We start from the raw sequence: 60,604 nt of genomic DNA, 5'->3' as shown, positions 1-60,604 counted from the left end.
GAATGTAAACTCTAATATTATTATACACTTTCGCATTAAATTAATGAATTTATTTCTCTTATAGTTTCAGGTTCTTATAGTTGAAAATGACATTTACTCACAGCCCTCCTGCTGATTAGGATCTAGGTTTTGATCTTTTTGATCTGAAATAGTTAATATGAGTGAGATATACTAGTCAAATAAGAATATCAAACTATTGTAGGTTGGTAAAAAAAATATAAAATGACGAATGAAGCTCTTAATTTGAGTAAGATCATTTATCATAAGAAAAATCATTTATTGCATACTTACCATTTTGAGATTTTCACAATCAATCTATAAAGATAATAATTCACATAACATTATGATTTCTTATACAAATGAGTAAGAACAACAACTTTTCTTTTTTATCTACTTATTGATACCTCTAGGGTTCCGTAGGGATGTTCCTCTACGCGTGAACCTAATATCTAAACTTGTCAATTATCCAGTCATCCCCATACCCTGTCTAATATGAGCGTTAAAAATGTCATCCCTCGATACCCCGTCTGGTATGAAGGTGAATTGAACCATCCCCATACCCTGTCCGATATGAGCACCAAAAATATTATCCATCGACGCCCCATCCGGTATAAGGTGACATTCACGGTAGGGTTCCCTATGTAACCGATCTGTCCACCATCTCTCAGAAAATCGAATAAGACAACCATTTATTAATTCACATTATCAAGCAATATTCCATTTGTGTATTAATTTCACGTTTTACAATCAACCGTAAATCATACAAAACAAGCGATATATGTATTAAGAAAACACAACTGAATTATTTAACTATTTCAATATATTATCATATATTTAAAGTTGTACAAGCAAATAATCAGTTAAACATGACAAATAAATAACTAACTGATTCAGACTCCATTAACGACCTGTAATTATTCCTAAAGTTTTTTAAATTTCACAGAATAACATATTATTGATTTTTAAGCTTCAATTCCATAATAAGGAATAGGGTGAGAGATTCTTACCCGAATCGATGTCAAAAATACCGTATTTCTTAGCGATCCCCAAATTTTTTGAATTTTTATGCAGAGATTAAACACGCTCAACGTACCTAGAAAATACCCCCAAAATCTAAAATTGGTGTTAAAAATCCCTTCTGACCAATTTCATGATTCTGGCACGGCGATGCCTCCATACTCCAGCGATGGCACCGTCACCCACAACGGCAATTTTTCTTGGTCTGCCATTTTTGACTAGTTTAGGCCGGTTTTAATCGACTTTACACATATTGCTGCAAAAAAACCATTAGGGAGCCTCGGTTGGCCAAAAAAAATAAGAAACCGAAACCTACCAGTAGTGGGGTTTTCGAGTGTGATAGCTCCACCAGCTCTCTTTTGTGGCTAGATTCCTTATTTGGTCAACCTGTAGAAAATAGAACGGCGAATACAATGGTAAAAAATTTGCACAAAATGGGAATTGAGAAGGGGCTCATCGGAGGAGGTTGCAGGTTTTGTGCTGCAGCGACCCTGCCGGGCTTTGCCAGTAATTTTTGGCTCACTCGCCGTTTGTTTTGCTCTGATATGGCCACATGGGTGCTCAGAATCGAATTCTAAGTGGGTATGAGAATATTTACCTTTTTTGGCGGCCGGAGGTGGCTCCGGTGCAACGACAGTAGTCAATCGCTTTTTGAGTTCTGTAAAGCTCCTTTCGTAGTCTACCTTCAATTCAAAATTAACGTTTTTCTTTGTGAGTCGGGTCAATGGAGCGGCTAGACTTAAAAATCTTTTTACAAACTTGTGGTAATAGCCTGTCATTCCTAGAAAACTATGAATCTCCTTAACCGATGTCAATTTCTCCCATCCAAGCACTGTTTTAACTTTTTTAGGATTCACTAATACGCCATCCCTTAATACAATATACCTAGAAAGGTAGTCTACTTGAGCCAGAAACTACACTTGCTCAATCTGGCATGCAATTTCTTATCCTGAGAACCTACAAAACCTGAGTCAAGTGGTGAGCATGTTCCTTTCTGCTCTTTGACTATAACAAGATATCATCGATAAATATAATGACGAACTAATAGACGAATTATCTTAAAACCTTGTTCATCAAGTCCATAAAAATTACTGGTGTGCTGGTTAGTCCAAATGGCATGACTAAAAACTCATAATATTTGTACTTGGTTCTGAAAGGTATTTTGGAATTGTCCTCTGGCCTGATCTTTACCTGATGGTAACCCGAACACAAATCTATTTTGGAGAAGACCTGTGCACTCTACAACTGGTCAAAGAGATCATCAATTCTATGGAGGGGGTACTTATTCTTGATCGTGATCATATTTAATCCTCTGTAGTCAATACACAATTGTAACGTCCTGTCCCCTTTCTTTGCAAATGTGACTCTAGCACCCCAAGAAGATAATTGTGCCAGATGAACCCACTGTCCTACAATTCATCGATCTGTTTCCTCAGTTCTTCTATCTCAATACGGCTCATGTGGTAAGGGGCCACCGATATAGGCTGGGTATCAGGCTAGAGACTTATAGTGAACTCAACTTTTCTGTCTATCGGTAGTCCGGCTAGTTCATTAGGGAACACATCAGAGAAGTCTCGAACTACCAGAATTTCTTGAATACAGACTTCTTTAACGCATGTTGAAATCCTTCTGAGTGAATATATGCTTCAAACTCTTATGATGTATATAAATCTCAAAAGTCTCCCCATAAGAGTAGTGACGTCAGGTCTTCAAGGTATGGATAATGGCGACAAGTTCTAAATTGTGGTTATGGTAATTCTTTTCATGACTTTTCAACTGCCTGAACTCATAAACTATAACTTTTTCATACTACATAAGAATAAAGCTGAATCCCAAGTATGAGACATCATTATACACTGCATATCCATCTATCCCACTCGATAGAGCTAAAATGGGTGAGTAGTTAACCACTTCTTGAGTTCTGTAAAGCTCCTTTTATAATTCTCAGTTCACTCAAATTTAATGTTTTTCTTTGTAAGTTGGGTTAAAGGAGCAGTTAGGCTAGAAAACTCTTCCACAAACCTTCGGTAATAACCTATCATTCCCAAAAATTTACGAATCTCTTTAATTGAAGTCAATTTTTTCCAACTAAGTACTGTCTCAACCTTCTTGAGATTCACTGACAATTTATCCTTTGATATTATGTGTTCTAGTAAGATAGTCTGCTTGAGGTAAAACCCACACTTACTCAATTTTGCATGCAACTTCTTTTTCCTAAGAACCTGTAAAACCTAAGTCAGGTGATGAGTGTGTTCCTTTCTGCTCTTTGAATAGACCAAGATATCATCAATAAACATAATGACGAACTAATCCAATAATTGCCTAAAATTCTTGTTCATTAAGTTCATAAAAATAGTTGGCACTTGGTTAGCCTAAATGGCATGACTAAAAATTCATAGTGTCTATACCTGGTACTTAAGGCTATCTTAGAAATGTCCTCTGCCCTGATATTTACTTGATGATAACCCGACTGCAAGTCTATCTTAGAGAAAACTTGAGCATCTTGTAACTGATTGAAAAGATCATTAATTTTAGGGAGTGGGTACTTATACTTGATTGTGACTTTGTTCAGTCCTTTGCAGTCAATACACAATCTCAAGATTCATCTCATTTCCTTACAAATGTGACTCTAACACCCTAAGGAGATACAGTATCGAATGAACCTACTATCCTACAATTTTTTGATATATTTTCTCAGCTTTTCCATCTCTACACGACTCATGTAGTAAAGGCAACTGAAATGGGTTGGGTGCCCAGCTGAAAAATATATGGTAAACTCAACTTTCATATCTACTAGCAATTCGAATAGTTCATCAGAAAATATATTCGAAAATTCTCGAATCACAGGGATCTCTTGAATGTAAATTTTTTTCCTTAGATTTGTCTAGTGTAGAAAAGACAAGTGAGTTATAGCATCATATAAACAATGCAATTGCCATGAGAGAATAATATCTAAAAGTTTTATTAATTTTTGAATGACTCTTCATTAAGAAGATTGAATACAAACTTTTATGAAAACAGTCTACAATGGCGTGATACGCTAACTAGTTCATCCCTAGAATTACATTAAAATCCTCCGTATCTATTTCTATCGGGTCTACACTCAATTTTTTATCTGTTATTTCTACGATACAAGTTTTGTATATGACCTCACCTAGTAGTGTCTCATTTCTAGAAGTAGACACAAATAACACATAACCAAGATTCTCATATAACACATTCAATTTTTTGTAAAAGTAAGTAAGACAAAAGAATGTGAAACACCAATATCAGTCAAAACTTATGCAAGGTGATTATATATAGTGTACGTACCCTATATCATGTTTGAGTTGGCTTCAGCATCCTGCTGAGTGATGGTGTAAGTTCTGCCCTAGATGGGAGGTTTGTCCTGATTCTGATTTCGTGGGCACTCTTTCGCATACTGTTAGACACTTCCACATATGCCGTAAGTATTTTTGAGGCGATAACAAGGTCGGTTTCCATAATCTTTGCTACAGTACTGACAAATCCTACTGTGTTTTATTACCGGAGCTTGAGTCACAAACCTAGATCTCTTGTTCTGCTGAATCAGTGCAGTAAGTGCTGGTCTGCGGTGTGGCACCGGGGGGTCCAAAATTTTTCACTATTGAAGGGAAGATAAGAAGATTCCTCTCTATTAGTTGTGCATTGGCTAGAACTGTTAAGTAAGTGCTGAGCTTAAATACATACAACTGTTTTCTGATCTCAGAACAAAGGCCCCTCTCAAACTTCTTTGTCTTTCTACCTTTATCCATCATACTCTCAGGAGAATACTGGCCTAATTATAGGAACTTTCAGACATACTCTAACACTGTCATATCACCCTGAACCATGTGTGCAAACTTAACTTTCTTCAAATGTTGAAAATGCTCTAGGAGGTACTGTCCATTGAAGGCTATCAAGAACTGTCATAAGTAACTGGAATGGGTAGGGTAGCCTGCTTCAACCACAATCAATGACCTGCCTCACCCACGAGCATGTAGGTGGCAAGTACAATCTTTTATTTGGGAGCCATCTCAAGAGTTGCGAAAGTATTCTCTGTCTCTACTAACCAATACTCGGCCTTTTCAAAGGAGGATGCCCTTACAAAAGTAGATGAGTTTAGTCTTTTATACCTCTCAATGTAGTATGGGTCCATCATGGGTAGAACTAGGTCCTGTTGAAGAGGGACTGGATTGTGTTGGGGTGGGACCGAATGGCTCTGTGGCGGCACCTGCTTATATGATGGGGGCACCAGATTATACTGTGGTAGTGGTGGCGGGTCAACTCCCTCATTTCTTCCCGGGCCTGCTGGGTGGAGATAAATCTTTCTAATATTTCAAAGAGTCGATCAATATCCTCTCGAAGCGACCCATCCCAGGCTGCTCGGTGCAGCGGGGGTCTTCCTCTTCTCATATCCTTGTACTTGTATTTCACAAGAAATGGTTGAGTGTCGAGTTACATTTTAGTGTTTGAAATCTCTATGTAAGGAATGATTCTAAGAAATATGGTTCTGATACAAACTGTAAAAATCCAAACCTAAAAGAAATAGAAATATTGAATTATAGCAACTATAAGCGAAAATAATTTAAAATTTAGGGTTTACATTCCTTATATAGTAAATTAGGATGCCCAATAGGGTTACGGGAATGTTCTTTTTACAACAATTCATAATAATAGAATAAATGGTTAACAAACGAGATAAAAATTCTATGGGATTAACCTCAGTTGAGCAACTCTAATGGGGTCCGAGAGGTAACCTTTATTCACAACCTTTCTGCTATTCAAGATCTGGATCATGGCCTTCTTGATCTGAAATTAATAAATAGAGGAATAAACTGCACTAACCCAGTAAGAATATCACACTTATCACTAATACAGAAAATTGAAGGTTAGTAAAAAATTATAAAACAACTAATGGAGCTATTACTTTAGATAAATTCATTTAACATAAAAACTGTTTATTCTATACTTACCCGTATGAGTTTCCAAAATTGACCTATGAAGACAATAACTCGAATAACATTGTGATTTTATATCTAAATGAGCAAGAATAATAACTTACCTTTTTACCTGTTTATTAGTGCCTCTGGGGGTCCATAGGGATCCCTCCTATGCATGGGCTCAATATCTAAGTTATCGATTAATCAGTCGTCCTCATACCCCGTCCGGTAATGGGCTCCAAAACATACTACCGTCCTAATACCCTGTCCGGTATGAAGGTGAATTGTACCACCCAACTCCTTCTGATATGAGACTTCTCAGCTCCGTTCGACTGAGGTAATGCCCACGGTAAGATTTTTTCTAAGCACCAAGTCCGCACACCATTCCCCAAGGTACCCGGTAAGTCTTTCGTATATAGATTCACATCATCAACTGATCACCAATCACATACCAACATCACATTTTTATCAATCAATAGTAAGTCATGTAAATAGATAGCACGTAAACCAATCAACAATAAGTCATATAATTAGACAACACGCAAATCAAGAGAACATGATTAGGACATTTATCGCAAATAAATCAACAGATGAGAGCAACGCAGTTAGGTAAACTAAAAAATCGAGAAAATAATTAAAACTAGTAATTTAAAACACACAATATAACAGTATGAGTTTTAGGCAGTATAGGAGAAAATAAACAACAGGCTAGGGCAAATATACATTGACCAATTCTAACTCCACTAGTGACTTGTAATTAATTTTAAAGTTTTCTAATTTTTACAAAATATAATATTATTGATTATTAAACTTCAATTTACCATAATGGAAAAAAGAATGAGGGATTCTTATTCTGGATCGGTGTTCGAAACACCGTACTTTTCACTGTGCTTCCTAGTGACCATTGAATAAGTTTCTTCGACTTGATTTGGGTTAAAAGCATGGAATGTATTTGCACCATCACCATCCTCAAATAAAGTATTTTTTACGATCGCACCATGAATAAGGCATAGCAGAGCAGTGCCTAATACACCGGTAACTCCCATCATATGAAATGGGTTCAATGTTCAATTATGAAACCCCTGGAAAAAGAGGATGAATCGAAATATAGCTGCTACACCAAAACTAGACGTTTTTCGATTTTTCTGAATTTTTATGTAGAAATTAAAAATACCTATCACGTATCCGAAAATACCCCAAAAGACCAAAATATGCATTTTAAAACTTTTTCAGTTAATTTACAGTTCTGGCACGACGATGCCACCGTGTTTCGGTGCCGGCTCAGCCGCCCACGGTGGTGGTTCCTCTCGGCTTGGTTGTTTTCTACCAGTTTAAGTCGATTTTGCATGAAAACCTGCAAAAAACCAAGTTATGGGGCCTTCACGGCCGAGATTCTCCTTCGATAACCTGCACCAGAAAAGGATGGAGAACACAACAGTTAAAAAATTACGTAAAACGAAAAGCGATAAGGGGGTCATCGAAGAGGGTTTTGGATTCCGGCCGGAGCAGCTTGGCCGAGTTTTACTCATATTTTTCGGCTCACCAGTTGGCCTTTCAACTCCGATATGGGTATAGAGAGATTCAGGATTGAATTCCGAATGAAAAGAGGGAAAAAAAGTACCTATTCGGCATTAGCGGTGGCTCCGGTGTGGTGGCAATGACAGTCAGTTTCTTTTCCGGCCGCCCTTCTTCTTCTCCGATAAAAACTTGTGCGGCTAGGGTTAGGGTTTCCTCGAACACAATATTTAATTACCCTCCTTGATTCGATTTGGGTCGTACGTGCAAGGACATATGGCCCTCTCCTGTCCCTTGGATCCCTTTATTCGAATAATGAATCTGGACCGCATGATCGGATTGAATCTGACAGTCCAATCACGCTTGAATGAGAAACACGTCTTGGTCGTCTGTGCTCGCAGGATGTGATCTGGACCGTTGGATTTGCAGGCACGCGGATCGCCCGCATGGAATCGGTGTCAGCATGTCCGCCACGCGACGTGTTCTGAGTTGTCATTGCTGCAGATATGGACGTCCCGCGTGGCCATATTTTCTCTTTTTACGATTTTATCCCATATTTTTAAAATTTTCTTTTAAAAAAATCCTCCTTATTCACAGTTTTACTCATTTTTTTCATAATTGTTTTCAATTTCGTCTATAATTCTATTTTCCTCAAAAACTTCACAAAAATTAAAATAAAAAATATTAAATTATTTAAATGTATAATTTTATTAATTGTAAAATTATTCCGAGCCAAATTTTTTGTTCTGGGTGTTACATCATTTATTGAATTGTTTTTTAGAAATAAATAATTTTTAATTATTAAATCAGTAATGAAAATAATTAAATTTTATATGCATAAAGTTAATTCAATTTTACACATATGCATATATGTATAAATAGACTTAATTATGTGCATCAAAACTAAATTAATTTTGATAAATTAAATTAATGGTTACACGTGTATAAAATTAATTAATATTTTCAGAAAGTTATTCTTTTTCAGGGTTGATAAATTAATTAATTTTCGTAAATGTATCAAATTAAATAATTATTTCAAAGTTAATTTCAATATTTACACTAATACATGCATGTAGTAAATTTAAGAATAATTGATTTAATTTTTTAAAATATGGTTTTAATACATAATTGTTTAATCCACATAATTAAACTAGAACCAATATAATTACAGGTAGATAATTATTAAGAAACTGAAAATACCATCATTTATGGATGTTCATTAATATAATTTAATTTAATTTAATTTGTAATATCCGTTTAATTTAATTTATATATTAATTTTATAATCTTTTGTATTCTTATAAATAAAGGTTATAAGAAGTTATGAAATTTAGAGAAAAATAAGATAAAATAATTATTATTTTAGTTTGTATGAATATATTGTTAATTTTGTAGATGTCACTATTACCATATTTTTGCTTTAAAAGTTTATAACATGTTAGAATCAGGGGTTGACCTTTTCTTATATATAATTTTGCTTTTTTTTTTCAAATATATTTTACTCATATAATTATTTTTACTATTTTAAATATTTTTATATAAATATTATCTTTCTAATTAAATTTTTATTTTATCGTTTAATTAGATTGTATATATATATTCATTTTAATTAGATTAATATATTTTAATATATCAAACTTTGTAATGATAAACCATATGAAATGTGAAATTCTAGCTCTTTATGATGTAGATAATAACTATTTATCACGGGTATTTCTTGCTAAAATTCATTTACATGTTATGAGTTTTAAAAATATAAATAAAAGGAATAAATAATACATTAATACAAAATCGTACCAAGATAATAATTTGACTTCATCACCATATTCACAAAAGACTGAAAATTGAATTCCTTATAGCAAAACATCTAGTTGAACTTAAGCCATGAATTGTTAAATGCACTGAGGCATTTTCGTCTTGCCATACGTGTCTTTAACCCTCACTGTCTGATTATGGATATATTTTTTTTCTCTTTAACTGGTTCACTCAATAGGAAGCAATCTTTATCGTTCAATTCTTTTTTGTGATATTAAATTATGATTGTCTATTTTTATTAAACTCGTGTAAATATATAGACTGTTTGATCCTTGTCTTCATGCTCCCGTGGCTATATCAGGGTTGTTCCTTCCAGCACACATTCTTTCTCGTCGAATCGCATTCTCTGGCCTCCCGTGGCTCGACATGAAGATACTCCTTATTAGTTTTTAATAGATACCTCACTCGTTGAGGTGTCACAATTTTATAAATTTACAATTTTTTTTAATAAATGTCTAAATTTTTTTTCAATTCAGTTCCTTTTAAAATTATAGTTTCTTTTCAAATTTTTAAATCTTTTTCAATTAATTTCCTAATTAAAAATTTTCAGTAAATTTTTCCTTGATTTTTAAAATACGTATTATTATTAATATTATTCTTTATTCTATTTTTATTTTATACATATATATTTTTTTAAAGCTATAATAAATGGCTATTATTATTACTGCAATTAGTATGATTATTTTGTAAATTTAACACACTAAAATGTACATTACTTTTAAATATCGAACCTCCTAGTAATTTTAAATTGTTACGGTACATTATTTTAAAATATATTATTACAAGTTTGTTAATTTAAATTTTTTACTCAAAAAATGTATCATTTTAGATAAATTCTTAAACATTTACCGATTAAACTAAATACAAATTTTTAAATTAAGTTTACAAATTATTTTTTATTTCTATTAAACATGATCTTAAAATAATATGTTTCGTTCCATACACATAAAAAGATAGGTTATGTAAATATAAATATCATGTATATTTTCTGAATGATATAATTATCATGTATGTATGTGAAGGCCAATGGTCCCCGTATTTGAAAATATTACAGAGATTAAATTTGCCCTAATTCATACACCAAAGGTCAATATGCATAAGATATATATATATATGTATGTATATATATAGTAGCATGGGTTATTTGATTAAATTCGCCAGACAATTTTTGTATGTATATCCCGAACAAGAATGGGCTCTTAATTGCTTTGGAACTTAGCATATGACTAACAAAAAATCAGCAGCATGGATGTCCCAATCCCTTAAATTTCTAAGCCCACACAAAAACTTATGTTAAATTTATTAATTTCGTAATTAGAGATACATACATACACCTATATATATATATAGACCAAGTATGACGCGTATATTTTATCTTTTCTCAATTGAAAATTTAAATTTAGTGATAGTAAAAGATAGGAGACTAAGTGGGTGTTGACTAATTGATTAAAAAATTTAATTAGTACATAAATTACATTAAGAGATAAAGTTAATTAGAACATATGTTACTTATATAAGTAACTTTAATGTTTTTTTTTAAAAAAAAAAAAAATTTATTGCAATCTATATATGTGTATTTAAATTATTTTGTATTAAAAAAAAGTTAATTAAATTATTATTCATTATAATTCACTGATTAGTAAGTAAATGAAATTTAAATACGCATTAGCTAATTTTAAAAGTTCATAATCCATGCGTATCCAATTAATTGGATTTTCTTGATTACATTATGATGATGAAAAGGACCCATTGAATATCAACGCATGGGAAGATCTAAAATCCCATTCTAGATCTTCTGTAGCTTCTCTATCACGTGATGTTTACAAGATCAAATCACCATAACAGTAGAATCATATTGATAGATAGGCTAATTTTACATGTCTGTATACATATATATATATATAGTAAATTTTTAATTTTATATAATGTGCTTTGAAGTTTTCCAATTTAAGATTTATAATTTTTTTTTTAATTACTACCTCGTGATTTAAATGTTATTTAAACTAATTAATCAATTAATCCGTTTAATTATTTTGATTTATCTGCGTAATCAATTTGGGTAATATCTGAATCCACCGGTCAGGAAATGGCAACAAGAAAATTCCAATGTCTTTAAAACACAAGTGGTGAAATTAAAATTTGCCCTTGTATATACTTGTGTAAGTATATATATATGTGTGTGTGTATATGTATGTATATAATGGAGAAAGGGTCACATGTACCAGAGAAAGTGCAGTGGTTATCCAGTTTTAAAGGCTGTAGGGAGCCCCAAGTCAGCCTGTAAAGATAAGGTATATATTTGTCAATTTGTGTTGTGAATTCAATGAGATGGTATGCCTTTTTTTTTTTTGTGGCCAAAAAGCAAAAAAGATAACCCATTGGTAAATATATATCAATTATCTCAATATCGTGAAAATGTACTTATATAAATCCCCAATACTTATTACTATGTTATATATATTATATATTATATATTATATTAGATGTTTATGACGGTGCATGTATATATAATATATATTAAGCTAAAAATAAGAGAATGAAATAATAATTAACCATAACTTTTAATTAACATAAATTATTTATTTTTGACATGTTTACGAATTTCAAATACATTTATTTTTCACCAGAGTACATATTATTGTGGGAAATGACTGAAGGAAAAAAAAAAGAGAGAGGGTATAATGGTAATTAATCATATAAAAAATATAGATTTTTATGCAACAAATATCTCTGTTAAAAAAAACATTTGGAGAGAGAGTATAAGATATTTTGTAAAATATCTTAAAAAAAACACGAGAATACAATAGAAAAACCCTAAAAATGTACAACATACAGTTGGTGCTGCCTCCTTCATGATTTTTATTTAAGGTATTGCCATTCCCTTATTATTTTATTATATTTTTCAATGCTAATATCAACACTGACATCATTGACCCTATTTCAAAATTCATATATGTATAAATGTGTGTGTGTATATATATATTAAATTTCTAATAAGTTCACTATAAAGGTTAGCGAAATTAAGCTAATGAGATTCTTTGTTTTAATGTTTGATTGTTAGGATTCAATAATTACAAATAATAATTTGAAAATACAATTTTTTAAAAATGTGAATATATTTCCCTGCAAAATCACTATAATTTTTTTTTTTTTTTTTTTATAAAAAAGTTTGTCAATATTAAAATGTTGGGTTTATGTCAATTAAGTTAATTTCAGTGTCTAAATAAAAATAATAATTATAACACTTTTAAAAATTTTAAATTAATAGAAAGTAAAAATTTTCCTGTCAAAATAAGTATTGCGCGAAGGGGAAGGTGCAAAATAGTGAAATAATAAGTTTTTATCGCTCCAAAAAGTGAAATAAGAGATAATGAGGGGGTTAAAATGCAAAATCATAAAATTAAGAGGATCAGGTAATCAGAAGCAAATGAAGCTAATAAGCCCAACGTTTGATCATCATCTGCCACAAATTAAACGGCAAAAGACACCAAAAAGGTTCAAATCATGTTGTGTTTTTTAGATCCGAAATCAAACCCCACCTTCCTCCGCTTGCCTTGATACACGTGATGCTACTCTGAGCCAATCAAAAAAAGGCCTGACACGTCAGCCCTAAAAATCTAATAAACCCAATCAGAATCTGCCATGTCAGCAGATAAGAAACCTTTTCCAGAAATAATAATAATAATAGTCTATTTTTCTTTTTGCAGCAGGTGGTATGGGTGTCGAGCTTAAAAAATGACCCAGCCACAGCCGCGTAACATCCATGCTTGCCCATGATTTAGGATCATCCAAGTGTTGAATTTACTAAAATGCCCTTGGTATAATTGAGTTACATTTTTAAAATAAAATATTGAAATTTGATTTTCACATATCAATTTTTTTAATATATATATATATATTTTTTATTTATTCACCAGGGCGAAACTTGTAAAAACGGCCCCGTATGGAATAATTGAGAAGCCAAGTGGCGAGTCACGTAAAAACATAAACACCGTACAAGAAAACAAAACACAGGCTACAGTGGATCCCGCCCCACGCCTCCCTCTTTCTCTCTCTCTCTCCTGAAAACAAACCTTGTCTCTTCCCCTGTTTTCATCTCTTTTCTTTTCTTTTCTTTTCTTTTTTCCTTTTCTAGCGAGAAACACCAGATGTCCAGAGAGAGACACTCTCTCTGTAAGCTTCTCTGCCATTATAGATGCCTATATCTACACACCCCATAACGGATCTTTCCCCGTTTCCTTTTTAACAGACCACTTTATCTCCTTCTACCTTCTATCTAAGTTCTTTTTCCGTTTCTGCAATTTGAAATGGTTTCCTGATTGGGTAAGTTTTCTCTTGCTCAGATTTTTTTAAAGTTCTTATTCTTTTTGCTCTGAAAGCCAACCGGGTTTTTCTAGGGTTTGCAGTTGTCTTCTTCCTGGCCAACTCTAGAGACTTGTTTCAGAAACCAGAGCTCAGTTTGGTTTTGGGTTTTCTTTTTTTATTTCCAAATCTTCAACCTTTTAAAGTTGGTGAAAAAAATGGGTTGTCTTTGTTTAGCTATTTAAAAAGAATTCTCTGAAGGAGATTCTGATGTGTTCTTCCTTTTTTTAGTAACTTTTTTATCGGTTGGTTCCAAGCTTTTGGCTTTTTCTCATTTCTTTTCCGTTTATAATAATTCAACACCCACTAATTTTGTAAGGGTTTAGGGTTTTGCAACTCTTCACTATTCAATCACTCCTCTTCCCAATTTCCAGCAAAAAGTTGAATTTTGAGCTTTTCTTCCAATTGGGTGTCTGAAGTTTCTATCCCCTGTGCTTCAACCACCAGTATTAAACCCTAACCATTCTGGAACTACCATTTCTCTGTAAAAAGTGAAGCTTGAATTCACTCTGAATTTAGATTTTCTGGTTGGTTCAAATTTTCAAATGGGTCTCCCTAAAAATTCAAATTCTCTCTGGGCTCTGTTTTCATAGATCTTGAATTTTCTCTTTTGGAAATTTTTAGGTCAATCTGTTTCGTTGATATCTACCAAATGTCTTCGTTTCTGAGCGGAGGCGGAAGAACCTACGGCTTCGAACTTGAAATCGTCAAGTCTCCATCAACATCCACCAGAACTTCTCAAACCTCTTCATCACCATCTTCAACCCTCTCGGAATCCAGCAATTCTCCCCACGCAATCTCAACCAGAAAACCTCGAACACCACGAAAACGACCAAACCAGACCTACAATGAAGCCGCTGCCCTCCTCTCCACTGCCTACCCCAACATCTTCTCTACCAAGCACCTCACCAAGAACTCACGCAAGTTCGCTAAACCCCATGACTGCTCCTTCTTCGACGAATCTTCTGAAATTTTGTTGCCGTTTCGCACCATTGACGAGTCTGCTTTCTTGCTGCAACCTTCTCCAATCCAAGCCAAACCCTGTTCTTCAATGGAGCCGAAGGTGGCAAGGTTCTGTGGGGAAGCTCACCGGAGTAACAGCAGCGGCGGAGAAATGGAGATTGATTCCAAGGTGAATAACTGTTCGGGTTTGTGCGATGAGTACTACGAAGATGATTTCGATGCTGAGTCGATTATTCTCGACGAGGAAATCGAGGAGGGGATCGATAGCATCATGGGGAATCTCTGCGTCGACAACGATGCGGTCGATGAATTGAACAGCGGGAGTTCATACCCTATGGGGCAAATCGGACAGTTCAATTCTTGGTATGGGAATCCGATGGGTATTGGGTTTGGCGGGAAGTTCCAGTTCGGTTTCGGCCATAGAAGAGGAATCAGAGCTCTGAGGCATGTCGATGAAGGGAACTGGTGGAGCTTCCCCGTCGTCGATGTGCTTCAAATCTCCCCAAAATTCAATTCCGCCACAACCACCGGCAACAAGTCGGCGACGACCACCGCCGCCACCAACAATATCACCACCAGAAAGAAAGGCAGCAGCCTCGCAGACAAGAACAAAAAACCGGTGGAAAAACCGGCGACGGTATCGAAGAGACAGGAACAGGCTAAAGAGAACCCAAACCCGAAACCCAATCCCGGGTTGTTATTGAAATTGAACTACGACGACGTTTTGAACGCTTGGTCGGGTCGTGGTTCGCCCTTTTCTGACGACATTTCCGGCGCCGATGTTGCCGGAAACGATGTCTCTGTATGTTTCTCGTCTCCTGCCCGGAATTCACAGTTTTAAGTGTCCAGTAGTTTCAGTCAGTCACTGGCACGTGTATGCTACGCGCCGTTATTAAAAAAAATACAAAAACAGAAAAACAAAGCCTGCAGGTTTCGCACTTAATTATGAACTCCACGGAAGTGTCAGTTATTTGGGTAAACGAGCAAGTGAACTCTCAGTTCCTTGGTTTTATGAGCATTATAAAATAATAATTATTAAATCATATGTTTTAAAATTTTTATTATAAACTAATATAAAATAATCTTTTTAAAAAAATCTGATTATCAATTTTAAAGTGAAAATTCTCAATTAATTAACCATTACTTGCAAGTCTCAAAATAATTTATTGTCTTTATATTTAATGTAGTTTATTTAGTTGGGACTCGACAGAGAATGTCGAATTATGTAGCTTTCAAATGGTTGATGATGTAATTAGTGATTGGAGGTCCATGATCATAACGTATGTTGCCGAGGCACTGAATCGTTTAATATTATTTTCTGGACAGGCCAGGCTGGCGCAGATCGATTTGTTCTCCGATGGTGGGTTGAGAGAAGCTAGCGTGTTACGCTACAAGGAGAAGCGACGTACGCGACTTTTCTCGAAGAAGATCAGATACCAGGTCAGAAAAGTCAACGCAGATCGACGGCCTAGAATGAAGGTTAGTTGATTTGTCCTATACATATGCTTCTAGTGTGTAATCTCTCTCGTTCATCCAGCAAATCGTGGCGAGTTAGAGAATTGGTGGGTGGGTGGGGGGTGTTAGAGTGGGACCCGTTTGAATTAATGGTCCCACCTAATCGACTTTGATGAATGATCGGATCGTACTTCTCTTTTCTTCCTTTATTGTTTTTTGAATTAGATAATATTCCAGTCTGACTAACTTTTAGTAGCATAAAAATTGATATAATCTTAATTATTAATTATTTAAATAATAGACATTTTAATTATGTCAACTTATTTATATTTTTATAAAAATATATTATAATACGATATTATATAATGATGTTATATTTGCTATGATTTTACAGGGACGATTTGTGAGGAGGTCGAATTCTAACACGAGTGGTCAAAGATCAAACGGCTAGGAATGCTTTCTTACATTTTAGTAGTGGCCTTTTTATTTTATTTTTCTTTATATTTTATTATTATTTTGTTTTTCTTTTCAGTCTTTTTGTGAGTTACCCTTTACACCAAAAGCAAAGAAGAAGAGACTTGTAGCGTAAAAGATAAAAGAGAATTATGAAGCACAAGGCCAGAAAAGTTTTTGGATGGGTTTTAAGTTCTTTGTTTTTTTCTTTCTTCTTTCTATTTTATTCCATATAAAAACTCTCTTATAGTAATCTCCAAAAATGTTAATATTCATAGTGCTTAGTAAGGTTACTAATTAAATTATTAAAATATGACTTAAAAAATTTATATAATATACAAAAATATGGATAATTTTAAGATTATATATATAATTGTCTTAATTTCAAGGTCGAACGCCTAACTAAATTTTAAAACTTGCAAAATTATATTTTGTGACAATTTATTAAAAGTTTTTTTTATGGAAAAAAATTTGTCCATGTCGTTCTAGTCAAAATTGAAATGTACTATATGTTATATTAAACCACTATGCAATTGTATGTTAAAAATTAAATTATGAAAAATTAAATTTCGGAAATGATGTATTTGACTAAAAAAATTTTAATGGAAAATCAAATTATTAGGAAAACAGCATGACATCATTAATCAAAACTAATTTAATTGGTATAAATTATATTCTAAATTTGGACTTATACTTGATTCCAATAAAAATTCTTCAATACGTTAATTTAGTGTAAGTAAATGTATTTTTAAGATAAAAAAGTCGTGCATTTTTCACAGTTAAAAGAGAAATATGAGATGTCAAATATAATATAAATATTAGTAACTAGAAAATCATTTAAAAGTTCCTTTAGTCCCATTTTTATATTTCATATTTTTTTATATATATATATTCTGTGATTTTTATATTCCTTTTAATTTATAAAATTAAAATATATTTTATATTTAATTTTATTTTTTTTTTAACTTACCTCAAATTCTTTAAAAACATCATTTCAATTATGTAAATTGATTTTTCATCCCCATAAATTTTAAAATAAAGTGTTTAATTAGAGGCATTTTCTCTAAAATCAATTATCATAACTTAATTTTCAAAACTACAAAAAAAAAACAAAGAAACGACTGCCGCACCTTAAATTTCCAAAATATACACCCTTAATTCACATTATTACGTTTATGCCATTATATATAGGAAAAAGGGATTTAAATAGCTCTTTCTACGAACTGAGTCCGCTGCTTCCATAATTCCTTTCTTTGCCTCAGGCTGCCCGGCTGACTGCCTAGCTCCCGATCTTCACCATTCGCTAATCAGAATCCTCCGCGGCCAAAATCACGACAATTGCTAGCTCAATCGGACGGAAAATAAGGTTTCTTCAATCTTATGGAGTGCCTTGCTGTGTAAACCCTTTTGAGAGATTAATGAACATACCAGCAGCTTTATTCTTTTTCCCCATTCGGTGTAGTCTATGTTGGATGTATTCGATTGATGGTTTAAACTTTGGTCTGGTTATGATATATCTGCTTCCTGTCGCTGATTCAGGTATTGAAAAAATGTGCTGTGTTTCTTTCCGTGAATGTATATGGCTGCTTGAGAAATCTGGGTTATTGATCCAGAGCAGATTTTCTTTTATTTTTCATGTCCGCCAAGTGTTTGATATAAATTATATGAGAAGGTGTCGTGGAATGTATGGTATGACTGTAGTTGATTTATTGGAATCAATTAATCTCTGTAGACAATGTTGTAACACTGCAACTGCCAACTAGGTGTTCTCTCATTTTTCTCTTGAGGGTGGCTCATGGTTCGTTAAGTTTCTTCTTGATTATTTTTTAGCTGCATCTTAATTGAATTAAATGCTGTCTCATTGAATTATATGATTCATTTTGACATGTTTTTATTTAAATATTTCGTAACAGAATCATGATCTTTTAGTTTGCTCTAAATCTATGTTTTCACTATTTTCTCTAATCAATGAAAGAAGCACCTTTGAAGTAGATGAGGCAATTAAACTTCTACATATTTCCTTTTAAGGATGTTTATTTCTTTTGCATCCTATATCAACATCTTATTGTCCAATTTTCCTTTTGCATAGATGGCTTTCTGTGAGGAAGAGTGTACCTCTCTTGGGTTTATGGAGCTTGCTATAGAACAAGTAATGCATAGAACTTCCTTAATTTCTATATATATATATATACATGTATAGAATTTCCTCTTTGAGGAGTCCAATGTACTGTTCTTTATTTGGGATCCTTATCTAATCCATCATCTATTAGGATTTATGGGATGTGAGTAGTTTCTCTTTGTCATATTTGCAGGCCAAAATTGCTATGGACAGCCTTGAAGTTCCTGTTGGGTATGCCAAGTGGTGATATATAGTAGCAGTCATTTTACTTTTCCACAATTTTGTCTTTGTTTATGCAATATATGAATGGGGCATAATTGTACTAGTTTCTGCATCAATCTTCATATGCTTTTTTAGTTTCTACAGTAGGCTTTTGTGAAATACTTAAATTTGTTGCCTTCTATTGCTGGTCACTGAAATTTGAAAACTTTCTATTGTTCTAATATTCGCTGCCTTCACAGCCTCATTATACGCGCAAGAGTATAAGGTTATTATAGTTAAATCCATGGTTTAATGCAACATAATTGATTGTAGCTCTAGGGTTGGGGGTTGATTGGCATTGACTTGTAATTTTAACTGATTATGAGTCTTGCTTGGTGGAAACATGACCAAACTCTAAATGTTGATCTTATATGTTTAAAATTATTTGTGATGTTTCCATGCGTTGGCTAGTGTATTCAGTTATATCACCAGAAAACTTCAATTAGTACCTAATATGGTGGGGATGGTTGCCATGTTTTGGTTTCATCAATATATGAATGGTTGCTTAGTGTTATTTCATTGGTAAATATTTATACCTGTTATTTGGATCTACTGGCTTGCATCTGGGACACTGAAAAACTGTTTTTTGAATCAATGGGCTTTTATCTTTTCAACTGTGAGTTGATGGTTTGTCCTGAGTCACTATCGTAAGTCAATGGGCATATTCTTCCCAAATTGAAGATGAGCAGGTAATTCTACAGTCAAGGTGGTTCCATAAGTTCAAATTGCAGACACTAGAATAAGTTCTTAAAATTATTACTAACATGGTTAGCTGAACAAAGTGTTTTTTGGTATATCTTGCTTTTTTAGTGCTAAAAAAAAAAATTCAACCATTTTAACTCAAATTCAGTCAGATCATCTGGAGCAGCTTTACTCATTCATACCATAAATTTTTGGTTTTCCAGCTGTGTTATTGTTCAGGATGGGAAGGTCATTGCATCAGGAAGAAATCGAACTAATGAGACACGCAACGTAAACTAATCAATTCACCCCTTCATCTCCAGATACCCTTATTTGCATTTTGTGTTGTTTCCCTAGTTGTAGAATTATTAGTTTCATCTTTGTGCAGCCTCTATATCATGTTAGATATTGCACCTATTTATGCATGTATCAGAAAATTGAGGCACTATAGGTTTTTATGTGGGTGAACTGAAAAAACAGATGTTTCTTGTTTCTTGATTGTTTTGTGGTTTATTAGTCCAGGTTTATCAGGAAATAAAGAAATTGAAAATAGTTTATAATACCAGTTATTGATTTGTAGGCAACTGAGCTGAAATTAGTCATTCTTTGACAGAAATCTCATTTTAATCAAGTGAGTCAAATTAATCTCGCTATCTTATTGCAAAAGGTGAAGTTTGAATATAATCTTGCACGAACAGGTAACCGGTGTGGTCATATCTTTTGTATATTGCATTACAGAATCTGCCTTATTAAGCTGTATTGGCTCCGTGCTCATTTAGGTGGTAATTTAGTAGAAGTAATAGATTTTTGTTGTATAAGTGCTTGTGACTAGAAGGGCTCTTTCTCTCCACCCACTTTCTTTCTTGCTTTGGCTAGAAAGAATAGCCGTGACTAATGGTTCTAGGAAAGTTTCTCATCCAGTTGTAGCAAAAATGGATTTAACTAGTGTTCTAGCTAAAAGTGGATTTGACTAAAAGTTTCTTAATATTTTTGCTTTCAAGTCTCTTTTTGGTTACATAGTAATTTCGTACTAGTTTCTGTTCATCCTATAGGCTACAAGACATGCGGAGATGGAAGCTATTGACGTTCTTCTCGAGCAGTGGCAAAAAGATGGACTTTCATGTCCAGAAGTTGCTGAAAGATTTTCCAGTTGCATCCTTTTTGTCACATGTGAACCATGTATAATGTGTGCCGCAGCTTTATCAATTCTCGGTATGGCCATGCTCTTATGCTGTCTTTGTATGCTGATTAATGCATAGTAAGACCTCTTAACCTATGCCACTCAATGTTTGGCAACCAAAATTTATTTGCACCGTAGCTTAATACCCATCTTAGGTTGGGGAAAGTAAGATTTCACAGATGGGTAATCGACTAGAATGACCATTTTATCTAGTATTCTTTTTCCAAATATAAAAAATTACTGCCACCATACACCACCATCATGCTAGAGAACACTCTTCCAACACCGTATGCCACCGAAGATTGTATAAAACACTTGAAAGGACAATGGAGAGTCAGAGACGGCTGGAAATGGCCAGAAAGGGCATAAACGGCCAGAAAAACCCTTGCCAGATAGCCACGATTCATGGCCAAAAGGGTGTAGACTGAAGCTGCCAGGCTGCCGACAGCAATTTGCAGAATTTCAACTACTTTTTTTTAAAACTTTAAAATAATTTAAATTATAAGATTGGATATTTTTTTAATCATAATACTATATTTTAAAAATAATTATTTATAATTTTAATTATTTATATTTTATATTAAGAATTGGCATTTTACAATATATTAAGAAAACGGTAGTATGGTCATTTAGGCTATCTTACCCATTCTCTCACTCCATTGCCCCAGACACAAACTAAAGTCGCCTAGCATTACTACCCTTACTTTTATCCTACCTCGCCCAGATTGCCAAATGTTGTCTTGTACCATAACAAGTGAGTGAAGAATAAACTTATTTGATTTATTTATTATTGGACTATTTGTTTCTGCTCTTGAAGGTATAAAGGAAGTATTCTATGGCTGTAAAAATGATAAATTTGGAGGATGTGGGTCAATATTATCGCTTCATTCAAGTATTCCGGGGCCTTTGATTAGGTAAGTTTCTTTCTTAACCCAAGGCTCCTTGCAAGTTTTTACTGACTTTCTATTCCTTTAATTCTCACTGACTTTCATGTTTTGTTCTACGAATATATCAGTATTTTGGCACGGAAAAAATTGCACTATAACGTCTATATTGAATAGTAGATGCATTAATACAAAAGAGAAATCAACTAGTAAGAAAATCCAACATTTGACTGTTAAGAAAATTGGAGAACTTCTTTTTGCATTGCTCCAAAAGAAAACAGTCAAGTCATTCATAGATTATAGATACAGTCACACATAAGTATGTTGAATAGTAGGTGCATAAATACAAAAGAGAAATCAACTAGTAAGAAAATCCAACATTTTGACTGTTAAGAAAATTGGAGAACTTCTCTTTGCATTCCTCCAAAAGAAAACAGTCAAGTCACGATTAGACTATAGAGATAGAAATATATAAGTAACTATTAGTAATGATAAGCACATATGAGGCTTGCTTGATGGTGCATAGGTATAGTTATAAATAACTATGTAAGAATTTTATTTTTTAGTTTATTTTTATGTTTTTTATTTATATTTTGTTTTCTTACTTTTAGTAGGAGTTATGTTTATAATCTTGTTATTATGAGTATTTCTTAGTCTAATCCAATATCGGAAAGAATTATTTGACACTCTATAAATACCTTCATAATCTCCTTTGTGATCATCATCAGTTATTCTATAAAATACTTTGAGAATTTCTTAGTATTTAATTGTGTGATTTAGTTAAAAGCATGATATTTGAACACCCAAAGTGTAATATCTTGGTTTTCTCCAATCTCCTAATTAGGCAAATTTTTCTTCAACGTTTGATATTAAAATTAAAGAATACTACACAGAACCTCAAGATCGCACATCCAAACAGCCTCAAACTCATCCACCAAAAGAAAAAACTCCAGAAATCACAAACTTAAACACCCCAAACTGTTGCCATTCTGTTCACCAGCCATTGTCTGGCAGTAAGTGACATTGCCCTTACCACCAACTTAAGAATACCCCTATCGGCAAAATCCCAAACTCCACTGTGAAACTCCATTAGAAAATGCAATGCCCATCGTTGCAGTTTCTCCTAGCTCTTGTCTTTCTTTATCTCATCCTTCTCCGCAGATGTAACGCTCGGAAATTTGAAAAAAAAAAAAAAAAATTTATTATTTTATTATTAATTATTTTTATTAGGTTAAAAAAAAAGAGAGAACGCCACGTCAGCAGCCATGTCAGCTGACCCAGTCAGCAGTCCTGGCCAACCAGGACCTGCCACGTGGCAAAACCACGTCAACCGGGGACGGGCCACGTTGGCGATCCGCGTACGCGCGATCGGACGGCCCAGATCAAGCGGGCGCACGGACGACCCAGATGCAATCGCACGAACGGCCCAGATTCAATAAAAAACGAACGGCCAATATTAAATCAAAATGGACGGTTGAGATCAAAAGACAAAAGGGTATAAATAGAATCCCCACACCTGACCACAAAAACCCTATCCGCCTGCCCTCGCCGGAGAAGACGAACCAGACGCCGGAGAAGCCGGCCGCTGCCACCCGCCGCCGCACCGGGGAGATTTCTGACCGCTGATCGAGGTAAATTTCATACCCCCGACTCGTTTTTCCACGCTGATTTTCCCTGTGGCTAAATCGGAGCCAAAATCCCGGCCAAACGGCCGGAAAACACGGCTGAAACCCAGCGGCGCCACCGCGCCCCTCCTCGGTTTTTGCCTCCGATGAGGCCCTTCCCGGCCTCCGTTTGATGCAATTTTTATATCACTGTGATCACCATTCTTTTCTCTATAGGTTGATCGGAGCCGAATCACCAAAACACGAACCTCACCGGAGAGCCGCCGCACCCGAGAGCACCGCCGCTGGTAAGCTTCGATTTTCCGTAATTTTTTGGCCCCCCGAGGGCCCTAGGGTTGTTTTATCACAAGGACTGATGCAAGTGTGGCCGAATTCGGCCGAAAATGACCAAACCGAGGCGAATCGCCGCCGCCGTCGCCGGAGCACGGCGGAGCCGCCGTGCCGGAATTGCGATATTGGCCAAAAAGGGGCCCTGGGCCTAATTTGTGATTTTTTGGAACACGTACAGGTACTAGTAGTGCGTTTCAATTCCCCGGAAAAAATTCAGGAAAAATTAGGGACAGCCTGTAGGCGCACTGTGAAGCCGTGTTCGGACCCCGAAACGAGTAAGGACCCCTCACTCTATTTCCTATCACGGTATTAAAGTTTAATAAATGATAAAACGGTATTTTATGAATCAATAGATGTGTGAAATTGTTTAAGGTCGCTAATGGAGCCCGAGTCTGGTGTATTTGTCGGTCAATTGTTGTTTGTTCTATTTTACGGTTTTAAATGCAGTATGAGGTCTGATGTTTTCATTTCATAGTTTCGTGTGCATATTTTACTATTTTATTGATTATGGGTTGAATGACTGAGAACCCGATGTTGTATGTCGTCTTGTTTGACATAAATTATTAGTTTGCTTGTTTGTGTGTGTGAATTGATGATGCTGACTGAGGAAAAGGGGAATGAAAGGTTATGTAAATTGATAATTGTATAATGTGGTCAGCCTGACCAGATATCCTGGGAGATGGTGGACGGACCGGGTCCGTAGGGAACCCTACCGGGATTGTGGTCTCTCATACCGGACGGGGTATGGAGACCTTATGTATTTTTGCGCCCATACCGGACAGGGTATGGAGACGGCCCGTTTCATCCTCATACCGGACGGGGTATTGAGGTTTATAGTTTTGGCGCCCATACCGGACGAGGTATAGGGACGGCCCTGGAATCTGATTACAAGTGTTAAGGGTTCACGGGTAGCGGGACCCCTATGAATCCCCATGGATACTAGTAGGCTGGTAAATGAGGAAAAATATGTTGTGTAATGATTGAATTGCAAAAGGCGTGATAAGTATTATGTTATACAGCTCACATGATTTCATGATGATGATAATGTTATTGCCTTCGTATATTGTTTTATGAATTTCACCGAGATATGTAGATAGTAAATGATTTTATTATTGATAAAAGAATTTGTTGTAAATTATGCTCCATTGGTCTTTTTGTGTTTTCTACCCACCTTTACCTCCGTGACGGTGAGATATCGTGATGTCTTTACTGGGCTAGTGTAGCTCATTCCTTATTTAATCATTTCAGGTCAGGAAGACATTGTTCCCGAGCTCGTTCCGCAGGAGGACGACGAAGGGGATGCCTAAAGACTCCATAGTTATATTCGTAGCTTTTACTTTCGAGTTTCTCCTTTAGTTAGTTTGATCCTTTATATTTTGTGAGCACGTTTTTGGTTTTAGTGTAAGGGATGTTAATAGAATTTTTTTGACTTCGCTTCCGCATTTCATATTTTTAATACACATTTCATTTTAAATTTCCGGGGTCGTTACAGCAGACCTGTCTCACCTCAACCTGTGATTTACAACTCACACCACGTAGCCAAGTTGACTAATAGATGCCTGCTGCCATACGTTTGCTAGAAGCCAATGCGTGAACCACATATGCACCCAGCAACAAGTGGGGCTCACTTGAACTTGTTTTGACTTTCAACCTCTGAGTTATGATCAGATCAATTCCTGCCTCAAATAGACCAACACTAGTTCGAGGAAATTTTAGCTTTAATAATGGTGATTAACATTTAATTGAATACTAGGCAGGATACATACTAACCGGACACTAGTACTTGATTGAAGATAATTTACAACAAGGTCAATGCAATTGTGGAAGAATTAAGACACTTACGTGCACAAGTAGCTCTATCAATTCAAAACTGGAAGTTGCAGAAGCCACAACTTCTAGTAGGAAACGTTTGAAGATAATGTCGTAGACATTACTAAGAATGTGAGAGTTGAAGCTCCTGATGGAAGAGAGGTCCTGTTTTCTTTTTTCATTGACTTATTCAATTGAATAATATTTCAACTGGTATCACATGTTAGATTCATGAAAGATCATATTTGCGAAAATAAATTGGTTGGACCTACAAAAATATGGTTGTATAGTATTTATGGGAATATGATAAAATAGAAGACAATTATCAAGTGAAACATGAGGCAAAATTAACTTCCCATGAAAAGCATATACTTCTCAGCTATTTTGACAAGATCCACGGCCAAGTCTACATTTTGATTCCAAGTGATATGTCAATCACCAAGTACGTACAAGAATTTAAAGAGTTAAAGATCTGAAATTAGTTGGTTGAAGATAATCAAGCAACACCTTAATTCATGATAGGATTAAGAACTAATATTAAAAGAGAGTTAATTTGACAATTTCATACAATTGTGGTTTAAATTTGCTTCCCTAGACATAGATTCTACTTGAAGTAATGAGATTCAAGGAGATCTTGAATCTTCCACGATAGAATCAACCTCTAGAAGAAAATTTATAGCAATTTACGAGCAATTATTTGTCTTGGGATGAAATTTAACCCAAAAAGGCTAATTTAGGATTTTTTGGCCTTAATCTTCATTTCTCTCTCGATTTTCTTGCTTTGAATATTCCACCAATTTTGGGTTTCTAAGACATTTTAAGGTCAAATGTCCATTTATCCCTGAACGGGGAGATTTAGGGTTTCTCTCTAACCCTAATTTTCATTTTCACTTTCTTTCTCGTGAGATATTTTAAAGGTCTTAGGACCTCATCTAAGATTTAGAAATCAATTTTGGAGTTCGGAGTAATTCTATTTCCCTTTTGGGGGATAAATCCCTTGTTCGGGGGATTTTTCTCTCTAAACCTAATTTCTCCTTCACTTTCTTTCTTGATTTCTGATTTCTATCCTTATCATACTTAATACCTTTATCGTGCACAAATAAGGTCATTGGGGAATTTCGGGTATTACACCATGAGCTTTGGATTGATATCAGAATGGACTAGTTTACCAAAAACAACTTGAAGTCATGATTCAATATTCATGGTAGTGGTCAATTTTTAGAATGGCTCATTTCATACCATATAAAGACCGTTGTGTCCGAAAACTAGTGACCGTTTACTACAGAAGGAGGAGCAAAAAAGGAATTTCGCTTACGGAGTGTAAAATGGTCATTTCACTTGTCGATTAGAGTTATGATTTATTAAACCCTAACCATTATTAGTGACTCGCGTCACCGTTTGGTTTCAGTGAATGTAGCCTATAAATAGATTAGAATTCTACAAATGTAATCATGAAATAAAAAAAAAGAAAATGACCTCAAATCTCTCTTTTTTCTCTGTTCTTTCTCTCTTCTTTCTCTCTCTTTTCTCATATCAAAAACCATGAATAAAGTTTTTGACCAGGTCGTATCAGAGGCAAAGTCGGTTGAATTATACATCAGCGTCACCTCGTGTACTCAATCCAAGGAAAAGGCAGTGGTCGTGGCAGAATAGGTGGAGCCAATGGTGAAGGAATTGGATTAGTGGCTATTCGATCTTGTGGCCAAAGTTCACGAGCTCCAGAGAAAACCACAACAATAATTTGAGTTTCTAGTGGAGTTTTGAGTGGTGGTGCGCCACAACCAGAAAGGGCAAGCTCGGTAACTCATAATGCAAACGCCCCAATCGGTTAGCAAGGGGTCATGCCGACTCCCTTTGTGCACAGAGAAAAGAAGAAAATGAGGTTCTGTTCCGCCGGGAAAGAAGAGAGAAGAAAATATTTTGGAGTGAAAGAGAACCCTAAAACCGGTTTAACTAGTTCAAGGGTTAAAACAAGTGAATTGAGCCAGTTTAGACTGACTTGGTTCATACCGACCTAGTTCAGACCGACCCGGTTTAGATCCCTTTGGTCAGCTACTCCACCTATCTAAGTAGGAAATTCCAATTTTTGAGGGTATTAATCCACTTTTGAATTTGGATATGTGATAAATATTTTTTTATGCATAAAATATCGGAAAAACAAAAAGTGGAGATAGTATCACTCTCCCTAAGTGACGTAGAGAATGTTTGATACTAGGGATGGTTGGCGAAATTTAAAGAACTTAATTGTGATTTTTTCATAGAAGAACTTTGTTGAAGAAGATTTGGGAGCGTCTCACGAAAATACTTTATTGAAGAATTTAATAAACTAACACATATCTGAACCGTCCTAGAATATAAAAAATGTTTGAAGCATTTGCGTGTATTAATGCATACTAACAATCTCACTTTTCCACCGAGATTTTCTATTTCCAATTTTAGTAGCAGGCTTAAATTAGAATTGCATTCAATGAAAAGTGTAGCGCCCGGACCGGGGGAAAAAAAAAAAAAAAGCCACGTCAGCAGGCCCGGTCAGCAGTCCCGGCCAACCGGGGCCTGCCACGTGGCAAGACCACGTCGCTCCTGAACGGGCCATGTTGGCGATCCGCGTGGGCGCGATCGGACGGCCCAGATACAATCGCACGGACGGCCCAGATTTAATAAAAAACGGACGGCCCAGATTAAAACAAAATGGACGGCTGAGATCAAAGGGTAAGGGGTTATAAATAGAACCCCCACACCAGACCACAAACCCTAGCCGCCTGCCGCTAGCCGGAGAAGACGAACCAGAGGCCGACCGCCGCCACCCGCCGCCGCACCGGGGAAATTTTCGACCGCCGATCGAGGTAAATTTCATACCCCCGACTCGTTTTTCCACGCTGATTCCTCTTATGGCCAAATCGAAGCCAAAATCCCGGCCAAACGGCCGGAATACGCGGCCGAAGACCAGCGGCGCCGCCGCGCCCCCTCTCGGTTTTTGCCTCCGACGAGGCCCTTCCCGGCCTCCGTTTGATGCAATTTTTATATCACCGTGATCACCATTCATTTCTCTACAGGTTGACCGGAGCCGAATCACCAAAACACGAACCTCGCCGGAGAGCCGCCGCACCCGAGAGCGCCGCCGCCGGTAAGCTCCGTTTTTCTGTGATTTTTTGGCCCCCCGAGGGCCCTAGGGTTGTTTTCTCACAGGGACCGATGCGAGTGTGGCCGAATTCGGCCGAAAACAGCCAACCCGAGGCGACTCGCCGCCGCCAGCGGCGGCGCCGTCGCCAGAGCACGGCGGAGCCGCCGTGCCGGAGTTGCGATTTGGGCCGAAAGGGGCCCTGGGCCTAATTTGGGATTTTTTTTGGAACACGTGCAGGTACCAGTAGTGCGTTTCAGTTCCCCGAGGAAAATTCAGGGGAAAATTAGGGATAGCCTGCAAGCGCACTGCAAAGCCGTGTTCGGACCCCGAAAACGAGTAAGGACCCCTCACCCTATTTCCTATCACTGTATTAAAGTTCAAAATGATAAAACGGTATTTCTTGAATTAACGCATGTGTGAAATTGCTTAAGGTTGCTAATGGAGTCCGAGTCTAGTGTGATTGATGATTTACTGTTATTTGGCCTGTTTTACAGCTTTAAATGCATTATGGGGTTTGATGTGTTTATTTTATAGTTTCGAGTGCATATATTACTGTTTTATTAATTATGGGTTGAATGACTGAAGAACTGATACTGTATGTTGTCTGTTTGGCATGAATTACGATTTGCTTGTTTAAATGTGAATTGATAATGCTTATTGAGGAAAAAGAAAATGAAACATTGTGTAAACTGATAATTGTATGATGGGGTCAGCCTGACTAGATATCTTGGGAGATGGTGGACGGACCGGGTCCGTAGGGAACCCTACCGGGATTGTGGTCTCACATGCCGGACGGGGTATGGAGATCTTATGGTTTTGGCGCCCAACCGGACGGGGTATGGGGACGGCCCGTTTCACCCTCATACCGGACGGGGTATTGAGGTTTATGGTTTTGGCGCCCATACCGGACGGGGTATGGGGACGGCCCTGGAAACTGATTATGAATGTTAAAGGTTAACGGGTAGCGGGACCCCTAGGGACCCCCATGGATACTAGTAGGCTGGTAAATGAGAAAATGATATGTTGTATAATGATTGAATTACAAAAGGCGTGATAAGTGCTATGTTTTACAACTTATATTATTCCATGATTGTGATAATGTTATTGTTTTCTTATATTGTTTCATGAATTCCATCGAGGTAAGTGGATGGTAAAGGTTTTATCATAAATAAAAGGATTTGTTGCAAATCATGCTCCATTGGTCTTTTGTGTTTTTCTACCCACCTTTACCTCCGTGACGGTGAGATATCGTGATGTTCTTACTGGGCTAGTGTAGCTCACTCCTTATTTAACAATTTCAGATCAGGAAGACATGGTTCCCGAGCCCGTTCCGCAGGAGGACGACGAAGGGGATGTCTAGAGACTTTGTAGTCACACTCATAGTTTTATTTTCGAGTTTCTCTCTTAGTTAGTTTAATCTTTTATATTTTAAGTACGTTTTTGGGTTTCTGTGTAAGGGATGTTAGCCGAAATTTTGATCTCGCTTCCGCATTTAATATTTATAATATAATTTTCATGTTGAATTACCGGGGCTGTTACAGTTGGTATCAGAGCCGCATTTCCTCGGACCCATCCCTTACACGATAGTGCCTTAGATAAATACTCACCGATATATCATTACTCAATCATTCCTTGTGAAAACAAGTACACGGGAATGAGGGGAGGAAGGCCCCCACTAAACCGAGCGGCTCAGGATAATTCGCTTCGGGAGGATCTTGACAGACTGTATGAGATGGTGGAGGCTCTCGTAGCTGCCCAGCGAAGGCAAGAGGAGAGAAGGGAGTTACCGGGACCTCCTCCGCTAGCGCAGGTTGAGCCCCCGCTACAGCAGGCTGATCCCGTACCACCCCGGCAGGAGCCTATTCCTCCACAGTACCAACCGGCACCACAGCCGCGGTACGACCCGGTACCACAGCCACAGTACCAGCAGGCGCCGCCACAGCACTTTCCAGTGCCCCCACCACATCAGCAGGTTCTACCACAGGGTCCCCCAGTTCACCCTTAGCCCGTCCCAGTCCCTCTGCCCCGGGACCCTGCTCCTTCCTTGATCGACCCCGGCTTCATAGAGAGGTACAGGAGACTGAACCCTTCTACCTTCTCAGGGGGATCCTCGTTCGAAGAAGCCCAATACTGGCTGGCAGAGACTGAGAGAGCTTTCGAGACCTTGGGAGTAATTCCTGAGCAGAGGACTGCCATTGCCTCCTACATGCTGGTAGGGGAAGCGGTACGCTGGTGGGAGCTCAAGCGGGCCACCCTGCCTGTACCAGTTACTTGGGAGCAGTTCCTAGCGGCCTTTCATGCGGAGTATCTCCCTAAACACATCCAACATTTAAAGGAATTGGAATTTGCTCAATTGGTCCAGGGTAATATGACAGTGTCGGAGTATGCCCACAAGTTCCTGGAGCTGGGCCGACATGCCCCGGAGACATTGTTGGATGAGGGCCGAAAGGCCAGGAAATTCCAGTGGGGCCTCCGCCCGGCGATTAGACAGCACTTATTGGTGATGGAGCTCGAGACATATTCGGCAGTCCTGGCAAAGGCGCAGATCATAGAAAGGAGCTTCGACACCCGCCCTCAGTTAGCGGGAAGTTCCCGACCCTCAGCCCCGCTCCGCAGGCCAGCGCCTACCATGCCTGTCCAACCCAGTAAGAGGCCCAGGCCTGCCGTTCAGGCCCCTCCTCAGGCTATGGGGGCAGCACGTGGGAAGATCTGCCAGTACTGCGGCAGGGATCATGGGGACCGACCCTGTTACCGCCTCAACAACACCTGTCGCATATGCGGCAGTGCCCAGCACTATGCGAGGGAGTGCCATAGAAACCAGAATCAAGGGAGGCCTCCAATCCAGGGCAGAGTTTACAATCTTACCCAGAAGGATGCCGACGCAGACCCGGACGTGGTACATGGTAAACCCAAGAAAGAAGTTTGTATCCAAGAGATTCCAGTAGTCCGAGACTTTCCAGACGTATTTCCGAATGAACTGCCCGGTCTACCAAGGGACAGGGAGGTCGAGTTCACCATAGACTTACAGCCAGGTACCCAGCCCATCTCAGTAGCTCCTTACCGAATGAGTCGCATCGAGATGGAAGAACTAAGGAAACAGATCACTGAGCTACAAGACAGTGGCTTCATTAGGCACAGTGTTTCCCCATGGGGTGCCGGGGTTACTTTTGCAAGGAAGGGAGATGGAACGTTGAGACTGTGCATTGATTACAGAAGGATAAACAAGGTAACAATCAAGAACAAATATCCTCTTCCTCGGATTGATGACCTTTTCGATCAGTTGCAGGGTGCACAGATCTTTTCTAAAATAGATCTACGATCAGGTTACCATCAGGTAAAGGTAAGAGCGGAGGATATCCCTAAGACGGCATTCCGAACCAGGTACGGACACTACGAGTTCCTGGTTATGCCGTTTGGGCTAACCAACGCCCCGGCCATCTTTATGGATCTAATGAACAGAATCTTCAGAGAGTTCTTGGATCAATTTGTCATCGTGTTCATCGATGATATCTTAGTCTACTCAAAAAGTAGAGAAGAACATGCTCGTCATCTTGTCCAAGTCCTACAGGTACTCAGGGAAAAGAAGTTGTATGCAAAGTTGAGCAAGTGTGGATTTTGGCTCGAGCAAACCGCCTTCCTAGGACATGTTATATCGAAGGAAGGGGTATCGGTGAACCCCGAAAAGGTTGAAGCGGTACTTGGTTGGGAAAGGCTGACAACAGTTAAGGAAATTCGCAGTTTCCTAGGGATGGCAGGTTATTACCGCCGATTTGTTGAAGGGTTCTCTAGTCTAGCAGCTCCTCTAACCCGACTCACAAAGAAGAATGCAAGGTTTGAATGGAATGAGAACTGCGAGAGGAGTTTTTCAGAATTGAAAAAGCGACTGACTACTGCACCCGTGCTGGCTCCACCGAGTGGATCAGGAGGGTATACAGTTTATAGCGATGCCTCCTATCTGGGTCTGGGTTGTGTCCTGATGCAGCATGGAAAAGTTATAGCATATGGGTCTAGACAGCTAAAGAATCATGAGAAGAACTATCCTACCCATGACTTGGAGCTTGCCGCAATCATACACGCCCTGAAAATCTGGCGCCATTATTTGTATGAAGAGACCTTTCAGATCTACACCGATCATAAGAGTTTGAAGCACATCTTCACTCAGAAGGATCTCAACATGCGTCAGAGAAGGTGGATGGAACTCCTCAAGGACTATGATTGTGACATCCTATACCATCCAGGTAAGGGCAACGTAGTAGCCGATGCCCTCAGCAGGAAAAGTGCAGGCACCCTGGCCCATCTGATGGTTTCAGAATGCAGGTCCATTGGGGCCACGCAGCAGGTTCGACTGCGAGATCTGAAGAGGGCCACATGTTTGAGCCATCTAGCAGTCCAACTCGAGTTAATCCAAAGAATAAAGGGAGCCCAGTCAATCGACCCCGCCCTAGTAACCCGCAAGAAGGATGCAGAACAGGGAGTGAACTCAGAATTTCAGATCTCTGCCGACGGATTGATTCGTTTCAGGGACAGAGTGTGTGTCCTAGACGACAGTGAGTTAAGAAGAGACATCATGACAGAATCCCATAGTTCAAGGTTCGCCATGCATCCAGGAAGTACGAAAATGTACCAAACTATGCGACCTCGGTTCTGGTGGAATGGGATGAAGAGAGATATAGCCGACTTTGTATCTAAATGTTTGGTATGTCAGCAGGTCAAAGCAGAACATCAACGCCCGGGCGGGTTACTTCAGCCTTTACCGATTCCGGAGTGGAAGTGGGAACATATCACCATGGACTTCGTATCGGGACTACCCAAGGCACGATCGGGACATGATGCTATATGGGTAATTGTTGACCGACTCACTAAGTCTTCCCACTTCCTGGCCATCAAAATGACTGATCCCTTGGACAAGTTGGCAAGGATGTACATCCGGGAGGTAGTCAGACTACATGGAGTTCCAGTAACAGTGGTATCCGATAGGGATCCCAGATTCACTTCTCGGTTTTGGAATAGTTTCCAGCAAGCTATGGGAACAAAGCTGTCTCTTAGTACTGCCTTCCACCCCCAAACCGATGGACAATCAGAGAGGACAATTCGTACGCTGGAGGATATGCTCCGAGCCTGTGTCCTTGACTCCGGGGGCCATTGGGACGACCACCTACCCCTGATAGAGTTTGCTTACAACAACAGCTACCAAGCAAGCATCGGCATGGCCCCATACGAGGCGCTATACGGGCGTCCGTGCAGGTCGCCGATCTGTTGGGAGGAAGTGGGCGATAGAAGATTGTTTGGCCCGGATTTGGTAGAAGAAACCACGTCCAAGATAGTTAAGATCAAGAAGAACATCCAGACAGCTCAGAGTAGGCAGAAGAGTTATGCCGATACCCGGAGAAGGGATCTGGCCTTTGAGAAAGGCGACCGGGTGTTCCTTAAAGTCATCCCCTTCAAGGGAATTAGCAGGTTCGGCAGGAGGGGAAAATTAAACCCCAGATATATTGGACCCTTTGAAATCTTAGACAAGATTGGTACCACTGCCTACAGACTTGCACTGCCTCCTGAGCTCTCCCGGGTTCATAATGTGTTTCATGTATCTATGCTACATAAGTACAATCCGGACCCTTCTCATGTCTTGGCTCACGAACCGCTTCCACTCCGAGAGGACTTGTCTTATGAAGAAGTACCGGTCAGTATCACGGACCGAGAAAGCAGAATACTCCGCAACCGGGAAATATCATTTGTGAAAGTCATGTGGCAGAACCACACGCCTAGGGAGGCGACTTGGGAACTGGAATCAGAATTTAGGGCCCAATATCCCCATCTGTTTGATCAAGAGTAATGAGGCAAATTTGGGGACCAAATTTCTTTATGGGGGGGAGAGTTGTAGCGCCCGGACCGAGGGGAAAAAAAAAAAAAGCCACGTCGGCAGCCACGTCAGCAGTCCCGGCCAACCGGGGCCTGCCACGTGGCAAGACCACGTCGCTCCTGAACGGGCCACGTTGGCGATCCGCGTGGGCGCGATCGGACGGCCCAGATCAATCGCGCGATCGGACGGCCCAGATACAATCGCACGGACGGCCCAAATTTAATAAAAAACGGACGGCCCAGATTAAAACAAAATGGACGGCTGAGATCAAAGGGCAAGGGGTTATAAATAGAACCCCCACACCAGACCACAAACCCTAGCCGCCTGCCGCTTGCCGGAGAAGACGAACCAGAGGCCGACCGCCGCCACCCGTCGCAGCACCGGGGAAATTTCCGACCGCCGATCGAGGTAAATTTCATACCCCCGACTCGTTTTTCCACGCTGATTCCTCCTATGGCCAAATCGAAGCCAAAATCCCGGCCAAACGGCCGGAATACGCGGCCGAAGACCAGCGGCGCCGCCGCGCCCCCTTTCGGTTTTTGCCTCCGACGAGGCCCTTCCCGGCCTCCGTTTGATGCAATTTTTATATCACCGTGATCACCATTCTTTTCTCTACAGGTTGACCGGAGCCGAATCACCAAAACACGAACCTCGCCGGAGAGCTGCCGCACCCGAGAGCGCCGCCGCCGGTAAGCTCCGTTTTTCTGTGATTTTTTGGCCCCCCGAGGGCCCTAGGGTTGTTTTCTCACAGGGACCGATGCGAGTGTGGCCGAATTCGGCCGAAAACAGCCAACCCGAGGCGACTCGCCGCCGCCAGCGGCGGCGCCGTCGCCGGAGCACGGCGGAGCCGCCGTGCCGGAGTTGCGATTTGGGCCGAAAGGGGCCCTGGGCCTAATTTGGGATTTTTTTTGGAACACGTGCAGGTACCAGTAGTGCGTTTCAGTTGCCCGAGGAAAATTCAGGGGAAAATTAGGGATAGCCTGCAAGCGCACTGCAAAGCCGTGTTCGGACCCCGAAAACGAGTAAGGACCCCTCACCCTATTTTCTATCACGGTATTAAAGTTCAAAATGATAAAACGGTATTTCTTGAATTAACGCATGTGTGAAATTGCTTAAGGTTGCTAATGGAGCCCGAGTCTAGTGTGATTGATGATTTACTGTTATTTGGCATGTTTTACAGCTTTAAATGCATTATGGGGTTTGATGTGTTCATTTTATAGTTTCGAGTGCATATATTACTGTTTTATTAATTATGGGTTAAATGACTGAAGAACTGATACTGTATGTTGTCTGTTCGGCATGAATTACGATTTGCTTGTTTAAATGTGAATTGATGATGTTTATTGAGGAAAAGGAAAATGAAACATTGTGTAGACTGATAATTGTATGATGGGGTCAGCCTGACTAGATATCCTGGGAGATGGTGGACGGACCGGGTCCGTAGGGAACCCTACCGGGATTGTGGTCTCACATGCCGGACGAGGTATGGAGATCTTATGGTTTTGGCGCCCATACCGGACGGGGTATGGGGACGGCCCGTTTCACCCTCATACCGGACGGGGTATTGAGGTTTATGATTTTGGCGCCCATACCGGACGGGGTATGGGGACGGCCCTGGAAACTGATTATGAATGTTAAAGGTTAACGGGTAGCGGGACCCCTAGGGACCCCCATGGATACTAGTAGGCTGGTAAATGAGAAAAGGATATGTTGTATAATGATTGAATTACAAAATGCGTGATAAGTGCTATGTTTAACAGCTTATATTATTCCATAATTGTGATAATGTTATTGTTTTCTTATATTGTTTCATGAATTCCACCGAGATAAGTGGATGGTAAAGGTTTTATCATAAATAAAAGGATTTGTTGCAAATCATGCTCCATTGGTCTTTTGTGTTTTTCTACACACCTTTACCTCCGTGACGGTGAGATATCGTGATGTTCTTACTGGGCTAGTGTAGCTCACTCCTTATTTAACAATTTCAGATCAGGAAGACATGGTTCCCGAGCCCGTTCCGCAGGAGGACGACGAAGGGGATGTCTAGAGACTCTGTAGTCACACTCATAGTTTTATTTTCGAGTTTCTCTCTTAGTTAGTTTAATCTTTTATATTTTAAGTACGTTTTTGGGTTTCTGTGTAAGGGATGTTAACCGAAATTTTGATCTCGCTTCCGCATTTAATATTTATAATATAATTTCCATGTTGAATTACCGGGGCTGTTACAATAAGACTGCTTAGCCAACGCTCGCTCAACCAAGTTTTTGAACAAGTCTTGCTCCTAGAACAATCTATAATAGAAATGTATTGAAGTTCCTATTTCATAGGAGTAAGAATTAAGGAAAGAAATTTTGAATATTTACATATATTTCTTTACATAGGGTTAGGAGTATATATACATAGAAGAGAGATTTATATATGGAAACATAAATCACTTTATTAATGCTAAGAAATCGACTAATAATTATATAAAAATATTCTGTAATATATTTTGTAATATTTTAATACTCCCCCTCAAGTTGAAATATAGATATTGATCATGCCCAGCTTGTTACGAAGATATTCAATTCGGATTCCATTCAAAATCTTTGTAAATATATCACTTAATTGTTCTCATGTTTTCACATAATCAATAGAAATCAAGTTTTTTTGAATTTTCTCACAAATAAAGTGACAATTAATCTCAATGTGTTTGGTTCTTTTATGGTACATCGGATTTGAGGTAATATGAAGGGTAGTTTGATTATCATACTAGAGTTTTGCAGGTAATATGAGATTCAAACTCACTTCCATTAAGAGGTGTTATATCCGTAAAACTTCACATGTGGACTGAATCATACCTCTGTAGTCGGACTTTGCACTGGATCGGGACACAACGGTCTGCTTCTTACTCTTCCATGATATTAGGTTCCCACCAACGAAAACACAATAACCTGTAGTGGATCTTTTATCAATTTAGATACAGCCCAATTAGCATCTACAAAGCATTCAATGTGAGTGTGCCCATGATTGCTAAATAGTATACCAAGTTCTACAACACTTTTTAGGTATTGTAAAATCTGTTCCAAAGCTTCCCAATGTTTGATTGTAAGTGCAGACATAAATTAGTTAACAATACTAACATGATATGTAATATCTGGAAGAGTCATTGTGAGATAATTCAGCTTCCCAACTAATCATTTGTACCTTTTCGGATCATCAAGGAGGTCACCATCATTTTTAATAAGGTGTACATTTAATACTATTGGTGTGCTACATGATATAGCTCCCAACTTTCCAGTTTTTGTAAGTAGATCAAGTACATACTTCATTTGAGATAAGAAAATTTCTTTTTTGTTTCTTGTTACTTCCACTCCTAAAAAATATTTTAATTGATCCAAGTCCTTCGGTGTGAAATTTGGTATGTAAGAATGATTTGAGAGATGATATTCCTGCACAATGATCACCGTAATAATAATATCATTAACATAAATAACAAAAAATATAAGACCACCTATTGATTGTCTATAAAAGATCGAGTGATCACACTTGTTCTTTTTCAGTTCGAATTCCAGAACTACTTCACTAAATTTGCCAAATCATGTACAAGGACTCTACTTCAAACCATGCAGAGATTTTTTCAAATGACAGAGTTTTTCATACTCCTACTGAGCAATAAACCTAAATGGTTGTTTCATATACGCTTATTCTAGAAGATCACCATGAAGGAATGCATTCTTGATATTCAACTGGTGTAAGAGATTTCTTCAAATGATAGAGCTTTTCATACTTCCCCTTAGTAATAAACCCAGGTGGTTGTTTCATATACGCTTCTTCTAAAAGGTCGTCATGAAGGAATGCATTCTTGATATTCAACTGGTGTAAGGGTCAATTTTGAGATGCTGCAATAGAGATGAATATATAAACAGTAAGTTTTGCTACTGCAAAGAAAGTATCAGAATAATCATCTCCAGAAGTTTGAGCATAGACTTTTATAACAAGTTGGAGTTTAAGTCTTGCTACTGAGCCATCTGGGTTTACTTTGACTGAAAAGACTCATTTACACCTCATGACCTTTTTTCTTTTTGGTAAATTCACCAAATCTCAAGTATGATTTTCATCGAAAGCATTTATCTCCTCAAACATTACATTATGCCAACCAGAATGATTCAAATCTTTTTTGACTGTCTTGGATATAGAAATTGAATTTATAAAAGTAATGGAAGAAGTAGATGAGAGAGCCAGATAGTTATACGAAACATAATTAGAATGGGATAAATTGGCTGATGAATGGTGCATTGATGTTTATTTTTACAAAGATGAATGGGGAGATCAAGGTCTTGTGAGACAGAATTAGATGATGATGGACCTGGTGCATGACATGTATCATGAGTCTGTTGTCTTCTGGAATAAACATGAACAATTGGTGGTAATACTTGGGTCATATACACACTAACACTATCATCAATTTGCTCAAGTAAGAGTGGAGGCACATCATCTAGAGAAATACCATTATCTGTTTGTTCAGTAGAGACATTTGGTGTGGATTTTATAAATGAGTCACTCATCATCCTTCTCCTAACTTGTAGACTTGGACAATGAGGAGAAGAACATTGTATTTTTTAAAAAAAATGACATCAGTTGATACCGAATATTTATTGAGATATGAAGAGTAGCACCAGTATCCTTTCTGAAGGCGAGAATATCCCAAAAATACACATTTCATGGCATTTGGATCCAATTTTGTCACATTTGGTTGCACATCTCAAACATAATAGGTACCACCAAATATCTTAGGTTGCATCGGAAATAAAGACTTATTTGAAAAAAAAAGATTGTAAGGAGCATCTCCATCAAGTACCGTAGATGACATACGATTAATTAATAAACATGCTGTGGAAACAGCATTAGCTCATAATTGTTTACGGACTTGCATTTGGAACAAGAGGGCTCGAGTTGTCTCAAATAAATGTCTGTTCTTTCTCTTGGCGACTCCATTTTGAGATGGTATATCAAAACACGAGAATTGTTGAATGATCTCATGTTGAGTCATATAGTTTTGAAATGAATTTGACATATATTTTTTGATATTATCACTTCTCAATACATGTACAGAAACATTGAAATTGTGTCTTGATTTCAGCACAAAAAGCACAAAAGTGAGTGGATTTTTTAAAACGATTTTTTATAAAATATATTCAAGTCATTTGAGAAAAATCATCTATAAATATAATAAAATACTTAAACTCTATTTTAGACGAAATACGACAAAGACCCCAAACATCATAATGAACCAACTTAAAAACAGACTCAGCTCGTCTATTAATTCTTGGACCTGACAGACTACGATAATGTTTTACAAACTGACATGACTCGCAATCTAGTGAAGATATATAATGGAATTAAGAGCATAATTTCTTTAATACAGATAGAGAGGGATGTCTTAATTGACAATGTGCATCAAATGGAGATATAACACTTGAGCAGGCAACTCGATTAAAACACCCAGGTATCAAGAACATAGCGGTCATCTGATATATTTTCTTTACCAATAATCTATTTTGTCGTAAGATCTTGATGAATACAGTGATTAAAAAAAAAAATTAATATAATAATTTAGATCTTTAGTCAACTTATTTACAGAAATCAGATTGAAAACAACTTTAGGTAAACTTAATATAGATGATAAGGTAATAGATGAAATTAGTTTGTAGTACCGGAACCCACAATGTTATAGGTCGACCCATCGGCAATAGTATTAGCAGTCTGTATCTTGCGATTCTCCAATTTCTTATAATACCATTTTATATGTTCTTGTTCATGACAATAATAACAGACAATATTTATTTCAATTCAAGAATTATAAGAAATATGCCACTCAGAATACCCAAAACACAATAGTCAGAAATATTCGGAAAACATTGCAAATAAGTCAGAAATTTTGAGAAAATAGAATAGCTCTTCACACACGAAAACAAAGAAAATCACACTGCCACAACTGGGAGTTCACGCATTGACGCATGTGCCGCCACCGGAAAGCCACATACTACCACCAGAAATCACCAAAATTCTTCTTTTTGGCCGGAAATCACCACAGAACCCCAACGCACACCCTAATCTAGAATGGTGCTCGCAGAAACGCCCTAAATCCCGCCGGAAAGCGGAGAATCGCTTGTTGTCGTGTGATCTCCTCTGTCGTAGCTTTCACTTCTTCAACCTTCTGGTTTCGTGCATAGAACTGGCAAACCGAGCTCCTCTGTGGCTTCTTTCTTCGAACAGAAAACCAACATGCATGAGAATGCCCTCCTCCGTCAAGCCTGACGCACACAGCCGTAATCCGCTGCGCAAACCGTTTCCTTGGCTTCTCCCGCATACACCAACTTGCTGGCCGCACTCTGAACTGGCCGGAGATCGGTGGTTGTTTTTTTCCAGCGCCGGGAATGAGTCGTTCAACTTTTCTTTTGATCTGATGTAATTTTGACCCCCAAAACCCTAACCCTAACCCTACTTCTGATACCATGTAATAGGGAAATGAATTTTAAATATTTACATGTATTTCATTACATAAAGTTAGGGGTATACATACATAGAAAAAGGATGTATATATGTAAATATAAATTACCCTATTAATGATAGAAAATCAACTAATAACTATATAAAAATATTTCATAATATATTTTGTAATATTTTAACAATAGAGAAAGTTATCCAACTTTCGGAAAGGTCTAGAACAAGAAATTATGAGCAACCTTCCCGAACCACAAGAAAAGATATGAAATCTAGAAGGACAACAGTTGCTTACAACTTTGAGGACAAAATTGATACTCAATAATAGGGTATTATCAGGAAACTAGTGACTGCGTTTACCACAGAAGGAGGGGCAAAAAAAGAATTTCACCCACAGAGGGAAAAATAGTTATTTCACCCATCGATTAGGGTCAACCGTAACTGTTACCATCAGACCTGCTGCCATCGCTGCAGCCAAAACAATTGCCTAATGTCCGGCTTCAATGCTGTTCTCAATGCATGTTTTTTATCTTTCTATACGAATATAATTATGGAATAAAAAATCAGAAAATTACCTCAAATCTCTTTCTTTTTGCTTCTGTTCTTTCTCTTTTCTCTTTTCGCACATCAGAAACTATGAGTAAGGCTTCTGACACCTTGATACTTTTAGTGTGGCCAAAGTATTATTCAAAGAAGCAATTCGCTTACATCCACAAACTAATAGACAAACTAAAGTTGTCAACAAAAGCATGGGGACTATACAATTGGGATCTTGTTTTTTCTATTGTTGAATTTAATATAATAGTTCAATAAATCAAAGCACAGAAATCTGTCTTTTTGAAGTTGTTAAGAGCATACAACCAAAAAAACTTATTGATTTGGATGTTCGTCCTCTCATTAAGGTAGAAGATTTTGCCAAACATATCATGATATACATGTTGAGGTTAAACGACAAAGTTACTTTAAGCAATGAAGGTTATAAGATATTTGCCAACTTAGAAAAGACTTATTGGCTTTAATTTAAGTAAGAGATATAGTTGTGGTACACATTTAATCAAAAAGGTTTCAAAGGGAGTTTAAAATAAGCATCACTTGGGGAAAACATTGCTCTTTGCAAAATTTTCAGGAAGATCAGTTTAAGTGCTTATGTTCTTGACTCACCGGAACATGGTCATATGTACGTAAGGTCTTTAATTTTGAAAATTTAACTTCATATCAGGGATGAGAAATATTCCTATTTGCTTACGAGTCATTACAAACTTCACGGACGAAATAGAATATATTTTTTATTATCAAGAAGAATGGTGCTTATCATAAGTGCCTACTGAAATGGAAGAGACGTTCTCAAACTGATTGTACTCGGATCATAGAAGCTGATCATGGGAGGCTCAAGGCTTTTGTGCATGCTGCATTCTGTGGTTTCAATTCAAAGAGACCAAGTTTTTCCTACTCAGTGAAAGTTTATTGTGCATAGACAGAGTAGTAATTTACTAAAACTATATTGTTTAGGTCATCTCTCATGTAGCCAATTTATTTATGTTTTGTTTTTTCCTCTTATTGGGATAATATTTTTATCTTATTACAATTACTATTTCTTCGTCTAATCTTGTTCAAGGAAGGATTTTGACACCGAACAAACAACTTTGCATTGTTCTTTAAGATCATAATTTAATATTCAATAAAATATTTTGAGAATTTTTCAATACCTGATTATGTGATTTAATTAAATTTTAGATAGTATGCCTAAACATTTCATATATGATATCTAAGTTTTTTCTAAATTTCTAACTGGGCAAATTAATCTTAATTTCTCCGTATCACTGCTGCTTTTTATGGATTAGTTAACCCTAAGATAACTTGTTCTTATCTGTAGTTGCATAAGTTTTCTGGCAATGGATTATGTAACTAATTTGAATTGTCTGTCCTTTTTTCCTCCTCTTCTTTTGGTTAGCGATGAAGCTCAAAAGTGGAAGGGTTTCAAATGTACTGGAGGAATAATGGCATCAGAAGCAGTATCTCTTTTCAGAAGTTTCTATGAACAAGGGAACCCCAATGGTTTGTACTTCTCTTCTTGATTTAGTCATAGTTTATCTTTTCTTGCAAAATCACTGACCACAAAAGGGGGAAAATCATTCTACAAATTCTTATTAATCTATGGGTGAATCATGTACTTGGACACTTCCGGGTAAATTTAGGTTTCATAATAGTAACTTTTATGCTCCTTTTGGTTACTTTGAAGTCAAGTTAATCTCTATATTAATAATTAGAACATAATTCCATATTAATTTCAATATTTATAATTAGAATATAATTTTGTTGTAAATGTTATTTGAATTATCTGATGATGGGAATTCAACCACACCTTAAAAGGTAGGAATTAAATTTTTAGCCGGAAAAAAATTCAAAATGAATGTTTTAGTAATGCAAAAATAAGAGATTATGTTGGGATTATGTATATAAAAAATTAATATGACAACTAGACCTTGTAACCGACTAGGAATTGAATAGGAAGTGGATTGGACACGACCTTATTATTAATTTTTTTTTAGTTACTTGACTTTAATGAATTATGTTAATCGTGCAAATTCTGTTTTTGTTGAAATCAGGTCATTACATATCTGGTAGGTGATATGAGCAGCTAAATTTGCATATATGACCAAATTACATCTATATATGATCCCACTTGACTCCTTACTGGAATCTTTGGCTCTTACTATTTCCCGTTTTGTTTTTAGCAAAAGTCTTTACAGTGCATTATAACTTGACATTTTGGTATATTTCAGCTCCGAAGCCTCACAGACCTCTGGTTCGGCAAACAAAGCAGGGAACATAGGTATGGTTAAATTTGCCACGCTCGTTATATTTAATTTCAAGGACTGATAATTATTTGGCTTATTTAGTAACTTTAGAAAATGATTCTGAATATAGAATATTAGTTGTTTCTTTGGAAATTTGACAATGACTATGATGATGGAAGTTCTGAAAGTATCAAAATTGATTTTAGCTACAGGTTAGCTGTTAAATTTTTCTGCAACTTTGCATTATAGCTTTGAGGAATTATCTCGATAATGATGAAAATTTGCCAACTTCGCATTATGTTGGCGAAATACTGAAAATACAAAATAATTTCTCATCCAAATTATTTTCTATAATAACTAAGGGTGAAAGACAACAATTTTATATATTAAAGTATAAAAGTATTATGGAAGTAAGACTATAAATTTTTTAAGATTCTTTTTAAAATTGAATCTTAGTTCACAAATATTTTTAAATCTTTTATCTTTTTTTTTTTTTGGTTAGTTGAACAAGAAAAGAAGTGTAATAACTGGAAAGAAAGGAAAAAAAAAAAATTTGTATCTATGGATGTATAGGTAGGGTGGGAATCTCAGCGGTGAAACGGCGTCGTTTGATGAAAAGGGGGAGTAAACAACGTCGTTTGGAGGAGAGTGGGTGGAAAACGACGTTGTTTGAGGGAAACGACGTCGTTTGGAGAAGTAGAGGAAGGAACAACGTTGTTTGGGGAAGGGGGAAATGGACGATTGGGATGAGGTGAGATGGACGGGCAGGATGAGAGGCTGGTGGGGTATAAATAGGAGAAGGGGAAAAAGAAAAAAAAAAAGAAAAAGAAAGAAAATAAAGAAAAGAGAGGAAAAGAAAGAAAACAGAGAAGAGAGAGATCAGGGGCGGGAAGAGAAGGTTCGAGAGAGAGAGAAGGAGAGGAGCTGGATTGGAGAGGAACGAGGAAAGTGAGTGAACAGGACGGAGGACCGGAACAGTGCGAGCTACGGGAGGAAGGAAGATGGAGATAGGAGGTACGGTAAAAATTTTGAGTTCTTGTATAGGTGCGGTGTGATTTCAAAATGTTGGTTGTAGGTTGAGAAATCCAGGTTTTAGTTAGTACGTAGAGTGACTGAATTGAGATGTAAAGATAAGCGGTGTGGATTATAGGTTTAACAGTGGAGACGTTCACGAAGGAGGCCGCGGGAAGAGAGAGGATGAAGACGTTGGAGAGTAGGAGAGGTCCGTGGGAGAGAGTGGATGTTTTGTGTACATAGAGTGTAAGCACATAGTGAAGGTCGCGGGAAGAGAGAGTGAACGAGGAGGTTAGTGAGTGTGTGAGATCCGGGATGACGAGGAGAGTTTGTGTGTGTACGAGCGGGGTGTGCGGAGAAAGGAAGGTCGCGGGAAGAGAGAGTAAACGAGGAGGTTGGTGAGTGTGTGAGATCCGGGATGACGATGAGAGTTTGTGTGTGTGCGAGCGGGGTGTGCAGAGGAAGCTGCGAGAGGAGAGAGAAGGAAGAATGCATTCGGTGAGTGTTCCGTGAGAGGGATGAGTGTTAGTGATGGTGACTGTGCGAGTTGAGATGTTTCGAACAGGCCTTGGGAGGTAGATGAAGAAGGGAAGCAGGGTGTGAGGTCCGTGAGGGAGAGGAGAGTTCCTGACTGTGCGATAGAGTGGGCTGTGGAAGAGGAGTTCGGTGTGTATGAAGAGATTCGGGTGAAGGAAGAGGCACGGTATGACTGTAGGGAGAGGTAGGTATAGAAGAGGAGGAGAGTGTAGATGCTAGAAATTGGGAAAGTAAAGGAGGGGCCTATAAGGTGTGATTTAAGGTTATGGGAGTAGGGGTGTGTTGGTAGTTGTGTGGTGTGAGTATGAGGGTGGGATATAGGTTGGTATAACTGCTGTAAATTTAAGGGTTGGTGAGGGAACATTGCCGGCGTATGTGTGAAATGTTAGTATGTGTCATACGGGGAGATGTGTGTAAGATCGGTATACCGGGTAAAGGAATAGGGGAGTCTCAAGATAGCATGGTGAAGCGAGTACGGGATGGTATGGTCCTTGAGTGGTAGTTTTGGGGGGGACACCGATATTGGTGTCGCTATCTAGAAAGAGTAGGTTGATCGCCGATAGTGGTGATGGTCGGGAGACCTCAACGGGTAAGGGATTAGGTCGCTGATGTTGGTGACGTGAGAGAATGGTATCTGTGTATGTGTGTGGCCTATTAAGGGTCGAGAGGTAGAAGATTGAGTATTGGTCGCCGATGTTGGTGATGAGTGAGAACATATGTGCTCATGGTATGACTTCGGAAGACGGTCACATTTGATATGCAATATAACTAATTTACTAGGACATATTGGGTTGGTGTAGTTTTAGGGTGGTGTTAAGGCAGGACTTAGGTTGTATAGATAGGGTATCTATGTGAATACTGGATTTGCTGTGGTTATATGTGCTACTGGTAACCATAACTGGAGTTTCAGGATAAGTTAATGATGACTAGTTCTATGGTGGTTCTAAGACATGACTTAGGTTGTGTAGATGGAATGTATATGGACATATTGAATTTCTTGTTATTGCATATTATACTTGCAACTTGATTTTTTTTACCGTATTGAGTTATGTGAACTCACTTTTTATCATTAACAGATGAAGTAGGGATGGAGCCGGGATCTGAGTTGCTGGTTTTCGAACCTAGTCTTTAGCGCCACAGGGTAAGGATTTTCTTTGTGGGCGTATTGTAGTGTGTAAAAATTTATATTAGTATGGATAATGTCTGCTAGAGGTGTATAAAATTGTCTTATCCTGTGATGTATATGTAGAATTGTAAGTTTACACTGAGTTTGAATAATGAAGTGTGAACAAGTTTTCTTTGTGTGTGATTGATTTAGCATGAGACTTACGTGTTGGATTATGAGATTGTCTTAAATTACGCCGTTAAAAGAAAAAAAATTAAAAAAAAAACGGGGCGTCACAAAAAAGATCTAAGCTTTCTTTAAGATTCATCGACAAAATTATGATTTAAAATAAGTTCGAAATTTTAACAACTAAACTTTAACATAGACTATATTTGGCAAGCAAATCATAGAATTGCCTTTATTATAATGAGGAACAGGCTTTGAAGAGCAAATTGTGGTACATGAGAAAAAACTGAGAGATGTTACACATTCCCTATGTGAACATTTTCCCAGAAAACAAAGCAGACTCTTCATAGAGATCAAAACAATAAAAAGAGTAAAGCAGCAGCAGCAGCAGACAAACAAAGAGAGGCTAATAAAACCAAGGGGGAAACTTACTGAAGATTGGACTTTATTTTTGTAGGATGGGTCTTGTTCTTCAAGCTCAGCTTCAAAGATTTAGTTAAGGAAATACCAGATTTGTGGTGACAACAACTGCACTAGATCATTGAAAGGTGAAATTGAAATTTGTTTCTTCTTTTTCTTCCTTTATTTTTTCCTCGGCTTCTGTAGTGTTAATTACTGAGTGCTCATGGGACTTTGTGGATCGTTGAGAGCCGCAATGGCAGTTTCTATTTTTATCCTCAGGTGCTCTCTCTCTTCTTCTTCTGCCTGCACAAAACTCAGATAAAGCAATTTATGGAGTAAAAAAATCAAGTACAAAGATCACATTCATGATAAACCGAACATGCATGATCACACAGATTGCAATATAACTGAGTTGAGTGATTACTATTTTAAAATTTTGAATGCATAAAATATAAATTAATAGGATTTTCCTCACATATAACAAAGATTATGACAGGCTTTGCAAAGTCAGGGTCAACGATGTACAACACACTGGGAGAAAGTTCGACAGACAAAAGTTGAGGCCATCAAGAGTTAAGCACCGTATAATATAATTGAATATAGTAATTAATTATTTAAAAAGTTTAAATAAAAAATATTCAACTTAATTATTCATATATTATCCTCTATATATATTTATGCATATATATATATATATATATATCATTCGTATTTCTACCGAAATAATTTAGTATCTTTGAGTTGGTCAGACACAAATAGAAAAGTTTAATGAGAAAAAGAAAAAGTGCTCTTCTTTCTGTTTGATTCAGTAAGCCATGGATCTCATATGTCAAAAACTTATTTTTATTTGATTTATTGTTTGTTTGTTTTTAATTTCACAAAATAGAATATTAGTTACACATGCCAACAAGAAATAAACTGAATGAACCTTCTTCACACAGTAACCAGAGAGAAATACATGAATGCTACTCTGCTTATAAATAATTGTATGAGCTCGTTGGTCTAAAGCAAAATGATATAAGAAAAGTATGATAGTTGAATAAATCTATATATAACATAAAAGATCTCTATACACAAATATATATCTTATTAGTTGGACCAAACGCGTAGCTGATAAAACAATAAATTGTATTAATTAAAAAAAGATTCAATAATATCTGTGAAGGGATTCAAATTAAAAAAAAAAAGGTTAATTCATGAAGAAAAGGAAACAAATCACAGAGTGACATGTAACAACCCTAGAGGAAATTGGCACAAAAAATTTTTCCTATCAAACTACAATGAATAAATTAAGGCAATTGCATTTTCGTTCAAGAGACCAAAGAACACGCTGGTTTTTGGGTGGACCCTACCACCACTATGTCAAGCTTCCAAATTTTCTGAAAAAGGAAAACTAATATATATATATATATATGTGTGTATATATATATACACGAGTATATGGAAACATCGCCCATCATAATCAATTATTACACTTTGATTAATGATATAATAATTGAAGGTTATTGGGTAATCATGCTTAAGATATTTGACAATTTAATATTTAGACATGACGAGGCAAGTTTAGAACCCTTAAAAATAAATTAGTTTTTATTTAAAAAAACATTCTGGTATGACTTTAATTAACATTAAAAAAAGATCTAGTGTATTGTTTACTAAACTTATTACTAATTACTTAATGTTTGGTTCCAAAGTAATCAAGCACTACAAGGAAGATACTGTAACCTAAGCTTATCTTAATTTATCAAAGCTGCACCAAAAGTTCTTTTTTTATAAATTTTTAATTCTAATATAAATAATTTGTTCTTGATTAGATGGGAAAAAAATTACCAACGGTATTTTTTTTCTTGTTCTTCCTTAAATTTTGGTGGCTAAATCGTAAACGTTAATAAATGTTGCAAAAGTAGTTGGACAGTATTAAAAAGCACGGATGCAGACACAGAAAAATCTACGACAAAAATTAAAACACGTGGAATAACGAGGATAACAAATTAGACCATATGGGAATTGAAAAAGAAAAAAAAAAGAAAAAGGAATGAGTTGATAATTAAAAACGTGTAAAACGAGATATACAAACGTGAACGCGTTTTTTAAATGTTGATTTGTGATTGTTATCGACCACGAGTCTCAAACTGTGCTTGGAAAACCAAAAGCAAACAAAGCAAAGACCATAAAATTGGAATTTTCCAGGAAATTTGCAAAAAGAATAACATGTCCTTTTTGGCAGATATAAATCATAAAATTCTCTTATCTAATATCTGAAAGTAAGATATTTTTAGAGCATAAAATATTTAGAAAAAAAAATTGATGAAATGATTAAAAACAATTATAGTACCTATTTTTATAGTAAAAACAAAACAAACAAACATGCGAACATAATTTTTCTCTCTTTATTTCTATTTTTCAATAAATGTGTTTTAATTTCTGAACTTAAATTAAATTTATTCACAATTTTATAAGTCTATTCAATCATATTGGAGATGATGGATTTCAGATTTTGTTTACAAAAATGTTATATGTAAAAATTGAACTGAAGTAGTTAAATAGAGAATTTCTTATCAACTGGACCAATAATGTGGTAACTTTTCTTTTGCTCATTTTCAAAAAAAATTTACTTATTTTGAACCGACTAAAAAGATAAGGATTAGGAGAGACTAACATAAATTAGCTTGATGACTTTGTTGCACAGCTCACAATGATTAGCCTAATTGACAAGACAACATGATATCTATTTTGACCGAATTTTATATGTAGAAAAAAAAAATCATGAATATAAATTGTTGTCTACATTTTGACCAATTTTTGTATGTAGTACTTTGGAAAAAAAAAGATTATAAATATAAATAAGTGGCAAGTTTTACTGCTAAAATAAAGATATCTTTGATTAGAAGAAATATATAAGCTTCTTGTTATACATGAAATGTGTTTTACAATTATTATATTTTATATAAAAATTTCAAAATATAAATAATTAAAATAATGGTAAAAGCTATAAAATATTTTTAAAAAATTAATTTTAATTTTTCATAAAACATATTTTTGTTTATACTTAATTGGGTATCAGTCTACTTTTAATTTTAATTAGACATGTATCTAATTCGCTTTAGTTATCTTTTAAAGTGAAATTATTTATTTATTTATTATTCTTCTGTCCAGTGAGTGGTTACAGCCGTACAATCTGGATGACACAAAAATCATGATTGGCTTTTAATGGGCAGAATATATATATATATATATATTTATTTATTTAATGAGGCGTGAAAACCCACTTTACTAAAGTAGTCTATTGGTTTCTAATCTTATTGACCCCCCCCCCCCCCCGCTTTTCTTTTTTCCCCATTTTAATACTTTTATATTGTTATTATATTCTCTTCTATAAAGGTTAGACAGCATAACATGGCCGCCCAGTTTTTCATGTATTTTAAATTTGAAGGTGAAACTCAGTTTCTATCAAATTTGACAATAATTTACCCAAATGAAGAAACATAAAAACTAATTTCTTTTCCCTAAATTCCTAATAAATACAAAAGCTTTTAAAAGGTGAGTGTCTGGCAACAGCAAGCATATATGACAATGACAAACTTTACAATACAGACTTTTGTTTTTGAGGTCTTTTCTCCAAATATTATCACTATTATTTTAATTAAAAATTTGCTACAGTTTAGTTTTTCTTTTTGTTTTCAAAATAGAAGTTTATCCATATGTTAATTAATTTATAACGTAAGCATGAATTCCAAACGCAATAAAAAAATAATTTATAACCACACAAATCTAATCGTATTTTATAATTAAAATATTGGTTAGTTATATTTATATTACTTTTACTACAGCTCAAACTCTATAAATTTTTTGTAAAAATTTAGTACCAATTATTTTATATAAAATACTTAATTTTATGAAATTATAAATATGAAGAAATAAAAATTAACTTATATAATAAATAAATTTAAATTTTAAATTTTAAAAATATTATGTAAAATAATACAAATTAAACCGTATATATTGAATTATTTCAAAAAAAAAAATACATAGTTTGAATTAAAATGAACTGAACTAAATCATGAAGAATAAACTAAAATTTTGGAAATAAAAAAATAAAAATACAATAAGATAGCGAATATTTTTTGGTAGTCGAAAATACTTTGAACATTGACTTCCCACGTGCATATAGAAGTGACAATTTTTTAGACGACCAGTGAATATAAATTTATTTTATTTTAAAATAAATATGACATGATGTTGTTAATATGCTTTTTTATGTTATCATAGATTCATAGTACATAATTTTAAACCTTTTTTTTTTTTTAATTTTTCTAATTTATCAATTAAATATTATCAGATTAATTTACTCATACTATTTCTTGCTGCGCGGGATTCCATGGTAGGAGGTGGTAAACCGAAATGGAATAATGACAGAGATGATATAGAAATTAATTTTTATATTTAAAAAGAAAAAGAAAAAAGAAGGCTAGAGTAACTGACCTCGATGAAGACAGTCTTGGATAGCAGGCCGGAGAAAGCCACTATATTAGCGGTGATGATCTTCAGCTTCAATGATTCAAAGGCCTCGCATAATTTCACCATCGTATCTGTTTTTCTGCTACATGTCAAGCTCACTACTGCCGTCTTCTCCGCCATGAACATCACTTTCAGCTGTAATTTCGAATTTCAAATTCAAAATTCCAAATTAGAAAATCAATTAGGTTTAGTCAAGATCTACAGTGCTCAGGAAAGAGAGCTTCGTGAAATTTTTTAATCATCATCGTCATCGTCACCGTCACTTACCTCTAGGTTTTCGATAGGAGAAGCTTTTGACCCGCCACAGTCATAGAATTGATGCTTGATTTTTTTAGGTCTCAATAATACAGGCAGATCTTGCTCGTAATCGAAACCAGGATTATTGTTCCTCTTCAATTTTCCAGTTTCAAGCTCCATTATCTCTGTTTGGATTCTCCTCTCTTGTTCGTGCAACTCTTGGATGTAATCAATGGCGTCTTTAATAATCGACGCCTTATCCATCTGTAAAAATTCAACACCCCGAGATAAAAACAAAATACCAGCCTGTTCAAAATTAACTAGTTAAATACATGTCGTTTGAAGCTTTGACCATCGCATCAGGTTCCCTCCATACCCATACTGGTTTCCCCTCTCGCTCCTAACCACAATAGATCAGTATAATTATGAAACGACGGCGTTTTATCGTTACATTTATATACCTTGCTGATATTGGGGACAACGGATCGCAGAGCGAAGAGTCTGTCCCTGAGCTTGTTTCTCCGGTTGCGCTCTGAGACTATATTTTTCGACGCAGCCGTCGATGCTCCTCCGTCCGGCGAACTCGAATCGTAGTACATGGAAAGCGGCACGTCCATACCCCACGCGCTGGTACATTAAACAGCAAAATGAAAACGAAAGAGCGAACAAGTGAAGTTCCGGTTCAAAATTGGATTAAACATATTAACTTAACAAGAAAAATTACCTGTCATATTCAAATTCTTCATTCTGATAAAACCTCTTGGTCTCCCACCAGTTTGTATACTCCTCATCGATGTTCTCCATTCTCGAGCTAAAATTTCCAGAAAAGAGAAAAATTAAAACCAGAAACAGAGAGAACCAGACAAAATCCAGAACACCGAAACGATGATTCTGTTGAAATGAAAATGGTGAAGAAGACAAGTTTTATTTCATTATTAATTTTTTCTCGTTCAAGAGGGGTTGATGAAATTATATTATATAGGCGGGGATAGAAAATTGAGCCACGTGGGGAACACTGTTGGTTTCTTGGCGTTTCGAAGAAAGATCTTAACCGTCCAAATAACAGTGGAGTGTGGACTGAAACGCCGCGTTGAAGCACGCTCTGTTTTACACCTTTCTCTCACCGAGTCGTGGCTTTCACCTTTGCTATAATTTGTTCTTCTCTCACCCAAGTTTTCTATTTAAGACTTTTATTTGACTATGAACTTCTTTTATGTGTGATTTTTTTTTTGTATATTATAATTGTTTCAAACATATTTTGATCCTATATAATAGTTTTTTGATATGTAAAAATTAATTATAATTTATATAAATAAGATATATATTAGTTAAGCTAACCCATGAAACAAATTTATATTCTTTAAAGAATAACTAAGTTTGATAATTTATATTTTGAAAATAATACTTTATAATTAGCTGGATATTAATATAAGTTTTTATATTTTTTGCGTGATAAAAAATCAATTTCAAAAAATAAATATGATAGAAAATGTTAATATATGTCAAACACCAAAATATATACAATGTATATATTTAAAAGAGATACATACTTTACATCTAGAACCCATTTAATTTTATCCATTAAATGTATTTAAATCAGTTTTTATATGCTTATATTTAAAATATGTTATTACCACAATCTTACTGTAAGGACCCGAACTCCCATTCAGAGTCCTGATAAATAATTTACAAAAATATCTCGCGTAATCAATATTTAAAAATTTAAAAGTACATCCCTTACACAATTTAGTTTTAAAATATCCAAAATTCATGAGGTGTATCTAAACTCTAAATTAAATACTTACTACAATGAAATAAATAACTTTAATTAATGTCTAAATTTAGGAAAGATGGAGTGGAACAATCTCCTAGTGAATCTCTCACCATTTGGGAGTGGGGTCCTGAACGTCTTGATCTGAAAAGGATAATGAATTGGGTAAGCTACTCTATTTCAATAAGGATATAAAAATTAAACAATACAATGACTCATCAAAGTGTTGTAAAAAATGGTAAAATAGCCGACTGAAACATTTACTTTAATAAAACTAACTTTAAACTTAGGAAAACATGTTTAATTTCCTCACTTCATGCCCCCTATTACTCTAATGTAGAGTTTCCATTATTGCTTTTGATTATAATTTCATGCTTTCTTATAATTACTATCATATTACATCAAATTTATATTCAACTAATTTCGTTTACATTCACAAATACTGTCAACCATATCAGATATGTAATTAGGTAGCTTCCATTCTAAAAAAAAACAATACTATCAGTTCATGAAATCATCCATACACATAACATTAAGATATCATTAGAATCATAGTGAAAAGCACAATTAACACACATATCAATAACTGTAAAACTTTGAGTTCCTTATCATTTCACCTGAGCAGGGTTATTTACCATTTCCATTTCCATTACCAGTATCACTGGAAGCCCATAAGAATTTTTGCTACACGTGGGTACACAAACATTTCCTTTGTAATTATTGGTTGTCCCGATACCCCATCCGGTAATGGGCGTCATAATTATAAATTGACTCAATACCTCGTCTGATATGAGTGTTATTTAACCAACTCCCAACTCTGTCTGGTATGAGACTTTCTAGCCCTGTACGACTGAGGATACATCCAGCTTAGAGTTCACCTTATGTACCAAGCCCGTATACTCTCTCTTATAATACTCGGTAAGTTGTTTCCTCTTCAAAGATTATTTATGTTTCATGTTCTAACTTCAGAAACATTATAGTTATAGTTTAGAATGAAAATTCACACTCAACTACTCGTATATATTTATATCAAGTACACACATCGTATATTAAGCAGACAGTCTCTGTAGAGACCTTAAACTTAAAGAAAATGAATTTATATTTTAAATGCGAAAGCAAACAATAAAGTTAGGATTTATATTCCATATACAGTGAATTAGAATACCCAATAAGGTTACAGGAATGTCCTTTCTACAGCAGTTCATAAAAAGAAACGAGTAAATGATTAAAAAGAAGTAAATAAATATCCTAGAAGGTTAACCTCCACTAGTACTTAATGGAGTTCGGGAGGTAATTTACTCACAACTCTCTTACCGATCGAGATCTAGATCTTGATTTTCTTGATCTGAAATAGTTAAAAGAAGAGTAAGCTACACAGTCTAGTAAGAATATCACGTTAATCACTGATACGAAAAATTCGAGATTGGTGAAAATCATAAAATAACTAATAGAGCTTTTTATTTAAGTAAATTCATTTAACATAAAGAAAATAATTTATTCCATACTTACCGTCGCGAGTTTTTCAAAATTAACTTATAAAGATAAATACTCGGATAACATTATGATTTTATGTACAAGTGAACAAGATTAACAATTCTCCTTTTAACTTGCTTACTAGAATCTCTGAGGGTCTAGAGGGATATTCTCCTACTCGTGAACCTAATATCTAGATTTGTCAGTTAACCTAGCCATCCCCATACCTCATTCGGTAATGGACGCCAAATACATCATCGCCTTGATATCTTGTCTGGTATGAGGGTGAACCATGTCTCCTAGATCGTTTCGGTATAGGACTTCTCAGCCCTCTTCGGCTGAAGTAATGTCTACGGTAAGGTTCTCTATGTACCGGGTCTATCCACTCTTTCCAAGAGTACCCAGTAAGCCTTTCATACATATATATATATCATTAATCAATCGTCAATTTTATACTAACATTTCATATTCCCAAATCAACTGTAGGTTATGCAAATAGGCGATATGTACACTAAGAACATAATTGAGATATTTTATTTCAGAACAGACCAATACGAGAATGTGCAGTGAGGTAAACCAAACAACCGAGAAACAATCAAACTATCAATTAAATACATACAAAATAATAGTAGACAATTAAAGAAGTACAAAAAAATAAACAGTGAATCAGGACAAATATAAATTGATCAATTCTAGCTCTCTTAGTGACCTGTAATTATTTTTAAGATTCTTCTAATTTTTCACAAAACACAAGATATGCGATTATTAAGCTTTAATTTACTGTAACAAGGAATAGGGTGAGAGATTCTTACCCGGATCGGTGTTTCAAAATGACATGCTATCGACTACGCCTCTGAACAGTTATCGAGTTTCTTGAATTTTTCCTACAGAAATTAAAATATTTGTCATGTACCCACAAATACCTCAAAAATTCAAAATCGGTGTTGAAAAATCTTTTTGGCAAATTTTAGGATTCTGGCATAGCAAGCACAGACCCTGCCACCCACGACGGCGGTTCGCCTTGGCTTGGGCAATTTTGGCCAGTTTTACACGTATCCCTGCAAAAAAATATATTATGAAACCTCAATTGGTCGAAAAAATAAACAAATGACACCTACCTGCAGAGGGGGGGGCTCTTAGTGCGGTGCCTCCACCGGTCCTCCTTCGTGGATGGGGTTGTTCTTCGGCTAACCTACACCAGAAAGGGATGGTGAACACAATAGTTAAAAACTTACGTAAAACGAGAAACATAAAGGAGGTCATCAGAGAGGGTTTTGGCTCAGTCAAGCTTTACTTGCGAATTCTGGCTCACCCACCGTCCCTTTTGCTTGGATATGGCCACAAGGAGACTCACAATTAAATTTCGAGTAGGAATGAGAAAATTTGTTTTTGGCAGTTGATGGTGGCTCTGGTGCGGCAGTGGCGGCGGTCGGCCTCTTTCTCCAGTATCTGGTTCTTCTTCTCTGACGAGGGCTGGTGCAGTTTGGGTTAGGGTTCCTTAGAACGCGATGGTTAAATACCATCTCCGTGTTGATCTGGGTTGTTTGCTCATAAACACGTCGCCCTCTCTTGTCCCTTGTATCTAGTTTAATCGAAAAATGAATCTGGACTGCACAAATTGTGTAGAGACCTGGAACCTCAAAGGAAATGAAGTTATAATTTAAATGCAGAAGCGATCAATAGAGTTATGGTTTACATTCTTTACACAATAATTTAGAATGCCCAATAGGGCTACGAGAATGTCCTTACTAAAAGATAAATGGTAATTAAAAAAAGAAAAAAAGAGTGAATAAATAAGGCTCATAAGACAACCTTTACTAGCACTTAAAGGGAGTTTGGGTGATGAACTACTCACAACCCTTTTGTTGATCAGGATCTAGATTTTTTTTTTCTTAATATGAAATGGTTAATGAAAGAGTGAGCTACACTAGCCCAATAAGAATATCACACTAATCACATATACAAAAAATTGAAAATTAGTAAAAATCATAAAATAACTAATAGAACCCTTAATTTGAGTAAATTCATTCAATATAAAGAAAACCATTTATTCTGTAATGAGTGTTTAAAAAAAAATCTATGAAGACCTGTATTCATGTTACTTTTTATTTTGACGCATAAGAGTATAAGAGACAATAACTTTCCTTTATTACTAGCTTACTGGTACCTCTTGGGGTCTATAGAGATGTCTCCCTACTCGTGAACTCAATATTCAAATTAAACAATTAATCGGCCTCTCCCTGTTCGTGAACTCAATATTCAATTTAAACAATTAATTGACCGTTCCCATACCCCATCCGGTAATGATACCAAATATTCTATCACCTCGATACCTTGTCCAGTATCAGGGTGAACTATATCTGCCAAACCTTCCTAGTAAGGGGCTTCCTAGTCCCATTCGACTGAGATAACGTTCACGGTAAAGTTCTCTATATACCGGGCCCGTCTACCATTTTTCTAGATACCCAGTAAGTCTTTCATATAAAGATTTATATCAATAAAATAACCAACCACGCACAATAATATCTCATATTATATTTACTGATCAATTAAACTATATTCATGTTGATGGTACATAACCGAATAAACCAGATAAATTGACAAGACTATAGAAAATATAATTTGAGAACATACACCATATAATAACAAACAAATAGAGCAGTGCAGGAAAATAAATAGGAAATTAGGACAATCTTGAACTAACTGATCCCGGCTCCACTAGTGACCTGTAATTATTTTTAGAGTTCTCTAATTTTTCATAAAAATATGAAATTATATATTGTTGAACCTCAATTTACTGTAATAAAGAATAAGGTGAGAGATTCTTACCCGAATCAGTATTTTGAGATGCCGTACTATTTATTACGCCTCCCAACAAGCATTGGGTTTCTTGAATTTTTTCTGTAAAAATCTAAAACATTCGTCACATACCTTAAAATATCCCAAAAATTCAAAATTTGTGTTCAAAACTCTTTCCGGCTAATTTTAGAATTCTGGCATGGCGGCAGTAGCCAGCTCTGCCACCCACGACGACAGTTTGCCTCAGCCTGTCTAGTTTTGGTCAATTTTGGCCAGTTTTGGCTAATTTTGATCGATTTTACACGTGTTCCTGTGGAAAAATATGTTAGGGGACATCGGTTAGTCGAAAAATCACAAACACAGAACCTACCGATGGGGGGACCTTCGGGTGGGTGGCTCCGCCGATCCTTCTTCGTGGGTGGGATTCTTTCTTCCACTAAACTATACAAAAAAGGACAGTAAATACAATGACCAAAAAACCGCGTGAAACGGAAAGTGGGGAGGGGCTTATTGGAGGAATCTCCGGCAAAGGTTGGCTGCTAGAGTTTGGGTTCCCATACGATGCGAAGTATTTATACCCATCCTGCATCGAATTGGGTCGTTCATCACGATTGATCTCGTCTGTCCGATCGCATCTAAGGAGGAAACAAATCCAAGCTGTCCATGTGCGCAAGATCGATCTTGGGTCGTCTGATCGCTGGACACGCGGATCTTCTGCGTGTCCTCCTGCGTGGCACCGACATTAGCATGTCTTGCCACGCTGCATGCTCCGATTTGTCGGGGATGCTGACTGGAGTGTCTTACAGGCCAAATATTTTTTTTTGTACTTTGACCCATGTTTTTAATTTTTTTTTAAAATACCTCTGAACTCAAAATTTTACTCATTTTTCTAAAATTATTTTCGATTACATCACTAGCCTATTTTTTTCGATAATTTAATAAAATTAAATTAAAATAATTTATAAATAATATTTTTAGTTATTTTTAAACTGTCAAAATTGATCCTTAGGCAATTTTCGGACCTGAATATTATAATCGGATTGAATCTGACCGTTCGATTACATCTAAAGAGGGAATGCATCTGGGCCGTTCATGCGCATGAGATGGGATCTGGACCATCGGATCGCCAGGCACACAGATCGCTTGTGTGACCTCTTGCGTGGTGCCGATGTCAGCAGGTTGCCACGCGGTATGCTCTGGTTCGTCGAGGGCTGCTGATCGGGCTGTCCCACGTGGCCAAACTTTTCATTTTTACGACTTATCTTCCTAGTTTCAAATTTTCTTTCAAAAATACCACTAAATTCAAAATTTCACCCATTTTTTCCAAAATTATTTTCAATTTCGTTCTTTATTCATTTTTTCTCAAACATTTAATAAAATCTAATTAAAATAAAATTTTTAGTTAGTTATATTTATTTTATAAATAAAAAATTATCCCGGACTAAATTTTCAGGCGTGGGTGCTACTGTCTCATGCATATATATAAACATATATATATGTCAAACACACACAATTTATTATTTATATTTAGATATAACAATTAAATATAATTTATATGATAGGTATTTGGCTTATGTATATTATATATATACAAATTATCTATATATATACACATTTATATGACATCGCATGCGCCCTTTATTTATACACCGCGCACATTCTCAGTAGACATATATACTAGAACTCATACTCACCACAACACGAGTATATATACTGACACACGCACCCCACTCACACAAGCAATCATGAATGGCCTTTCTTGCACGTTGACCTGCAAAGTATATCCACCCACCATGCAATACAAAATCCCAAACAACTAAAATATTGTTGCATAATCAGTTATAAATCAACACTTGTATAAAATCAGTTGAATCATCACAATCGACATCTTACATAAGTTAAATTCAAAGTCGCAATTAATTTTAGGTGATCTAAAGACCAAACTTCGATTAAATAATTACGAAGAGGGTTGAGATATCCTTTCCTGGAGTTCAGTTGGAAAAAGTACCAGAATCCTAAGTGTCATCGCATGTGCCATTGCTAGAGTCGGCACATGCCGCCGCGAATGAGCAAAAATCACCAAAAAAGCCATAGCATGCCCAGTCCAAAACGAATCTCGCCAATCCGTCAGGATCTGGCCTCTCCACGGTCTAACTGCTCCTTCCCCGCCGCACACAACGCCTTCAAGTTTCCTTCTTCATTATCGTGTTGCATGCCAAGGGCGAATATGCCCTCTCATCGTCATTCCGCACACCAAGAACAGATCTGTAACGCCCTGTTTTTTTTTCCTTAACGGCGCAGTTTAAAACAATTCCATGACCAAATACGAAAGTTTTATTCCAAATCAATCAAACACATACAAACCTTACCACAATCTATTATTCAAAATCAAGATAAACTTGCAACCCTACATGTACATCACAGTGAAATACAATCTTATACACTTCCAACAGACACACTATCTACATTACTACTTATTTTTACACACTCTATTTTGCCCATAAAAAGAATCCTTACTCTGTTACTCTATACACTAAGCTCGGAAACCAATAACTCCGATCCCGACTCCATCCTGACTTCATCTGTGAATGATAAAGAGTGAGTACATATAACTCAATATAGTAAAAATTAAGTTACAAGTATCACATGCAACAATAGAAAACCCAGAATTTCTGTATGTACTCTATCTACACAACCTAATCCATACATTAATACCACCCTGGGACTACACAGGACTAACTTACCTGGGTAATTTAGTTATTATGCATATCAAGTGTGACTGTCTTCCGACGTCACCCCAACCGTACAAATGTTCTCACTCGTCACAAATATCAGCGACCAACAATCAACCTTCTATCTCTCGACCCCTAACAGGCCACAAACACACA

General features: G+C 36.6%; 3 protein-coding genes across 7 annotated transcripts; 2 read left to right on the top strand and 1 right to left on the bottom strand.

Annotated features, from left to right (window-relative positions):
• The first annotated feature begins 13,301 nt into the window (after positions 1 to 13,301).
• On the top strand, positions 13,302 to 16,712 carry LOC110811103 (protein CHLOROPLAST IMPORT APPARATUS 2). Of its 2 annotated transcripts, XM_022037485.2 has the most exons (4): positions 13,304 to 13,610; positions 14,274 to 15,414; positions 15,939 to 16,091; positions 16,462 to 16,712. In XM_022037485.2, the coding sequence occupies exons 2-4, from the start codon at positions 14,302 to 14,304 to the stop codon at positions 16,516 to 16,518; spliced, it is 1,323 nt and encodes a 440-aa protein (XP_021893177.2). In that variant the 5' UTR covers positions 13,304 to 13,610; positions 14,274 to 14,301; the 3' UTR covers positions 16,519 to 16,712. The 2 variants fall into 2 exon arrangements, 1 of the variants encoding a protein (XP_021893177.2); XR_015813444.1 differs by having other exon boundaries at positions 13,302 to 15,414; positions 15,944 to 16,091.
• Positions 16,713 to 17,747: 1,035 nt separating this feature from the next.
• On the top strand, positions 17,748 to 46,534 carry EMB2191 (Cytidine/deoxycytidylate deaminase family protein). Of its 4 annotated transcripts, none has more exons than XM_088206955.1 (9): positions 17,748 to 17,886; positions 18,610 to 18,669; positions 18,833 to 18,870; positions 19,806 to 19,872; positions 20,634 to 20,793; positions 21,579 to 21,675; positions 42,828 to 42,931; positions 43,660 to 43,709; positions 46,302 to 46,534. In XM_088206955.1, exons 2-8 carry the CDS (start codon positions 18,610 to 18,612, stop codon positions 43,707 to 43,709), a joined length of 576 nt encoding a protein of 191 aa, XP_088063081.1. In that variant the 5' UTR covers positions 17,748 to 17,886; the 3' UTR covers positions 46,302 to 46,534. The 4 variants fall into 4 exon arrangements, with proteins under 4 accessions (XP_088063081.1, XP_088063079.1, XP_088063080.1 ...); XM_088206953.1 differs by having other exon boundaries at positions 18,833 to 18,882; XM_088206954.1 differs by having other exon boundaries at positions 17,759 to 18,059.
• Positions 46,535 to 46,721: 187 nt separating this feature from the next.
• LOC110809827 (basic helix-loop-helix (bHLH) DNA-binding superfamily protein) lies at positions 46,722 to 52,636 on the bottom strand. Its single transcript, XM_022035769.2, has 5 exons — positions 52,398 to 52,636; positions 52,135 to 52,300; positions 51,704 to 51,937; positions 51,401 to 51,571; positions 46,722 to 47,221 (listed from the first exon to the last, which is right to left on the bottom strand). The coding sequence occupies exons 1-5, from the start codon at positions 52,475 to 52,477 to the stop codon at positions 47,129 to 47,131; spliced, it is 744 nt and encodes a 247-aa protein (XP_021891461.1). The 5' UTR covers positions 52,478 to 52,636; the 3' UTR covers positions 46,722 to 47,128.
• Between the last annotated feature and the right edge of the window lie 7,968 nt (positions 52,637 to 60,604).

Source organism: Carica papaya, chromosome 7 (genome assembly GCF_054855325.1).
Source record: "Carica papaya isolate Zhongbai chromosome 7, ASM5485532v1, whole genome shotgun sequence".
NCBI lineage: Eukaryota > Viridiplantae > Streptophyta > Magnoliopsida > Brassicales > Caricaceae > Carica > Carica papaya.
This window is presented reverse-complemented; position numbering and strand designations above follow the sequence as displayed.

Bases quoted from the DNA above. Each gene is read 5' to 3' on its own strand.
- LOC110809827 (XM_022035769.2), bottom strand. From the start codon at position 52,477: ATGGAGAACATCGATGAGGAGTATACAAACTGGTGGGAGACCAAGAGG. The intron at 52,301-52,397 runs GTAATTTTTCTT...TTAATGTACCAG, and splicing joins GAAGAATTTGAATATGACAG to CGCGTGGGGTATGGACGTGC. The intron at 47,222-51,400 runs GTCAGTTACTCT...AGTTTTGTGCAG, and splicing joins CCAAGACTGTCTTCATCGAG to GCAGAAGAAGAAGAGAGAGA.
- LOC110811103 (XM_022037485.2), top strand. From the start codon at position 14,302: ATGTCTTCGTTTCTGAGCGGAGGCGGAAGAACCTACGGCTTCGAACTT. The intron at 15,415-15,938 runs GTATGTTTCTCG...TTTTCTGGACAG, and splicing joins TTGCCGGAAACGATGTCTCT to GCCAGGCTGGCGCAGATCGA. The intron at 16,092-16,461 runs GTTAGTTGATTT...ATGATTTTACAG, and splicing joins ATCGACGGCCTAGAATGAAG to GGACGATTTGTGAGGAGGTC.
- EMB2191 (XM_088206953.1), top strand. From the start codon at position 18,610: ATGGCTTTCTGTGAGGAAGAGTGTACCTCTCTTGGGTTTATGGAGCTT. The intron at 18,883-19,805 runs GTGATATATAGT...TTGGTTTTCCAG, and splicing joins CCTGTTGGGTATGCCAAGTG to CTGTGTTATTGTTCAGGATG. The intron at 20,794-21,578 runs GTATGGCCATGC...CTGCTCTTGAAG, and splicing joins CGCAGCTTTATCAATTCTCG to GTATAAAGGAAGTATTCTAT.